Source organism: Camelus bactrianus, chromosome 21 (genome assembly GCF_048773025.1).
Source record: "Camelus bactrianus isolate YW-2024 breed Bactrian camel chromosome 21, ASM4877302v1, whole genome shotgun sequence".
Lineage (NCBI taxonomy): Eukaryota > Metazoa > Chordata > Mammalia > Artiodactyla > Camelidae > Camelus > Camelus bactrianus.
The window spans coordinates 1,958,697-2,029,814 of record NC_133559.1 but is presented as its reverse complement, the minus strand read 5'-3'; the positions used below and the strand labels follow the sequence as shown (position 1 = coordinate 2,029,814).

General features: G+C 53.8%; 1 long non-coding RNA gene across 3 annotated transcripts; it reads right to left on the bottom strand.

The window, feature by feature from the left end:
- Positions 1-57,960: 57,960 nt before the first annotated feature.
- On the bottom strand, positions 57,961-70,821 carry LOC123612215 (uncharacterized). 3 transcript variants are annotated; one of them, XR_012501243.1, is made up of 6 exons: positions 70,553-70,821; positions 64,967-69,427; positions 64,150-64,313; positions 63,824-64,016; positions 62,862-62,976; positions 57,961-58,536 (listed from the first exon to the last, which is right to left on the bottom strand). It is a non-coding gene; the product is annotated as an uncharacterized LOC123612215 (long non-coding RNA). The 3 variants fall into 3 exon arrangements; XR_012501242.1 differs by lacking the exon at positions 57,961-58,536 and having other exon boundaries at positions 59,972-62,976; XR_006719426.2 differs by lacking the exon at positions 57,961-58,536 and having other exon boundaries at positions 59,972-62,976; positions 69,317-69,427; positions 70,553-70,804.
- Positions 70,822-71,118: the final 297 nt, after the last annotated feature.

The following is a 71,118-nucleotide window of genomic DNA, read 5'->3' as shown; positions in this document are numbered from 1 at the left end:
CCCCACCGTGGACTCCAGGGGATGGTCTTGCAAAGAGGAACTTCACTGCTAATTCTAATCTGAGGTGCACCCCCAGCGCAGGCGAGATTCCACAGAGTGGGGCCAGGTGCAAGTTCCAGCAAACCACAGGCACTAGCAAAGTGGGGGATGAAGAGGTGAGTGAGCCTACAGCTGGGCTCTGGGCTCTGTCTTGCCACGTGTCTGGGGCAATGATAACATTCTCATCTGTTCCTCTGTAAAAGGAACTTACTGGTTTGTATAACAGAACTGTCCAAGAGTAGTTTAGGGGTTTCAGGCACGGCTTGCTCCAGGATTCAAACAATGTCTCCAGAAAATGACCTTGTCCCTATTTCCCGACTGCACCACAGGTTCTAAGGACTTGATATGATGTCTTTTGTCAGGGGGAGGGTTTTTTCCTGCATATCACATGCACATACACAGGGCACAAAAAATGCTTGGCCAGCAGCACATTGGAAGTAACGAAAGAGGCTACTATTGCTAAGGACAAAAATGAATGCTTGGCTTTGGCCCTCTGGCTTGTGAACCCCTGTGCCTGGGAACTTTGCCTGACAAGTAAAAATAAGGACTGTTCATGAAGTGCTTACTACACGCCCGTCGGGATCTACTCTGAGGCTCTTACCTGCTTTCCAGAGCGGGAGACCCACTTTACTGATGAGGAAAGCTAAGGCTCAGAGAGTTATCAGTTTGCCCAAAGGCAGAGCAGGAACTAAGCTGAACGCCACCTGACTGCAGAGCCTGTGTGCTTTTCAGCACAGCCTCCTGCTTCCCTTGTCTGGAAACCCACTGTTGGAAGATGAACTCACTTCAGTGCCATGTATGAATAAACCTGAGTCCTCACGACGCGCTGCCCTGGGCTAGCACCTTCCGTGCTCACTAACTCAACAACTACCAAGGCTTCGTTCTGCGCAGCCAGACACGGTGATCACGTAGGGAAGGAAAGACATTTTTCTCTGCCCTCAAGAAACTTAGAATCTGATGATAAATTATGACTGCTGCAACCCATGTAATCCACGTGAAATTCCGACAAGGTACAACAATGATTGCTCTGCTGGTGATGAGGACACTGAGGGTCAAAGAGGCCCCCAGGCAGTGAACAGCAGAGCCAGGCTTTCCAGCCCTACACCTAGTACTCCTTCAATGACTGGTAGCTGTGTTCTTTCATTAAAATGCTGTGAATTTTTTTTAATGTGAACTTGGGAAAGTTAATTAACCTCTCTGAACCCCCTTTCTTTTTTTTTTTTTCCTGTTATAAACAAAGGATGCATCTATTAGGAAGCCATAATGAGTGATAGAAAAACCAACCTCAAAATGCCCTAAGAAAAGCAGAGAATTAATTGGTTCACATAACTTGATCAGCCCTGGGGTGGAACCACTCACATCCAACTGCGCCTCAGCTGTAATGGTGTCAGAGCGAATGAGGTTCTCGCTGTCCATTTGTCAACACCTCAATTTTGGATCCATGCTCAGGCCTTTTCCAGTCCCACATGGTGGCCAGCAGCTCCCAGGGCCACATGTGTCCAGACCCTAGTCCAGCAGGAAAGAGGAAGTGCTCTTGTCCCAGTGTTCCCTGCATGGTCTCCGGGCATCTTCCAGCTGGGCTGCTCCAGGCACCCGTCCAACTGAACCACCCAGGCTGGACAGGGTGGGCTAACTGGCTGAGCCTGGGTCAGCCAAAAATCAGGGATGTCCTCCTGAGAAGGAGGATGGAAGCAGGGATGTGCATACATGACAAGCACCCTCACAGGAGGGCCCAGTGATGTCTGCTCCGAACGCACATTGAAACCACTTGGGGCAGTTTGCAAAAATGCCAGTGCCTGCGAGGCCCTGTGCGAGACCAGGGGCGTCAGAGCCTTCACGAGAGGCCCAGGGGCTGTGTTTTATCAGCTCCCCGCTGACCCCGCTGGAAGCAAGATTGAGAACCGCCGCTCCCACACCCCACTGAATTCTACCTTAAAGAACGGCGGCGGCGGCCGCCCGGGCTCCTAGGACAAAGCACTGAGACCGCCGGTTGAACGGCAGCCATTTACCTTACAACTCCAGAGGCGGGGAAGCCCGCGGTCAGGGTGGCGGCATGGCCGGGCTCTGGTGAGGGCCCTCCTCCTGGCATGCGGATGGCTGCCTCCTCACTGTGTCTCTTCCTCCTCTGGTGAGGACACTAATCCCATCAAGAGAGCCCTGCCCTCGTGACCTCTTCAGTCTCAATTACTTCCCAAAGGCCCCATCTCTGAATGCCACCACACTGGAGGTAAGGGCCTCCACAGATGAATCAAGGGGTGAGGTAATGATTCCATCCCCAGGAGATGGGCTGGCATCAGAGTATTTAGATAAACCCACGCCTGCGCCAGGAGAAGAGCAGGCACGGCAGGAACGATGTCAGAGAAGATATGAGAACTGAGTATTCTGCTGTTTAGTAAAAGCTGCTTCACGATGATGAGGGCGCAGGGGCAGCAGGCATGGACTCTAAACGCGCCCAGGATGCCTCCCCGTTAAATGGACCCGCTCAGATGTCCACTGAGGTGCCGGCTAAGCGACTGATCCCACTGCCAATTGTTTTTCCACTCGGTATTAATGGAGCAGAGAGCCAGACGTGGTAAATTAGTTGGAGCCTTAAGATGACCCAGTTGGAGTCACCCCGTGTGAGCCCCCCGGCTGCCTGGTGACTGACGGGCGGACACGTGGTACCATCCATCACGAGGGCCTGACTCAGGAAGGACAGATCGGTGGTAGAGCTAAAACAGATGTCGGGGCGGGAGGGGCGCTGAAGGCGGCTTAGACCAGCCCCAGGGGCCCTGCCAGAGGGCAGCACCGGGGCTGGGACACCGTCCGCCCGGACGGCACATCAGAGGTGGGTCTCCTCAACAGCCACAGCCTCAGGGGCTGCTTTCTTTAAAATAAGCAGTTAAATACTTGAATATTCTCGTGACATCCAGATGGTTATAATAAACAAATTCCACATTTGCAGAAAAATTCAAAATACACTTTTTCATTATCAGTATATTTGGGGTCAATTACTATCATTCTGTAGGACCCACTGTTACTCACACTCTCACAAGTCTTAGTGACAATCGCTCATACATCCTGTCTGAGGACCCTGGCCATAAAGATGACCTCAGCCAAAGCACCAAAAAAGTATCAGCACAATATCCACATTTTTAAGAACTATGTCTAACACCTTGTCAATGGTTTCTACCCCAAACTGTCTGAAATTAAAAGCAAATTTTGACTTTCTGATCACATTAAAATTCCTTGATGTTGTGTTTGATATGTGTGTTCTCTACTGAAATTACAGCATTTCCCTAAAGATTTCTGGATTAAGGATAATGGACAATCCTAGATGAACCAGATCCCAGGCTGGAGACTTACACCAACTGCCTGCTTTGCAGGACAGACGTTTGTGCCACAGAATTCCAGAATGTCCAAGCTGGAAAGTCCCCTGGAGAAGACTTGTGCCGGGAGCCTTCTGGTGCGGGCCCCGGGCTGGATGTGTTGGCACTGCCTGAGAAGCTCCCACTCCTGTGGGCGCAGGACCAGCCCACCCTCCCCGGGCTCCAGGGCTTTCTGACTCTGGAGGTCTGGAGTGAGTGCGGACATCTGCACTTTTCAAACGCTCCCTGAGGGACATGGATGCACATCCAGGAGTGTAACCCTGAGCCTGGTCCGACTTCCCATCTGAGAGACGGGGGTGTGAGCGTCCACGAAGGGGGAGCGGATGGTCCGGGTCCACACAGTAGGCAGAGGAGCCTCAAGGACTCCGGGACGTCGGGGGTGTCCACTCTGCCTCAGAGCTTCTCCAAGGCGGCGTCAGTGGGTGGAATAGCCCCCACCCCTGCAAAACATGGCCAAGCCCTAAGCCCCGGTTTCTGCGAATGCGGCCTGAGTTAGAAACAGGGCTTTTGCAGGTGTAATTATTTAATACGAGGTCAAACTGGATTAGGATGACCTGCAAATTCATTATGACAGGTGTTCTGATGAGAAGAGGGAGATATGAGACAGGGCCACAGAGGAGAGGCCGGTGACGACAGAGGCAGAACCGGAGAGAAGTGACCTCCAACCAAGGGGCACCTGGGGCCGCAGGAGCTGGAAGAGGCGGGAGGGACCCTCGGAGGGACCCTCCCCCGGAGCGTCCAGAGGATCACCGCCCTGCGATACCTTGAATTCAGACTTCTGGCCTCCAGACCGTGAGACAGTAAGTGTCTGTGGCTGTGAGCCCTCACCCCTGCGTGCGCCAGTGCCCCGGCAGCCCCAGGGCACGGCACCACTGCTAACTGCAGGCCCTTCACGAGGACCGGCCCCACCCAGCTCTGCAGGAGGGAAGCTGAGCAGGCGCCATGTCAGCGTCTGTGTTGTGCGTCCTTCCTCCAAACACACAAAACTGGGTGCGTCCCATAAGCGGAGAGGAGGACATGGGAGGTCTCTGACCAGCCGGGGTCTGGGGAATCTGTGCGGGAGGGCTGGCTCCGAGGGAGCCCTTTCCCTCGAGGCCTGAGCAGGCACAGAACATTCCTGCCAAGCACAGGCCTCTGTATTAACCATCCTGTCTCCCACAGGCACCTCGCCGCCTCGCCTGGATGCTGAACTAGGGCCAGGACCCACTTCCTCTGGAGCCAGGAGTCGACAGTGAGGGAGGCAAGGGGAGTCCAGTCCAGTCCAGGAGGACAGTGGGCAACATTCCCCCACTGCCACACATCCCTTCCCAGCACCGTGTCTCTGCTGAGGCATCCGGGTTCCAGATTCCAGACGGACCCACTGCCCTCACCAGGAGGTGAAGGTTCCCCAGGACCTGGCCCCAGCTGAAACATCAGGCAGTGATGGGCCAGGCCCAAGTCCACAGCTGTTGTCCCCTCCAGGGGGAGGAAGCAATATGGTGCGATGGCCAAGGGTGCATCAGGGTGGCCCCGCTGCGCTGGAAGGAACGTGACCCCTGGCGCTGACCAGGGCAAGCCTGGGGGAGTCGCTTAACTCCTTGGAGCTAAATTTCCTTCTCTTCAAAAGGGGATAACCACATTCATCCCCAACAGTCGGCGTCCAGAGTAAGAGTTACAATCTCAGCACAAGAGAAGTGCACCACGAACGGACCGTGACCGCGGGCTCGGTTCTGGCTCTGGCCACGTCAACAGCCATGTCCCAGCTGTCTGGCAGCCTCTGGGCAGTTTGGACTGAGGACAGGAGGCCTTTGGAACCCCAGTGGAAGCAGGAAGCAGGAGAAAACAAGAGGCCTTGAAGGGGGGTCCTGGGCACGTGCAACGCTGGAGGCAGCTCCACATGGGGGAGCTTGGCCGAGGGGGTGGGGGCACCCAGAGCAACATCTGCTTCTGAAGATGGAGGTGGCGAGGGGGGTGCAGGGAACTGAGGTCCAGGAGCTCACTGGGTCAAGTCCTGCTTACAATGCTCCCCACCTTCTCCACACTTGGGGTCCTGCCTCCAAGACTCTGCAGAGGCCCCCTCGCACCCCTAGGGTCATCCAAGCCCCTCTCAGTGCTCTCAGGCCTGGCCTCCACTCTCCTCACCACCTTCAACTTCACCAGCTGGGCCGACCTGCTTGTAATCCCTTGTGACCGATGTCCCGGGTCCAGGTCAGCAGCCACTTCTTCCTGGAGCCCTCCTCAGGCTCCTCCGCACCTGCTGACCTTTGACTCGGCCTCTGAGGCTCAGCTCAGATGCCCCTGCCCAAGGAGGCCTTCTCCCTCGCCTGTGTGCTCAGGGCCCGCTTTCATCTCCTCAGCACCCCCACAGCTCAGCTCAGTGCCTGGCTCAGAGCAGGTGCTCAGTGAATGTGTACAAAGGGGAGATTTGAGCTCAACAAAAAGTAATTTTGAGTCCCTACTGTATTCTGAGCCCCGATCTCTCGGGCTCCCATTCTGGTTGGGGAGGCAGCCAGTAAATAAGGGATTAAGTGAAATAAGCTTATAGCATGCTGAGTGCTAAGAACATTAAAGAGCAGGTGCACCGGCTCTCAGCACAAGCAAACCAACCAAATGGCCAAAGTAACCTGGAGAAGGAAGAAGTGGAGGCATCGCGCTCCAGGACTTCAAACTATATTACAGAGCTACAGTGATCAAAACAGCGTGGTGCCAGCACAAAAACAGACACATGGATCCACGGAACAGAACAGAGAGCCCAGAAATAAACTCATACACCTATGTGGTCAATTAATTTATGACAAATGAGGCAAGAATTTACAATGGGGGAAAGACAGCCTCTTCAATAAATGGTATTGGGGAAACTGGACAGGTACACACAAGGAAGCAAACCGGACTATTTTCTTAACCATATACAAAAAATAAAGCCAAAACGCTTAAAGACTTAAACGTAAGACCTGGAACCATAAAACTCCTAGAAAAAAAATAGGTAGAAGTTCTTTGACAACGGTCTTAGCAGTATTTTTTGGGACCTATGTCCTCAGGCAAGGGCACCAAAAGCAAAAATAAGCAAGTGGGATCGCAGCAAACTAGAAGGCTTCTGCACAGCAAAGGAACCATCGACAAACTGAAAAGCCCACCGAGCGAATGGGAGAGGGATTTACAAACGAGACGTCTGATGAGGGGTGACACCCAGAATATGTGAAGAACTCACCCAAACAGTATCAAACAGCCAAATAAGCCAATTAAAAAGTGGGCAGGGGTCCTGGAAAGGCATTTTTCCAAAGAAGACACGCAGATGCCAATAGGCACATGAAAGTACTGCTCAGCATCACTGATCATCAGAGACGTGGAAATCAAAGCCATGAGGTGTCACCTTATGCCTGTTAGAATGACTGCCATCAGAAATACAAGAAGCAACAAGTGTTGGTGCGGGAGTGCAGAGGAGGGAGCCGCCCTCGTGCATCACTGGTGGGGATGCAAGTCGGCACGGCCACTGCGAGAAACAGTGCGGAGGTTCCTCGAGAAGTTAAAACTAGACTACCATGTGGTCCAGCAATCCCATTTCTGGGTATTTGTGAAGAAAATGAAAACACTAATTCAAATGCATACCAACGTCCATTTCAGCGTTCTTTACAAAAGCGAGGACGTGGAAATAACTGCAGCTTCCATCGGCAGGTGAATGGCTACAGATGTGATGTAGACAGATACAGATGGGGGTCTATGCAGGAAGGACGAAATCCTGCCATTTGCACAACATGGATGGACTTGGGGGGTATTACGTTAGTGAAATAAGTCAGACAGAACAAATCCTGTATGCTTTCACTTACATGTAGAATCTAAAAACAAAACAAATGAACAAATGTAACAAAACCAGAAGACACTCAGAGATGTAGAGAACAAACTAGTGGTTGCCAGAGGGGAGAGGAGGGGAGAAGTGAGTGAAATGGGTGACGGGCTTAGGAGGCACAAACCCCCAGTCGTAAAATAAGGAAGTCACAGGGATGCGATGTGCAGCGCAGGAAGCAGAGTCAGTAGTGCTGCAGTGACTTTACCATGTGCGTGATGCACAAAAACATTGAATCGCTGTGTTGTACACTTGAAACAACACAATACTGTAAGCCAACTATACTTCAATTAAAAAAAAAAAAAGGAAATAGAAAGCTGAGAAAGAACACACGGAATTTGGGGGCCTGGAGAGTTGAAAATTCTATAGAGCAGACTGAGAAGGGCTTTCTGAGAAGACGAGCTTTGAGTATAAACCTAAAAGTGGTGAAGGAGTGAGTCAGGTAGATGAGTGGAAGGGAGAAAGGAAGGCTGGACAGGGGGATGAGAAGTGGATGGGAGGGAGGGAGGGAGGGAGGAAGATGGATGGAGGAATAGTGAATGAGCGATGAATGAATGAATGAGTGAACGCATGAATAGCCCAGGATATACACACACAATTTATCTCCACCACCATGTTGTTCTTTCTCATGTCTGGCTGCCTGCATCCCACCTGTCCTCAGTGTCAAAGCTGGAGGCCACTTCTGGTGACACGAGACCACATCCATCCTTTCTTGCACGGAACCCTTAGAGTCTGTGCGCCAGATCCAGGTGGGCTCAACACCAGCCTTTCCTGGTGTGAAATCAAGCAAAAGACTTCTAAGTTCACTTGTGGAAAAGCTACCTGCAAAGCTAACTTTTCTACAGTGAAGTTCCATTTCGTCCTATTTATTTTCCATCAGTTTAAATATTAACTCGGGGGGAGGGTACAGCTCAGTGGTAGAGTGTATGGCAAGTATGCACGAGGTCCTGCGCTCACTCCCCTGTACCGCCGTGAAAATAAGTAAGTAAGTAAACCTAACTACCTCCCCAAAACCAAAAACAAAACCAATAAATAAAACATTTGATGAAAATGATCAGTGAGTCTTTAAAATTAATTAATTAATTAATTAACTAATTAATTATTAATTATTTTATGAGGGAGAAGGGAGATCACTTCAGGGTGTTAAAATGTAAGAATATTGAAAATTTTAAGCAGATCAGTTAATACCACGTTGTATTGCGTTCATGTCATGTTCTGGTGTTAATTTGCAGTCTTACAGGGACAAACTTTCCACATAAATGCAAAGAAAGGGATGACAAATCTTGGCTTGCTTCCAGGGGCTCAAGAGCTTTTCCTTAATCGTAAGGGAAGCCTCTTTACTTGGGGGTCTGAGGAGAAGACCACGAGGAGCCATGGCATTAGGCCTCATGACGCATGGTTTGTCTGGTTACCGGTTCACATGAAGGTGTCCAGGGTCACACAGCTACTGGCTCGCTGAGCCAAAATTTGATCCTGCGTGTGCTAAAAATATTTTCTTCTCCTACAAAAGGGCTGTGTCCTCAGAGACTGACCCCCTTCTCGAGAGGAAGCTGTGCATTTAAGATACAGATCAAGGCTTTCGGAGCAGAGTGACCCGGGCCTCCCCTTTAAGAGGGGCCAGCAAGTCTGTCCCAGCGGATCAAGATGGTTAAAAGTTCAGCCCTGGAGTCTGGGATCTGACTTCCTGAGGCCGAACCCAGCTCCTCGACTTACAGCAGTAAACCTGGGCCGCTGCTCTCACCCTCCTGCGCCTCAGGTCCCCACGTGTAAACAGACACCTAGTAATGAAGGGAAGCCCATCTCAGGGTTGGTGGGAGGATTCAGGGCACTGACACGTTCTCGTGGCGCAGGTCTTGTGTGTGCCTGGGCCAGCAATTCAGGGTACACCCCCGCCACGCTCGGCCCCCCGCCACGCTCGGCCCGTGTGTCCACCAAACGTGCCCCGGTCAGAACCACCCAATGCGTATCCGCCGCAGAGGTGGCGAGTCAGTCCCAAGATGCTCGTGAAATGGAGACTCTACAGCAAGAAGGAACGAAGCTTCACTACACAGAGCAACTCGACTTTCACAAACACCACGAGAGGGGACACGCCTGGCCCAGCGTGCCTGTTGTGGGCCACCTGCACTGGGTCCAAACAGCGAGACTCCCCTCTGGTGCTGGAAGTCAGGGAGCAGCTGTCTGGGTGGGGTGGGAGCCCTGCGGGTGGATAGCAATCTGTTTCTGGATCACGGGTGTGTTCAGTGTGTGAAATTTATACATTAATATAGATACAAAGACATATGGACACTGTAGCTACAGACATGTGGCTACAACTTCAATAAAGGTTGAAGAACAACACCTGTAAAACGCTCCCTGGATACAGGTTCCCACCAGCCCTCAGGAGGCCACAAGGAGGCGACTTGCATACAGGTGCCGGTGCTGCGCACCGTCTCCTCCTCATCTCCGGGGGCAGGGTCTCTCTGATGTTCCTTGTCTGCTCCATGTGGGACAGTCACTGCGGGACCGAGCACAAGGGATGAGCCACCAGCTTCTACGTGGCTTCACACTGTGGTTCTCGTTTCGACCCCCAGGAGGAGGCAAGTGTGACCATGGGGGCAGTGGGCTAGTAGGGTCTGGAGCTGAGACAAACCGGTCGGGGTGTCTGCCTGAGGCTGCAGCAGCAGCACGGCCTGAGGGAGGCCCTTCTCAAGGCCCAGGGCAGCCAGAGGCGTAACAGAAACAGGGCACAGAGGACCCGCTCCAGGAGGAAGGAGCAGGTTAGACGAGGGGGGCCGGCAGGCGGGGAAATGCCTCCAAGAGTCGGGTGACTTCCGACAGCACGAGGCTGCAGCAGGCGCCGCGCGAAGCCCAGGAGACGGAGAGCACAGGGCAGAGGTCCGGGGCCAGACTGAGCAAAGCCGGGGGCAGGGGGGTGACATGCGGGCTGGGACACGAGCAGAGGCAGCTCGGGAACCTCTCGGGCACAGGGCTGAGAGGCCGGGCTCTGCCCCCTGACCCCCTCCCCGCCCTTCTTGTGGCCTCTTGTGGGATCCCTGGGGTCCTCGGAGCAGTTTGTGAAGCTCTGGGAAGCAGGACCACCGGGAGGGCTAATTTCGTGTGTCCACTTGGCTAGGCCACGGTACTCAGCTGCTTGGCCAAACATCGGTCTGGATAACTTAATTGTGATTCACACTGAACTCAGCAGACTCTGAGGAAAGCAGATTACCCTTCATAATGGGGGTGGACCTCATCTAATCAGTTGAAAGCCTGATTAGAACAAAAGACTCACTTCCCCACAGCAAGAGGGAATTCTGCCGGCAGACAGACTTCAGACACAAGCTGCAGCATGAACTCTTCCCTGGGCCCCCAGCACACGGGCCCACCCTGCCGGCCTCCACAACCATGTGAGCCGGTTTCTTAAGACAGATCGATAGATCCGTATACATATGTATATATTCTAGAGAGAGAGAGAAATAGGCCAGCCACAAGGCCATGACTTCCTGCCACTGGACACAGCTGGCCACTCACTCACTGCCCAGAGACGACCTGCTTGCTGATGGGGCCTCGGGACCCAGCAGCCCTGGCACAGAGCAGGAGCTCAGAAAACAAGAGTGGACACAAGGATGGCGCTTCCCGTTCAGGCCTGCGCACCTCCTGCACACGCAGGCCCCTGCTGTCGGCGGCGTGTTCTGACCGCTGTCGCCCCCTTACTCTGGAGGCCACCTGGGGAGCCCCTTCCCTGAGACGCACCATACGTGTCCATCTCCGTGACAACCGGGGGACTTAATGCTATAAGGGTCGTGGGAAGAAGGCTAAGACTGTTCCTGGCGCCTAGAAGTGAATTTTTTAAAAAGGTGCTTCCCGCAGAAGTTTCACGGAATAACGTGTTGGTGAAGCAGTTGATAAGGCCTCCCGATAGGCCTTTAAGATATTAGTGCCTCTACAGCGCAGCATCAGGGACGATTCTCACAGGCCGTCCGCTGAGGAAAAGCGGGAGACAACACTCTGGCCTCATCGCCGGCAATTCTAGGACCAGCAAGGCTAGTCCAGAGTGTGGAGTCGGACAGAAGCTTCCTCTCTGTGGAAAGGGGCGGCACTGGCTGGTGCGGGCAGGAGGGCGCCTGCTGGGGACTGGGAATGTTCCGGGCACGGTCTGGGCAGTGGAGGAGGGCACGCCAAGGCAAAATGCACTGAGATGTGTTTCTGTTCTGAACACACCTCTACCCCGATAAAAAGCAAAACAGCCCATCCTAGAGTGCATGCTGGAGAACAATGCACTTAAACGATGGTTCTAATCTTAGCAGGAGATGCATGCACATGATGTCCATTCAGAGGCTTTACTCATCCTTGTTTCCGACCCCCTCACTCGCTCCCTGCGTGACCTGCCAGGTTCCAAACGCCTCCAGTGTGCACTGACCCTGCATATTCTACAGAATGCTTCCATCTAACCAATAACAACAAGTGAGAACTATTGAGGGCCTGCCACGCACCTAACATCATAAACACCGCTTATAAAGATTCTGTTTTTACTGGTGGGGAAATTGAGGCACAGAGATAGTAAGTAATTTGCTCCCAGCCGTGGAGCTGGTGGGGGCAGAGCCAGGGTCTGGGCGAGTGGGTCTGGGTCCGGGCCAGCGGGTCTGGCTCCCAGCCGTGCACTCACCCCTGGGTCACATGCTGGATGTACGACCGGAGACCTTGACCATAAAAGCTATTCGTGAATTATCTGGCGACAGACCGATGGGGATACTGTTGGGAAGCAAAATCCATCTCTTTTACAACTGTCCTCCTGACGTGTTTATAGATCCGCGTATCCGATGGGCGGGGGAGGGGGAGGTGGCGCAAAGCTCAGGGCCACCCCCTGTCTCTGCACAACCACGGCAGGAAAATGAGGGAAACCACCCATTTTGAGTGATTTCTGCAAAAGCAGGTCCCAGAGTTGATGTTTGCCACATGTACCACCCAGACCCTGGCTGCCTTTAAAACATGGTCCAGAAAGCAGAGTGGAAGGTGGCCGGGATGGGGAGTCTCATCGCTCAGACCCGGCTCTGGCCTCCACGCTGCAGCTTCTGGCGGGTCGTCCTCCCACACACAGCCCCCCGGGGAGCCCCAGGCGGAGAAGGCTCCGAATGCTGACCGCCACCCGGGGTCACCTCCAGAGTCAGCAGTGTCGGGGTCACTGGCTACCCCACTTTTTCCTCCAAGGAGTAAGTCTTGTGGGGCTCGGTTGTGGACTCAGGGACACTTTCCTGAAGGCCCGGCGGTTTCCGTTCTCTTGGAGTTTACTTAGGACCTCCCGCTTCTCCCAGCTTGAGAGAAAACACCCCAAAGGCAGCTGGAAAGGTGGAGTGCTGCGTGTTGGGAGACGGATCCCAAGGTCAGGGCTCAGGTGTGCCCTGCTGCAGGGAGAGGAGCAAACGGCAGTGCGGGCGGGTTCTGTGTCCCCCTCCACGCAGGCCCCGCGGGATGCAGAGCTGTCTGTCTCCGCTGACGGCGCCCAGACTGGGCAAGCTATTTATAGAACTGGAGGGCCGCTGGATGGCTGCATCTGGAACCAATTGAGGGAGGGCTGGAGTCGCTGTCAGAGGCTGGCACCCACCCGATGATCCCCCAGGCAGGACTTCACCCCAAAGTGTCAGAGAGACCAGGATGCAGCCGCTCCCTCCAGGGGCCTCCCAAGGCAGTCGACTTGATCTGAAAAGACATTCTGAACTGGTCAGTGGAGTGGCTGACAGTGTCAGAGACAATTACCTGCAATTATCATGCAAGCATCTAACCACTGCACACTGGCTAATTAAGGTACAAATTGCGCAGCAATAAATCGCCTTGGGCAGAAAGCCCTCCCTCCTTTGGAATGTGGGCCGTTCCTGAGGGAGCTGGCCTGGCTGTCCCCTGGAGACGCTGGTTGCTCTTTGCCCCCAAGGCTTTCTGAAAAGTCTCTGAAACCCTGTGGCAGAGCTGGGTGTCAGCCCACAGTGCACACTGGAGGGGCCGGCAGAACCACACTCACTTCTTCAAGGTGTGGAGGAGCGGGGTCTCCACGCTCCTGAATCCTTCGCTCAGACAGGGCTCCCCAAAACCTCCTCTAAGCCAGCGTGTCCTTGCCACCCCGAGGAGGACGTCCCTGGAGACAGGGGGCTGCTTGGTGTGGTCTGTGTACCAGCAGCATCGACGGCCCACGGGAAACGCAGAACCCAACCCCAACCACGGAATCAGGATCTGCAGCGTGACAGAGATGAGCCCTAGTGAGTCATGTGGAGAGCTCTGCTGCACCTAAGAGCGTCTCTGGGGCCGTGGGCCTACTTTGAAACAATGTTCGTTCATTAAAAAGCGAAAATGCTCTTCATGGTGCGCCCCACAACTCGACCTGCGCATCCACTGAAAATAACCAGATTGGTCATTAGACCACAGGCCCCGTGTCCCGGGTTCCAGAAGTGTCGGGTATACAGTAGGTGCTCAGCAGACGGTGAGCGAGCGTGTGCACTGGCAGAGTGATGCCCGAACCTGCGTGAGCGCAGGTCACTGCCGGAATCTTACAAAGAGAAAGGATCCTCGCATCACTGCGGTTGCTCACAAGTGCTGCGTGGAGCGGCAGGCGCAGACCATTCCCAACCAGCCGTCCCTGAGCCAGCCCTCTCCGGAAAAAGGCAGCGTTTGCTGCTATCGGAATCTGGGGGGGCGGCGGCCGCAGTGGCTGCGGGGTCTGTGGCCTCTGCCTTGCCTTCTCACGAGCGGCAGGCTTGAACTTTTGAACCTGAGCTTTGCTGAGAAGGATTCACGTTCCCAGACCCCCAGGCTGGCCACCCCTGCAGGGGTCTGACCCTCACTGACTCCCAGCCCTGGATGAGACTGCATTAAGGGGCCTCCCCACCGCCCCCCTCACTCCGCGCAGCCTCTCTCTACCTGCTGCCCCGCCATGGCCGACAGCAGGTCCTGCCTGCTGAGCACCTGCTGTGCCCAGGCGGCACCCTACACACGCTGTTGCACGTGGCTCGGCTCCGTGAGCGTGCACAGCAGGTCTAGGATGTGGGGATTATTCCATGCCCCCTTCACAGACGGGACACTGAGAAGCCTCCAGAGAGAGGGGACCCCTCCCCCGCAACAGCGAGCCTCAGTGCCCTCCAGAAGATGGGACAGTGAGTGGTGCTCTGTCAGCCTGGAGGCCTGTGAGGACCAGGACGTTGGGTTGTGTCTGCGCCCTGGGCCCTCCGGAGCCCAAGTCCATGGCAAATGCTTAGCGAATGGCTGTTGATGGGATGACCTCAGAGAATCGCTCCTGACGCACCGAGCTCTGGGGTCACAGTAGTAACAAGTCTAACCCATCGTGCTCCGGGGCCTTGCAGGGATGAATTCGTGAACCCTGTGAGCCAGGTCTGTCCTATGACCCCACTAACAGATGAGGAAACTGAGGGGCCGCGAATTACTGATGAAGTAACTCGCCCTAGATCACAAGCATGAAGACACATGAATTCACATAACAGATCTATGAGACAGGCACCATTTCAGGCCCCTCGCCAGCGGGGAACTGGGGTCTCTGTTCCACTCGTGGGCGGCCTGTCTTGGGCTTGCGCACCGGGCACTGCTTCCCTCTGCCGTGTAAACGAGTGATCTGATGAGGACGACAGACGTTTTACCCTCTGGCTCAAATCCCACCCTCAGCGCTCCTTGAGAAACCGGCACAGGGCCCAGCCCCTAGGGACTCCTGGGGGCTCCTGGCCTTGACGCTTGCTGCCCTGGGACTCACTCTGTTTCCTGCGCTGTCCCCGGGGTCCCAGCCCAACTGATGGAGAGGCTCCCGGGGAGGGCTGGGCCTTCCCTTCTCTCTCGCTCCCCCACCTGCCCGCCCATGGACTGGCCACTCGGGTGGCTGCTGACATCTCTAGGCACTCCCGTGTTAGACACAAAACTAGCAGAGGGCTTCCCTGTGCGGCCAGTGGGCCGTGGGCAGGCTGAGAGCAGGGACCACGGAACTCAATGGGCTTAAAGTCTTGGGCCTGATGATTGCTTTACCAGGCTACACCTCAGCTTCCTCCTCTGGGAAATGGGAATGAAATATTAGCGAATTAAGACACGTACAGGGTAGAACAGCGTCCCTCCCAAAATCCATGTCCATCTGTAACCTCATGACCTTATTTGGAAATAGGGCCTGTGCAGATGTAATTAGTTAAGACGAGGTCACACTGAATGAGAGTGGTCCTAAATCCCATGACCGGTGTCCTTGAGAAGACAGAGAGAGACATGGGGAGAAGGCCATGTGAAGATTGAGGCAGAAACTGAAGTGATGCAGCCATAAGTCAAGGGAGTCCTGGAGCCCCCAGGAGCTGGAAGAGGCAGGAAGGCTCCTCCCCCAGAGCCCCCAGAGGGAGCACGAACCCCTGCGCTGAGACTCTGGCCTCCAGATCCAGGAGGGGACACTGTTGTGAGCACCGGCGTGTGGCACTCGCTGCAGCGGTACCTGCCGTCCACTCCGTGCGGCTCAGAGGACTCTGACTTAGTGCCAGCTCTCCCACAGACACTATGGTGGCCATCTGCTACCCGGTGGTCCTGTCCCCTCCAGAAGCAGCACAGGGGTGGCCTGTGCTGCTGTAGCATGACACCCAAAGCACCCAGTGAAAGGGCCAGGAGAACCCCACGATTTGGAGCCATCTTCCCTGAGCAGGCCCTGGGCCTTTCCCTCTCAGCAATGGCCGTGGCTGCCCCAGGGGCTCCCAGCCCAGGGCTTCCAGGCAAGAGCTCTGAGCGAGCAGCACCCCAGCCAGCAGAGCAGAGAGATGCCGTGTTGACTGCTGCGTTTGTCAGGCTGTTTAGGGAGCAGGACCTCGCCTGCCTCCTTGAACCCAAATACAGATGTGTAGGGGTCAGAGGCCACGCTAATTAGCTTAGGAAGGCCACATACACTTGACCAGACCCACAGAAGTCATCGGGAAGCCCTGAGATGGCCCCGTGCTATTTTTAGCCTTGAGGGCCACATGACTGGACCACGACTTCAGCGTGGCCAGGATGGCTGGGAATGAAGAGGACGAAGGGGAAGGAGCGAGGGTGTGTGCTGGCGCTTGGGAGGAGGAGGACGCTGCCCCGCCTGCATGGCGGTCCCTGGACCCAAGCAGCTGCTGTGATCTTGTCCTTGCCCTCCCTCGGGTACACCTCATGACAGCCCTGTGGGTGGGGCCGGGGCCGGCCCCATCTCCGAGGTTGGGAAACTGAGGCACAGAGTAAAGAAGCAGCCTGTACGAGGACCCCTGCAGACCCCCTGCAGCACAGGGGGACTGTGTTTGAGGGTGTCTGGGGCACAGGTGCCTGTGGGCGGGGAAATGCACACTTTGATGCAAGACGATGGGAGGCACTGCAGCTAGGGAGAGCAGGCTTCCCCGGACAGGAGCTCCCAGGGCAGGTGGTTGAGGGGTTAAGAGGGGCCTCAAGTCCAAACCCCACTCTATCACTTCCAGCCGTGACCCAGGGCAAGTGGTTTACCCCCCCCTACACCGGGCCGTCTCAGCTATAAAATGGAGACTCCCTCCCTGGCGTCGGGGGTGAAAGGGTGGCACTGGGACTGGCTTAGCACAGCTCCCAGAGCTGCTGGTGCTACCCTGGGCTTCCTGTGACGCCCTGGCTACCCCAACCTAGGGCTGGAGTGCGCCAGTGATAGAGGCAGAGGGCCGGTGTGCGGCCAGGGCCTTGCAAGGACGTCCCAGAGACAGGCCGGCCCACGGGGCATCTGCAGGGGCAGCGGAGGGGGAGCAGAGGCGGAGGCAGGGCCAGCCGGGTCGGCTCCGAGGCTGCCACATCCCAGGCGTGGGGCCTGCAGCCGGGGCTGCTGGCGGGGACGCTGAGTGCAGAAAGACGGGAGTTTAACGGCGCTCTGATTACAGGGAGATAGGGCTTTCCGACGGCTTCTAAGGGCCCCCTTTGTGGGATTAGTATTTATTACACCCTGAATTAGCTGGCAAGAGGGTCGGCTTCTGTGGAGACGTTCAGCAGAGCCTCGAAGCATAATGTTCCTTTTATTGCTCCATAAACACGGCCCTCGCACTCTCCCTCCTCTTCCTCTCGCCCCGCCTCAGCCTGTCTTTTTAAACCTTTTAAACCTTTAATCAGAGACTAATTGGGCAGAATAATAGCAAATCCCTTTCAGCTCTGTTGTCCCAGAGCCCTGGCCTGGAGATAACTGAGGTGGCGAGAGAAGCCCCCAGAGTGCAGAGTCACCCCAGGACAGAACCTCGTGTGTGTTCTATGAAACACAGGATTGCTTAACACCCAGCTCAGAAAGTGAGAAGAGACTGTTCCAAGGGGTGTTATCACTGCTGCACATGTGTTGCTCATTGCACACCTCCAGGGGGAGCCATTTCAACTTCACCTCTGAATGGAGCTGTGCAGTGCACAACCTGTGCAACTGCACACAGCCCCCTATTTCTACAGCGACAAGGGAAAATATCACTGCAAAGACACATACTCAGTGTCAGTAGTGGCATATTAAGGCTGACTTTTGTTTCCTTCTGAGTTCCGCCTGCATTTTCTAATTGTTTTTCTGCAGTGAAGAAGCTTGAAAAACACATCAGACCCAGTTCCAGGGGTTTAGTGTGTCCATGAATTCCACACTGGCCACTCCTGGCTCTGTGCTCCCCTTCAGTGGCGCTGAACTGCCTCTTACTGTTCCAATCCCAAATGCAGTAAAAGACCCAGGCAGACCCCACTCCCAGCACTTCAGGGGCTGCCCTCTTCCCCGGCCCAGACACCTGCATGCCCCCACTTTAACCCTTTGCTCCCCATCACACTGCTCTCTGGCAAGATTTTCCCCTATTAGGCATTTATACTCTAGTAAGAATTTTCAACAATGCATGTCCTCTCCCAGGGACCTAATTCCTTATTGACCAGTGACATTCTTGAGAGATCTCAGTGGGTAAGCAGAAAGAATCTGGAATGGGAATGGGGAATTATGCTAATGACCCAGAAATCAAACTGGTCAGGCACTGCTGAACGGAATCATGATACCCTAACTTTTAGGAACAGAAAGGATGTTAGAGATCATTTAACCAAACCCATAACTTAAGATATGAGAAAAGTGAGACCCAGGAAGCAAAACGGTTTATGCAAGACACACAGTGAGTCAGTCTATGACCAAAACTGTGAGTCTCATTCAAACATGATCTTTATGAGAGAATACAAGCATTTGAGCAGGAAACCCATGCCCTCAGAATGACTCGAGCCCTAAGACGTGAAAACAGGAACAAATGCGCTACCAGGGTCCGAGGTGAAGAACCATAGGGTGAGTACGTCTAACTCTTCTGTTTTACAGGTGGGAAAGCTGAGGACTCGGGAGAGTCAACAGTTCCAGCTATTCTTTACTGACCACGTGTGAGTGCATTCATGGTACACATCATCACAATTACCCTGCATTACAACCCCACAGGATAAGTAGAGGTTTGGGAAAAGCTGGGATAAGGAAATGCATACAGGTTTCTGTGTTTAATTTAACTGCAGGACTTTTCAGAGCCTTGAATATGCTTCTGCGTATTGTGTATCTCCTTTAATTTAACTGCAGGACTTTTCAGAGCCTTGAATATGCTTCTGCGTATTGTGTATCTCCAAGAAATAGATCGAGGATTGTTGGGTTTCCCCAGTAATTTGGGCAGGGAAACATCTTTTCATGAAGCATCTCCTGGGACATATTTCGGTTCTAGATTTGAACCACATACGACATTCCAAGGGCTCTGCCAAGACAACATGTGTTTAAATGCCCAGTAAGTGGTTCCAGCTGTGAGAGCCCTGAATTCCAAAGACAGGGAGAGGTCACCTTGCAGTTATCCACCACGGCATAAATGAGTTGAGGGCGCCTTCTAGTGCAGGGCATTGAGCTTTTTGCTGAAGTGGCATGCAGGCGAGGGACAGCAGGGTGGGTGTGCTGGACACTACCCATGACACAGACACAAGCTTCTCTCTGTCCTGGGCACAGGGGAAACTGCATTTCTCAGCCCTCCTGCCCCTGGAGAGCATGGCACCTGCCTGGTTCTGGCAAGTCTGTGAGGCCCAGTGACGTAGGTGAGTCCCAGGTGGAATCAGTAATGGGCCTCGGGGCCGCTCTTACCCCTGTGGCCACGTGCCCTCAGTGGTGATGTGAAAGCCTTGTGTTGAAAGGACGGGGCAGTAAGATGGAATCGGCCTGGATCACTGAGTCACCGCATGGAGGACAGCTACCCGGAAGGCTGCCCGAGGCTGCAGTGGGCTTGCGCTACTGGGAGGTGGGTTTTTGCTGTGTGACGTCACTGAGACCTGGGAGCTGCCTGTTACTGCCGTGTGGCACCGCACAGCCTGACTGCCAGAGAAGGCTGAGCAAAGACTGGCGAAGCAGAGCCCTTCCCTGGAGCACAGAGTCTCAGCAAGGGAAGCAGGCGTGCACGTGAGTAAGCGGAACAGGGGCCGGGCGGTGGGTCTCAAGGGTTGCAAGTGACGCTCCGGGCAGCTCTGTGCTTCGCCGGGTCTCAGTCGGCCTTGGAGAGGCGGCGGCAACCGCGTGGCGACACGAAGGAGAGCTGACTCAGGAGATCAAATGCATTCCAGCCAGAAGGAGCAGCAGGAGCACAGGCTCCGAGGTCGGGAGTTAAGGAGTGTGAGGGGGCAGGGCCAGTTTCGTCAGAGCAGGGGACGAGGAGAGGGAAGCGGCAGAGATTCCGATGGGAAGACACCACGGCCCCAAGATCACAAAGGGAACCCACGTTTCTGACCAAGGGTTTGGATGCAGTTAGACTCCTGGCATCTTGCCCAGGAAACTCGGGTCCCACGAGCTGCAGGTAAGGGTTCTGCAGCCAGGAAGTCGGGGAAGAGCTTCACCTCCTGCTTCCTTCTTAGTACGTCCCAGGCTCAGGAACAGGCTTAAGGCGCTGGGGACTCCTGCAGGGAAGGATCCGATCCAAATACACTCCATGCGGCATTTCTCAGCCTTGTTGCATCAAGCAGCCCTTTGTGACAAGCCTTGGGGAACACTGTTCAGGGAAGGGGTCCAGCCAACTTAGGAGCAGGAGGGGACGTGCCAGAGCCACGAGAAGGTCAGCCAAGGGGAGAGGGACAGGCCTGTGGGCTGCCCCAGCTCGCACCGCCCAGCCTCTCCTCTGACTACACCACGCAGCCCTGGGCCCTTCCTGCCGGCCACATTTCGCCTCAGGCATGGCTGCAGGTCCTCACTCTGCTACAGAGGCTGCAGGAGGGGGCTGAAGTTAGGAGTTGACCGATGAGGGAAGAAAACCAATGGACAAATACTCCTGCCCCCACCTGTGGGCAGACAGCCCCAGGAGGTGTTCTGTGAGCTTCTTAGGATGTCCTGGAATGACTGAGACCCCACTGTCCCCAGCGACCTCAATCTTACTCCCTTCCCCTCGTCCCCTGCTCCCTCAGTCCTGTACCCTACACCACCTCCCAAATGAACCACCAGCTCCCAAGGCCTTCGGCGGAGCCCAGGATAAGACCAGGGATGTATCAAAGCAGTTAGAGGAGGGAAAGGCTAGATATGGGGAGAAGCTCTCTGAAGTGTTTTGCAGCAGACCCAGGAAATAACACTGAACAGTCCGAGCGAATGCTGCTCCATAGAAAGCAGCTGATGACGAAAGCCACACCTCACTGGGCTTCCTCGGGGCCACAACCTATCCAAGACTACTCACCGCTGTTTCTAAGCTTCCCTGCAAAGACTTTGACCACTTCCTTGACTTTATGGGTTTGGAAACCGAGGTTCAGAGAGGCACACTTCCTTTGACCTGGGCGACTTCCCATCCACACAATGTTCTGGAGAAAGAAGCAACAGGATTTGACAACCACTGGATGTTGGGCAAGGAGAGAAAGCTGACTCTGAGGTTGGCATGCGCCAAGAAGCCTTCCTGGAGGAGGTGGACAATTGCAAACATGGACCCTTTATCAGAGTCAATGCAAATATGCAACATGATTATTATTATTATTATTATTATCATTATTATTATTATTATTATTATTATTATTATTATTATTATTATTATTACTAGTATGACTATCCTTCCCCCCCAGTGGAGAGCCTTGTGCTGGTGGGTGCTGTAAGCCCTAGTTAATTTCTGGTTAAATGCTGCATCACTGGGGGCTTTAAATGCTCGTTTACCAAGACTAGAGGATCTGTAAGTCGATGGCACTGTCAAAACCGGGAAACAGGATCACCCAGTGCAGACCACCGCTCCGGCATCGGCTGGAAGAGGTGGGGGCAGCAAAGCAGAGGGGCGGCAACGGTGTGATCTTTGAGGCACTGCAGACATCCCGTCTGCATGTGTGTCCCACCCTGGGGCGTCTGCACGAAACGGATGGATGAGTCTCTCACGGAACAAGCCAGTGAACAGTAGTGTCACTCGAGCCGTGGGGGGACGGTGTCCCAGCCCAGAGTCCAGCCGCTGGTCCGTGGGGCAGACACTCTCCCAGCAGGCTGTGCAGACGAGGCAGGCGGCTCCCCCGAGGGTGGGCAGTCTGCTTTGAGCTGCAGGCTGGACGAGCCCCTGCCCTGCTCGTCCCGCGGCCCCCGCGGGCCCAGGTACGGACCATCAGAGCTGGTTTCACTCCCCAGCGGAGTTATAAATCAGCCCTGCTGCAGAGGTGGTTCCCACAGGACGTCCCGCTTCTCTCTCAGGGTGAAAACGAGAGGAGACAAAGGCCGGGCTCAGAGGCGGAGGAGCAGGAGGACAGTGTTTGCTCAGCGGGGCTGCAGCGGAGGCCGGAGGAGCCCAGCGCCCGGGGAGCCGGTCCTTTGAACCGCCCCGCCCTTTGTTATCCTAAGAGCTTGATGATAAGCCCACCCAGCACAAAGATATTCTCGATTCCAGGCATCTGGACCCCATTAATCCGCCCTCGCACCTTTTAAGAACTTTGCAGCTCCTGCCGCCCACGAACTAAGCGGGGTGAGAGCCTCAAGGTTAATTTTCTTAAATGGATTTTAGTCAGGCACGTCTTGGCCTCTCTGCAGCGCGCAAAGTTGACAGCTGGACCGCCGGCTGCGATCCGTCCTTGGGGTAATGACCGCCCTGCGCCGACACCCTTGGTGGATGCAGCGAGCAGGGACTCCCTGGCCAGCCAGCCGAGGTGGCCCCGCTCGGCCCAGGTCTGCGTCCCACCGGCCCGCTGTGTGCGACTCTGGGCCCCACCCTAGCGTCTTTGGGCCTCAGTTTCCCCCTCAGCAGAGCCAGAGCAGTGGTGAGTGTCCCACGGCACTGCCAGGCGGGTGACAAGAGGTCAACCATGTAAACAGGAGCAGCTCCTGACATGTGATAAATGCAGCAGAAACAGCCCGCCGGGTGAGGGGTGGAAAGAGCGACGTTCAAAGCGAGCCTGAGACTGTCGTCCAGCCGCCTGCCTGCCCCTCCTTGATTTGTGAGACGCTCCCATGTTGTCCCGTTTCCTTCTGTCACCAGTGCTAGAGGGTGCTGGGAGGGCCCTGGGCGGGGAGGGCCCACCAGGTAAGAACCGTGCAGACAGACCCGTAGATCTTCACCTCATTTGTTCACTCACTCATTCATTTATGCCAAAAATGTTTATCAAGCACCCACTGTGTACCGGCTGCCTTCCAGGGACCAGGGCGTTTTGTAGTGGGGGTTGCAGGTTCTCAAACTGGCATTTAGGCGAGTGGCCCTGTGCCGACTGCAAGTCCACCTGGGCCCCCGCACACAACCATCTGCACCTCAGCTCCCACTAGGAAATGCCAAATTCCAGACATCAAAGCGGGTTTTCTATTGGTTTTTCCCACAAAAAAGTTGAGAGTTGAGACCCTCGAAGGCACGTGGCCTGGAGCAGGTTACTGAGTTCCCTGGGTGCCGTGTACCATTCAAGCGGGGACAATCCTCACAGCAGCCTTCCCGGTCTCCACGGGTGCCGAGAGGGTCCCGGGAGATGGGCATCTGGCCTGCCCGTCTCGGGGGGCCCGGAGTCAGCGCTCAGGGCCCGCAGCTGTGCAACTGTGGCTCCTGGAGAAAACGCTGGTGCCTGAGCTTAGAGACAACCAGCGCGGGCCGGAAAAATGGCAAGTTCCCATCAGTCACTCCCGCTGCGGACTTGGGCTTGTCTGTCCCGAGAGTCTCCACCGGTGAGCAGTTCCAGGCTGATGTCAGAGGCAAGCCCTCTCTTGGGAACCGATGCCAGAGAGCCAACAGGGAAATGGCTTCATGTTTGACATCAAGGCGCTGACCTTGAGTTTACTAGGTATTTCTGAATTTTGTTTCTTAATTTTTTTCCTGTATTTTTTTAATAAAAGAGAACAGGGAAAGTGTATGTGATTGTCCCAAACAGAGTGGCTGTTACTTGGCAAAGAACATGTTTAAGACTTAGCAATCTGCAAGTTTCTTTTTTTGTTTAATTTATAAATAAAACTCTTACTTGAGATGGCTCATGTGCAACAATTAGCCTAGATGAATTTTATCCAATTGTTCCCAGTGGACTGGAAAAGCATTAAGACAAAAGAGGAACCCACCTTACGTTTCCAAAGGAAATGAAATCAAGATCTCAACTAGCTGCCTGCACCCCATGTTCACTGCAGCACTGTTCACAATAGGCAAGACAGGGAAGCAGCCTAAGTGTCCACAGATGGATCAATGAAGAAGGAATACGTGGCGTATAAACACAATGGAATATTACTCAGCCATAAGAAAGAAGGAAATCCTGCCATTTGTGACAACATGAATAAACCCGAGGGCATTGTGCTAAGTGAAAGAAGTCAGGCGGAGGAAGGGAAAGACTGTATGATCTCACTTACATGCAGAATCGGAAAGAGCCAAACTCACAGAAGCCGAGAGCAGAACGAAGGTGCCGGGGCTGGCGGAGCGGGGTGCGGGGAGGAGGAGGTCAAAGGGCGCAAACTTGCGGAGGTACTGCCAAGATGAGCAAGTTCTGGGATCTCATGTACAGCGTGGAGACCACAGTTATCAACGCTGTATGGTGTGCTTGAAAGCTGCTAAGAGAGCAAGTTATCAAATGCTCTCACTGCAAAAAAGAAACGGTAACTGTGAGAGGTGATGGACGGGTCACCTAACCCTGCAGTGGTGAGCACTGTGCAACACACACGTGTATCCAGTCGTCATGTTGGGCCCCTCGAACTTACACATGCCGTATGTCCATCGTACCTGTAAAGTGGGAAACGTCGTCACAAAGGCACCACACTAATGCAGTCAATGACGGGGGACCCTGGGGGAGGGGATAGAAGCAGGGAGCAGCGGCCGGAGGAATGTTTCCTTGAACACGACAGGTGATATCTTGGACTCCCCAGAGCAGGCCCTGAGACAAGCACCAGAGACAGCGGCGCTCGCTTGGAGGTGACCCCAGGAGGGCCTGGCCGGGGTGGGGAGGGGAGGCGGAGAAAAAAGGAGGTGCTGTGAGGAGCTGTTAGACCAACACGTTCCCGCCTGGGGCCGCTGGGCGAGTTGCGTCTTGCGGCTGCAACAACTCACCACAAACTTGTCCCTCAACAACACAAACTTACTTTCTCACAGCTCTGGAGGCAGAACCTGACACAGATCTCATGGGGTAAGTCCAAGGCGTGGCAGGGCTGGTCCCCTCTGGAGGCTCCAGCAGAGAATCTGTTTCCTGCCTTTTCTGGCATCTCCAAGTGCCCGCATCCCTTGGCTCACGGCTCCTCCCTCCAGTTCTCAAACTAGCAGTGATTGAACATCTCAGGCTGCTTCTCTGCCCTTTCCTTCTGCCTCCCTCTTCCATTTCAAGAACCCTTCTGATTACAGACATCCCAGGATAATCTCCCCACTTAAAGGGCTGCTGCTCAGCAACCTTCATAATTGCCCTTTGCCTGCGAAGTGACATCCTCGAAGTCTCCAGGCTCAGGACCGGGTGTCTCTGAGGGGCAGTTATTCCTCCTACCACACCCGAGTCAGATCTGCGTCTCAGAACTTCCCTCCCATGCTGGGGTGTTTATACACCGCTAGCGGGGCTGCTCTGGATGTAACTCTCTGCCCCCTGCCTGCCCTGGGCCGAGCACAGCCTGCTCCTGCTGCTGGAGAAAGACCAGGGGCAGGAGACCCCACAGTTCTGGGGGAGGACGCTGGGCCCACCTCCAAGGGAGGCGGGGGGCGGGGGCGGCCCTGGTGCCGTCCTGCCCACCACCTCCCCACAGCAGGGACATGCGCTCAGCCCCTACCTCTCACCAGCCTGCCTGGGCTCTCGGGTGGATGCAGGCACCAGGGCCCGCGGGGGGGGGGGGGGCTTGGGGACCGCCTCAGTTCTGTGTTCTTTCAGGGCCAGATTACAGTTCAGCTGAAGGGCTCAGGGATCCAGCTCAAGCCAGCACAGCGAGGTCTGGGGTCCTAGTGAGGTCACCAGCCTTAACTCTGGATCTGCCCAGAAGAAAAGTAGCAGTGGGCTGAATTCCGCGCCTTCTGACGGTGCCTGGACTTGAAAGGCAGGCGAGAATGTCTGTCCACCTTGTGGAGAATGGGCGTCTGTCACCGGCCCTCACACAAAAACCTCTTTATTTCTCAGACACCAAAGGAGTCCTTTTCCACCAGCCCCACCCCCTCCCCAAAGTGACATTTCGTCAGCGGCCTCCTTCCAGCCCGGCCTTCTGACCAACCACCTGAGCACGCACCGCACCAGGCGGCCAGGCCCAGCCCGGCAGGAGGGTGCTTGGCCCCGCCTCGCCTCCACACTGAGGGCCCGTGTGCCCGACGGGGCTGCCTCCACCCGCCGCAGCTGCACCGGCCCTGGCTTCAGCCAGCAGCCAGCTTCCTCCCCTCTGACAAACGGGCCTCAGAAGGCGCTGGGCCGGGAGCTCTCCAGCTTAGCAGCTCTTCCGCTCTCCGGTGGCTCCACCCGGCTGCCCTGTGTCCCCTCGGCCCGTGGGGTCCGGGCACGGCTGAGCTAAGATGAGCCCGGCGCTGACGGGCAGCACCAAGACACAGACAGGCCTGGAGACCCCTCTCAGGGCAGAAGCCAGCTTCTCTTCCACTCAGGAGCAAGTAGACACCCGTGACAGGGTGGCGTCACGTGAAGACTCACACAGCCAAGGTGGGAAACCGCAGCTCATTCTACAGGTGGTGGCTGAGCGCCCGCACGCACCGCGGGTCCCACGCACCGCACCGTCCTGGCTATGGAGCCTCCGGGAGAGGGGCACATCTCAGCCCCTCAGCAAGCCCCCTAGACCCCCCTCCCCGGCAGCCACATGTGCCCCTTCAGCCGCAGCCCAGGGTGAGAGACCCCGGCACACGTGTTCCCGCCGGGCGCCCGTGATGCGAGGGCGGCCCGGGGCACGGGTGTCCCAGAGCTGCGCTCGTGCTGTGTTACTGGGAATTGCAGGGGCGACTCCCACTGCTTCTGGAGGAGCCAGACCAGCCCGTGCTCACCCCGCACCCTCTCACGACTCCTGGTGCACGAGGCCCCTGAGGAGCAGCCGAGCGGGCACTGCTGCTGTTCACGCAGGACAGCTGGAGGGAGCCTCCCGATCTGGTCAGCTGGAGGTCCCAGTGTGGGGACTCATCCTAAAAGATCTATCCCCATCCCCTCCCCCAGAAGCCCACACAGCTCCCTCCATCACCCCCTTCACCTCCACCTCAGAGTCCATGGTCATGGTCTCCAGAGGCCCTGCTGACTATTCTGTTTGAAACTGCAATTTCAGGGAAGTGAAAGTCTAAAAATCATTTGTTCCCTTCCATTAATAAACATTTGTTTAACATCCGCCGCACACCGAAGCCTGCATGAGGCCCAGGGTTCAAGAGGAAAGCCTGATGGTGTCAGGGGTGTGGAGAGCCCTCCCTCACTGCCTCTCATCACCTGCTGACAGGAGTGGGGAACTGAGCGAGGCTTAGGGCCGAGAATCGACTTCTGAGTCAGAGCCGGGACCCGACGCGGTGCTGAGGAGGCCTGCGAGCCTTCCTTTAGGGAGAAAGGCCAACCCGGTGATTTATCACAGGGCAGTATCTCGGGAGGCGCGAGCCAGAGCGCGGGCGGGCGGGCGGGCGGTGATGGCTTTCACAGCAGACAACCAGCCCCTGTTTGGACGGAAAGGTACCCAGACGGCTATAATTTAATTGTGTTTATGTGCTGCAGTTGAATTCTTTTAAATATGGAAGGGCAGGGGGTGCTGGACTTGCAGACCAGGAGTGAAGTCCACAATGAAAAGTACTCAGGGAAGAGCGGGGCCACCCTGCAGGCACGGGGCGGGTGCGTGGCTGTGAGGAAAGCACATGTCCTGATCTCAGCTTCACTTTTTTCACATAGAAAGTGAGGTGTCATAAGATAGTAAGATTCTGAATCGACAAAGATGTCGACCTGCTCTAAGTCCCCCTTTGAACTAACGGGGCGATAGAAGCAGCCCACACGTGCAGGGAGCTGACGCCGCGTCCAGCGCAGCTGTGCTCCACGGACTGACCCCTGTGGGCCTGGGAGGCGGCAGCAGCACCACCCCCTGGAAAGAGCAGGAGGCTGGATCAGAGAGGTCAATAGCTTCCCGAGGTCACACAGTCCGTAAATGAGGAAGCCAGGATGCAAACCCAGCAACCCCACCAGGCTTCTGGGGGAGGGCATGGGGATAGAAGCAACCAAGGCCTGAATTTTAGGTGAAGGAAGAGGAGGCGGCAATGGCCAGCGGAGACTGAGTGGTCACACCTCTCTGCGGCACGAGGGCAAATTCCCAGGGCAAAAAAGAAAAAGAAAAAGCATCCTAATTGGAAGGGAAGAAGCAAAATTAACTTTACTAACAGATGACATGATTCTGTATAGAGAGGACACACACACACCACACACACACACACCACACACACCACACACATATACACATACATACACACACATCACATACACACAAACTAAACGCCAGGTCACAGGACACAAGATCAATACACAAAAATCAGTTGTGTTTCTGTACACTAGCAATGAATAATACAAAAATAAAACTGAGAATATAATTCCATTCACAATAGCATCACAAGAGTAAAATAGGAATAAATTTAACAAAAGAGCACAAGACTTGGAGAATGAAAATTATTAAACTGCAGAAGGAACTCAGAGAAGATCTAAATAAGTGGAGGGATGGCCCATGTTCATGGACAAGAAGAGTCGTCGTTGTCAGACTGACAGTTCTCCCAAACTCCTTTGTAGAGTCAATGCATTCCAGCTGGTTTTTTCTTTTTTAACAGAAATTGACAAGCAGATTCTAAAGTTTTTATGAAGATACAAAAATGTCTAAATGTTCTAAAACTTACTCACAGTGATAGGTAAACCACTTTTTCAGTCAAGTTAATAAAATCGTTAGGTTGTACAATTGAAATGGTTCAATGTTATGATATGTAAAACACATATCTGTAAGGGTGTTTTTAAACTTCCCGGGATGTCTCTGTTTAATAAGAAGGAACCCAGAGTCTCCACCCCAGAACTCCATGAGCAACAAGGAAGGCTCTTCCCAACATTCCCTGCAGGGTCAGAGCAAGAGAAGGTGACAAATTCAGTTCTCTATGCAGAAGAGGTGACAGAGTTGTCAGGGGTCAGAGACCCTTGAGGGTAAGGGGTCTTTTCAGTGTCACTTAATCCCAAGAGTCTATCTAAATGCAAACCCCCCTTGCCACCGTATAAGCTGGGTGACCTTAAGTAAGACACTTGTCCTCTCTGAGGCTCAATTATTTCAGCAATCAATTGGAAATGACACTGAACTGCTGTGCCAGAATTGGGACCAGGGGTCCTGGCTTCCAGCCTGGAGTTCTTTCCATTGTGACTCTGCATTTCCTTTTAGTTATTCCAGACTCTGTTTCTGCAGCTATCGCTAACCTGAGTTACCCACAAGCAGTTTACACAACGAAGCGCTGGTGCCACCAGAGACACGGGAGGGGTGCAGGTCCCCACTCCTGCCCATCGTGCACCCAGGGATGCAGCCTCCCCCGGGTGGATGCCACCACCACCCCGCTGTCAACACACCCCTGAACCCCCTCAGCCACCCCATTTCACCAGGACACCACGTCCTGCCAGGGACGGGGGTCCCGGTTCTCTCCGTACTCTCCCCACCCCAGTGTGCCCCATCCCCTGGGGGCCTCTCTGCCCGCCTGGCCCCTGCGCCCACCACCGCCCCGCCCCTGAGCACCCAGGGCAGTCAGACCAGAAGACTCTGGCTGGAGATGCTGTTGGCTCTTACTTCCTGGACGTGGGCTTTCTCTCCCCGTCCCCTCGGGAGAAAGGGTCACCGTGGCTTATATTTCTTATTTTACATGACACTTCCGAGCTCCTGTGTGTGGGGATCGTTGTGGGTGGTTCGGCGGAGACAGCAGTCTGTGAACTGGCGAGCCGGAGGAGAAGCTGACCTCCTCGGCAGGCCAGAAGCAGCATTCTGCTTGGCAGGAGAGGCACGGCGCTGAAGACTTCCAGGAGGGAGAGGGCTGGAGAGGAAAATCCAGGATGGCGCCAGGCGCGAAGGCTCCGCTGTCCTGGGCGGGTGGGGCCGCTGGGCCGCGCAGCGGAGGGCAGAAGTCGCGGGCTGGTAAACCGAGGCGGCCAGCTCTGGGCAGCGGCACAGACCCGGGGGGGCTGGAGTGACCACATCCACGAGCCAGGCCAGGACTTCTCCCCTAGTGACAGCCAGTCACGCACTTCCCCCACGAAGCTGGGAGAGAGGAGAAGCCTGCCACCTGCTAAGCTGGAGGCTAGAAGCCCAGAGACCGCGGGGCCCGCAGGGGCTGACGGAGCTCACGCATCCATCCCACAGACACATGGGCACCTGCCCCACACAGGCCTGTCTCACAGACCCTCCAGGCAGCATGGGGTCTTCAGCGTTCACACTACAGGCGGGGAGGCCCTGGGGCGGAGGAGAGGAGTCACAGCTCCCCCGTGGCCTCCAGCTTCTCCTTCACATTTCTTCCGGGAGAAGCCGCAGACACATCATGAAAAAAAGTGACTCGTGGCAGAAGTTGAGAGAAACATCCAACCAGTCCCGCGGCGTCCCCCACAGAGAGTGAGCATGGGCTCCCCCTCCCGCCTGCCTCCCGCTCTGCCCACTCGGGGCGGGTTCCCCCGCGACCACTTCCTCCTGCTCCTCCTCCGTGGCCTTCTTCTCCCTCGCTCTTCCTCCCAGTGCCCCCGGGCTTCAGGGCTGAGCAGTGTCCTCAGTAAGAGAGGGTCAGAGAGGCTGCCCCCCGACCCCTTCCTAGCCGGAGGCCCTAGACCACAGCCAGCAGGCCCTTCCTGGACAGCGCCAGAGAGTCAGCGGCTCAGCCTGCGAGCGCCATGGCCTCTGCCGTAGGTACTCAGCTCGGCCGCTGCAGCGCAAAGCCAGCCACGGATGCAGGATGAGCCAATGGGCCTGGCTGGGCCCCGGTACAGCCACAGTCACAAAAGACAGCGCCCACTGGCTTCACGGATCTGTGAGTGTTCGAGGCCCTCAGCCAACGAGGAAGACAGGACGACAGCAGTGGTGATGGTGAAGGCGACGGCGACGTGTGCTGAGTGCTGCCCTCCGCCACGCCGGTCCTTCTACCTACTGAGTATTCTCTGAGCGGGGGACACAGTGATGAGCACGACAGAGGGGACCCTGCTCCCCAGCACCTGCAGCTGACGGAGAGCTCCCAGACACCACCGAAGGCGGGGGCTGAGCTGATCCCCCTTTGACCAGGGAGGAGTCTGAGGCTCAGGGAGATGACGCACCTGGTGCTGGGCGGACAGTGAACCTCAGTCCGTCGGGACTCCTGTCTGACCCCCACGCGGCCTCACAACCTCTGTGGTCCCCAGCGGTCAAACAGCCCCAGCCGCAAGCTCCCTCCAGGAAAAGGCCCTGGTGGAGGCGGCCAGGAAAGCCTGGGGCCCTGCCTCCCTGAGCCACCATGTGGAACAGTGAGCTAGTACGTCTCAAATGACACAGGACGCCCACAAGACATCACCTCTGATGCTCCTTGTTGCACAGAGACCTTATTCTCTTGCCAACGTCCTCACCTAGGTAGGAGAAGCCTTTATCCACGGTCACATTCCCGGGCTGTCAGGTGACAGGCGCCCTGTCCCAGCTCCGCGGTGATGACGAGCATGCCTTTGCCTGACGGGGTGTCAGAAACTCGGCCCCCCGGGCCAGCCGGCTCCCGGTGAGGGGCAGGCCGCAGGCTGACGGTGCGGTGAGGCCAGCCCTGGCCTGCCCGACGCGGGGCCCCGGGGCAGCCCGCACCGAGGGGCCCTGGGCAGCACCGCAGCCAAGTCCCCCGAAGACTAGCCCACCCGGGCCCACCAGTGGGGGTGAGGTGGGGTCGCGCTGCGAGGCGAGGCCAGCACGCTGCAGAAGCGCCTGGACGAGACAAGTGCTCAGGAGAACAGGAAGGACTGGCTCTCAAGCTGGATCCAGAGGCAAACAGGCCAACAGAGCAGGGTGGGGGCAGCCAAGGACGACGGCACCCTGACGAGCTGGCCCCAAGCGCCACGGGTCAGACCCGGAAGTGGCCCTGCCACTGCTCAGCGCTGTGGGCACTTCCTTCACCAAGAACGTCCACGATGGCCCACAGGTGTCTGGTGGCCACAGGTGAGGCTGCCCTCACTGGGAGCTGCCCGGTTCACAGGAGGCCCTGCTCCAGGAATGTGGACCTGCCTGGTAGCCTGCGGGGAGGCGGGAAGGGCCCCTGCCTGTTGCATCACGATCTGTGGGCGATTCACAGAGCTGTGAGGCCTGGCCCCATAGTCACCGGCTCCGTGCATCGCTCCTCCTGTTTACCTACAGGTTTCACCTCTAGAGACAGCCCCACCTTGGCCTCCAAGAGCCAAGGCCCAGGTCTGTGGTGACAAAGGGACCCCCCACACACACAGGAGGGGAGCTGGGGAGTAAGCAGAGGTCAGGGGTCCCATGGACAGAGTCCACACGGGCTGGCCTCCCAGGACAGAGGGCAGGTGGGACTGTCCCCTTCCAGGCTGCCTCTGGGCCTGGTCATGCAACCTGCTTTGGCCAACAAGACAAATAAAGCCCTGATAAGCACTTGCAAACTGGGGTGTGGCCTTTTGAAACCCAGCGGCCATACTGTAAGGAAGCAGAGATGCCACTGCTGAGGGAAGGGCCCCGGACAGGGCGGGGGGGCCACCAGGAGGAGGAGGGATGGGCTGAGCTGCATGAGGGGGCAGCACAGAGCTCCCGGCCGAAGGTAGCCAGCAAATGACCCCCAGACACCACGTGAGTGGAACCCCCAACGGGGTAGCCCACAGAATCCTAAGAAACACAAAATCATTGTTTAGAGCCGCTCATCTGGGTGGTTGGTTAGGCAGTGGTGGGTAACTGAACAAACACCCACCACCTTCCCTGACCACAGATGACTGCCTCTTCAGCACCCCCACACCTGCACCGCGGACTGTGACAGCCTGGCTGCATCGGCATCGCCCCCTTCCAGGGTGCCTCCTCTGGGGAGAAATGGGGGAGCGAGGATGGCCCCGCTGACAAGCAGCCATCAGGAGCCAACACCACCGTCGTTATTTCTGCCACCCAAGTTCAATGGCCCCGTTGTCACTCCTTGTTTTCTGCGTGCCCATCATTGGTGGCAGAGCTCTGAGCTGCCGGCCTGGGAGCCGCCATGTCAGGACCCGGTGGGGCAGTTAATGACCAACCCGAAGTCAACAACCCATACAAGTGGCCCTTTCACTGGAGAAGTCACGGTGGCTGCTCCCTGGTGGCATCTGAGCAGCGAGAACACCAGCCTGATGGCCCCGTTTTGCACGGCCCTCTCCTGCTGACAAGGCCCGTGTAAGGCACAGGGAAATCTAGTGAACAGGGCCCGTCCAGGTGGGTCTAGCCTCTCGGAGGAGCTGCCTCGTGAGGAGGGCTGCTGTACTTCTTGGGGTGTCTGATGTACACCAGGCACTGCACTAGGACACTGACAGACAGACGGCACTTTTAAAAAAGGTCCACCCACAGGGGACGTTCAGGGAGGTGAACCTGTTCTGTATGGCCCTGTAAGTGGATCACCCACAGAACGTACAACCCTACGGACTTCGGTTAATAACAATCCATCCGTGTTAGCTCATCACTTGTCACAAATTACCACACTGATGCAAGATGTTAAGTGAGCAAAGCTGTGCGTGGGAACGCTCTGTACTGTCTGCTCAACATTCTCCAAACCTAAAACTGCTCTAAAAAATAAACTCTGTTAATTTAAAAAGAAGGGAGAGAGGGAAGGAGGGAGAAAAGACAAAAGAGAGAGAGAGAGAAAGCTGCACCCCTGACGTGTTTTGAGATGTTGGAAGGTTGACCCCACCAACACAGCTAGTCACCGTTCACACCCCCGGGATGTGAGCATCATGGTGTCTGACCCGGCAGGACCCAGGGTGCCGGGGAAAGGGCAGGGGTGAAGATGGAAGGGCAGGCAGTTTGGAGGTGATCGCTGTAAGCCAGGTGTGAGATGACGGTGCAGACCACGGTAGCACTAGGGGTAAAGCCAACATATCCGGGGGCGGGGCAGGAACACGGGAGAAGTGGTGCCCACCCAGCCTGCCCTGGTACAACTGCGCCCTCATGGTCTGCCACTTGGGGTGAGTCATTCTCGCAGATAAAATAAACATCAATAAGTTTACACACATTCAAATCCCATGAATGGCATTCCAGGAAAGAACAACTTATGGAAGCAACAAGTCCTTAATTTGGTCATGTTGACATGATTCTGTGCAGTGCTGCTAACGTTTCTAGGCGGCCTGAACTCGGCTTTATTTCTGGTGTATGAATTTTCACTCTAGGATACCAATCTTTGTAAATACTTCAGCAGAAGGAAGGCAAGCAGAAGGGGTGGGTGTCACAGTAGAACACTCCAGGTGAGATCAAAAACTGATCTTACATAAATGTGTAAAAACCAGTGTCAACAACAAAACCATAATCAGGCCAGCAGACCAAATTTTTTCACCATTAAAAAATGAATTGAATTTATATGATGCAACATGTACTTAACGCCCAAACTGAAAATCCTTTTGGATGCACTCTTAGCCACTCGGCCAAGGTAGACGCCAAAGAAGAGAAGGTTTTCGACTTCTGGATTATCTACTACAAAACAAACATCAAGACCTTCAGGGAGGGCTACTAATGGGCTGTGTGTGTCAAAGGTTCATCATTAAGACTAAGTTTTAACTACTAAATATTTTTGGTATTTCCATTTTTGAAATGATTTTTATGTGACATTTTTATTTTATGTTAATGTGTCTTTTATTATTTTTTATTATCAAACATCTGAACAGGTGCAAATTAATGTGAAATGCTATCCATTATTGAGTTACATAATATTGGCAAAATGTATTGATTTTTAAACAATAGTAAACTATGCTTTATCATTACAGTTTTTAATTTTAAGAAACTCTGAAACTTCTCATATAATCTGCTCCAGAAAAATGATTTCCTATTTACTATCACATTATTATTTAATAATAATTAAATATTGTTGTCATTTGAATTACATAAAGTGCTTAGAATGTAAAATAATTTATGATTTCAGGAATTCTTGCGTGTTCCCAGGAATTCTGATATGCTGTTCCTGAATCCCAAAGATTAATATCTGTCAGGAATTTGGAAGTCCTAGGCTGCACTGAGTAGCGGGAGCCAACACGGGTCACAGAATTGGACGCATGCGGACGCGGAACAGAGAGGAGACATGTTTTGGAGCCAGCAGCCGGGCCAGCAGCCGAGGTCTCTGGCGTTTGTACAAGGGACCACAGAGGTTTAAAGGAACAGAGACAGGGCAGACACCTGGGTTGGGAAAATGCACGTGATCCCTCAGTCTGCCCCTCACTGCAAGTTCACACATGTGGTGATGCCCCTACAAGTGCCCGGCAGGGAGGGGGACCCTCAGTGGGTGTGCCACATGCTCCCATCCAGCCGCAGAGGGTGGGGACGTAGTCTGGCTGGACCACTCAGGCCACACAGGCAGCCACTCCTCCAGACAGACATGGGTGCACCCACCCGCCCACCCCACCACACTCAAGCTGCAGGGGTGGGGGGGCTGGGTGGGCCAGCTCTCCGCATCCCGGTCCAATTTGGCCCCGGTCGGTCGGGCAGCAGCTTCCCAAGCCTCGTGGGCAGGGCCTCCGAGCAGGCGGGACGCAGGCTCTGCGTCCACACACGGTGTTTTTCTTTGAGGCTTATGAGCGCTTATCCATGTCGTAAATTGTCACCTACTTCCACTGAGGGAGTCCAGGCCTGGCTCCCAGGGAGGTCTTGACTCTCCAGGAGCAGGGGAGTGAGGGCTCCCGATTAGCTCGTGGGGAAGGAGCGTGACTCCCACACGCGGGTCCACGGCAGCGGCTCCTGGCGCTGGTTCCCTCACGCGCTCACCCACTCGCCCCTTCAGCAAGCGCTTGGCAAGTGCCCTGCGGGTCAGGCCTGAGCCCCGAGTCTCAGATGTGACAAGAACACAGTGCAGCAGGGAGACAAACACTGAAAAATGCCATCACCTTTAGAGATACATACTGAAGTGTTTACTGGTGACAGGATGGGGTAACTGGGCTTTGCTTCAGAATTAACCAGGATGAAGGGAAGTGGCTGGACACATGTGAGGGGCAGGACTGGCCGCGGGAAAAGGGTTTCTGGGGTTGGGGCTGGGGTGATAAGCAGGTTTATTATCCTGTTCTACCCACTTTTGAGTAGAAATTCTGTAAGGAATTAGGACACCAAATGATAACAGTCATGATGAAGCCACACAGTGTAAAAATTAAGAGGGCAAGGGCGAGGGGCCAGCTCTGACACTTACCAAGGGCTGTGTGGCCTTGGGCTGATGTGCTAGCCTCTCTGATCTTCAGTTTCCTCATCTGTAAGGCATGGAGAACACCAGCACGGCCTCCCAGCACTGTGGGATCAAGGAGCCATTGTCTGTGACACACTTGGTCAGTGCACACGAGGGTCCCCACTCACCAAGCTCTCCCTCCCTGGTGTGACCCTCCTCATTTTCCAGATGATGACACTGAGGGTCAGAGTGGCAGAGACACTTGCTTGAGGCCACACAGCTCAGGAAACGGCAGAGCCAGGATTGGAACCCAAACCTGTAGGGCCTTAAAGTCCCTTCTGCTCCAGCATGGGACCGGGTGGCAATGGGGTGGCAGGAACAGGAACCCTGGTCTGCCTGCCTGGAGTGGCCGGCCGCAGGGAGCACGTCAGATGGCCCTGATACACCACCAGGGAAAGATCTCCTTCCTGCGGAATGCCGACGCCTCTCCCCCCAGAGGGGGTCCTGCAGGGGGGCCTGGACATGACCAGTCTTGGGTGCCTTTGGCACTGGGGGGGAGTGGTCTGGGTACACCAGACCAGAAGCTCAGGGACAAGCCTCCAGGAGCTGGTTTTTGCCATTTTCTCAGAGCTACACGGTCCAACCACACCACCTGCGGTGGTCCCTGCATTCCCCTGGGTCCAAACTTAGACCTCATCTCCCCCGGGCAGCTCTCCTGGGCTCCACAGTCTGGTGGTTCCTCAAAAACTCAAACATGAAATCAGCATATGACCAATGATCAATCACACTCCTGGGTACAAACCCACCAGACATGAAAACAAGTTCTCAAGCAAAAATCTGTACATGAATGTTCATAGTAGCATCATTTAGAATAACCAAACAGACAGAAACAGCACAAATGTTCCCCAGTGGATAAATGGATAAGCACATTGTAGTCACAATGCAATGGAGTATTACTCACCCATAAAAAGGAACTGAGGACAGAGATGTGCTACAATGCAGGTGAACCTCAAAACAGGCTATGTGAGCGAAGCCAGACACAAAGGCCAGGTATTGTGTGATTCCACTTATCTGAATGTCCACCACAGGAAGCCCGCAGAGACAGAAAGCAGGTCAGAGGTTGTCAGGGGCTGGGGGAGGGAATGCAGGGGACTGCTGACAGGTATAGCGTCCCCTTCTGGCATGATGGAAATACTGTAGAACCACACAGAGGTGCTGGCTGTGCTTAATGCACTAAATTGCCACTGAATTGTTCACTTTAAAACAGTTCATTTCATGTTATGTGAATTAACGTCAACTTAAAAAAAAAAAAAAAAGGAGAATAAAGTCCAGGACAATTCAAAGCCCTGGAAAGTCAATTATTCCATGCCTGACATTATATAAGTGTGAGGCTGGCGATACGAGGGAGGTGGCGGCGGGAGGCAGCTGTGCTGGCCAGGAACACAGGGTGCGGCTCCAAACACTCGTGGTTTAAAGTAACAGGAAGCCTGAGCAGGACCGTAAATCAGGATTTTCTGACTGGGCTGCTTGTACTGAGCAGAACAAAGTGGGCTGAATATTCCGAGTAGGTGTGAGTCCCCACTGCCAGGCCCTGCCGGGGCGGGGAGGCCTCAATTTGACACTGGCCTCAAACTGAAAATCGCTCAGCGAAAAGTGAGGTTTCAACATTTTAAGGAAAATGGAACTAGAACCGGCATTAAACGTGGGCCAGAGGATTTTGGTAACTGCAAGGAAAACACAGACAGACAAATGTGTTACGTGGCTGAAGCAATTGGGGGAACATATCCTCTCTGGGGCTGATTTACGGGGCTCAGCGCTGGGCCTGCACTGGGCAGTGTCTGCCCGCTCACAGTGGCTCCTGAAGCCTCAGCATTATTGCCCACCATCCCTCCCAAACCTTCCCCTGCCCGGCCTGGTGCCTTCAGGGGTGACGGCACTCAGAGACCAGACCCCAGTATTTCTGGATCCTGGCTGGCTAGAAGCAGACACGCAGGGTCCACATAAACCCCTGTGTTTCCTTCCTGCAACTCCAAGGGTGTGAAGCCCAGCCTGTGCCCGTGAGCAGGCTCCTTCTGGGCCAGTTTTCTCGTCTGTAACGTGAGGACTGACACATCTGTTTGGAGAACTGAACTGGACTTTGTGCTCTGGCCAGTCTGCCTGACACGTTCCTCCTTCCCACCTCGCGTGGGCCAGCTCTGTCATCGGGCCCCGCATGGAAGCGAACTCGCCCAGGGCTCCCGCCTGGCCCCCGGGCTGGGTTAAGCTCCTCATTCTGCCCTCTCACCTGTGCCCCCTGCTGTCAATCTAGTGCCACCTGGAATCATTTCTGTATGAGCCCACCTGGATAGTCCAGGACAGTCTCCCACCGTGAGATCCTTAACTCAATCGCATCTGCAAAGTCCCTTCTGCCAGGTCAGGGCACACATCCACAGGCCCAAGGATTAGGACGTGGACATTGCTGGGGGCCCTTATTCTGTCCACCACCAGTGGGAAAGCTTCTCTTTCATCTTCATACAAAACAGACGCAATTTATGACCTGATGGAACCAGCAGCTTGGTAGAGGAGAAAGATAACAAAACAAGTGCATGCATTGTTGCTCTCAGGGTGGCAGTAATGATAATGACAAATAGATATGTATTTGTGGGGCACTTGATATATGCCAGGCCTTTTTGTCAAACACTCACAGACGTCACCACATTTCAAACAGTCATGTTGGAGGGTGGGTCTTATCAGTCCCACTTCACAGAATTGAAAGCTGAGGCTTGGGAAGGTTATGACTGGCCCATGGGTTCACATGCATATACAGACCCAAAGCTGGGTCCTTAGCCATTGAATTCCAGTGGGTTGAAACCCATTAATTATGTTTAAATCTATAAGTTCATTATTATTTAAAAAAAAAAAACTAATGGATCACCTTCTGAGAATTACAAGCAATCAATTTATCATCTTGAGGACTGGGTAAAGAAAAGGAAAGATTCAATCATCTGTCTTCTCTTTCCCAGCATGCCACTGGGTAACCAAACAGCAGACAAGGGGAAGCATCTCTGTTTGAACGCCCTCCAGCTAATAATGAAAACAAAATGATAGGATCAAAACATCACTATTTGGCAGCCTCTAACGAATTAACAGAAAGGCATTAAGCATCAATGGCTGCTAAGATCTAAACAGAGTGGGAACAGGGAAAGAACCCAGGAAGAATGAAAAATCAGCAGTTCCTTCAGTAGTCAGAGAAAAACCAGCTCTGGAAACACACAACAGTCATTGTAGTCCCAACAGGGTTGTTTGTGTGTGTGTGTGTGTGTGTGAGAGAGAGAGAGGGAGAGAGGCACGCACCTGGACAGGTAGAGACAAGGTGCCGATACCTGATTGAGATAAACTAACTCTTCCCATGCCTGGTAAGCAGGACTTCCAAATAACCAAAAAGGAAATAAAAACCCTAGCATTAATCTAAAGATCTCTTCTTATTTTTGTGATAGACCCATTGAGTATGGACTGCCAACTCTTATTTAATACATGTATTTCATTGCCAGGGCAATTCCATTGACCTTTATATCTCTTTTTGGTTTTGACCCTTGAGGCAACTAATATTCATTTTCAGGAAACAAATCTATGAAAATTATACCAGCTTTTGTGCAACATGCAAAGTGAGTGCGTGCGGGTTCAGTGTTTCCAAGCAGTAAAGGATTCTCTGCATCACTCACCCTGAACCCCCACCATCTGTGGGTCGGCAGGAGAACTAATTCTTCAGGAAAGGGCCCCTGCCTTAATTAGATTTTACTTGGCTTATTAGTAAATCTCATTCACTGACTTAATGAGAAACAAAACTCATGTGATAAAAAAGTCACGAGCAATAAAATGTTAACTAAATTTATACAGCAGAGGGCTTAAAATTTTCCCTCCATATCAGCAGAACTGAAATCCACAGTGGAAACAGGAATTGCTATAAATGGCTTCAGACGGAGGCATGGGGACCGTTTTTATATTCAGGACGTAGCTTATTCCTGAGAGAGCACACATAATTTAGGCATTTAAAGTGCTAGATGTATGTCCAAGTCGTTACTAAGAGGGAGCAGTAATAACAGCTAAAATGTATTGCATACTCCTGGGTGCCAACCTATTCTAACAGCTTTAAATGCATTAACTCATTTAAGTTCGTGAGGCAGGCTGTTACTGTTCCCATTTTACAGATGGGAAAACTGAGGCTCAAGAGGAAAAGGCATTTACCTGAGGTTACTCAGAAAATAATTGGCAATGATGGAGTCCGACCTCCAAGGCAAGAGAGTTGGACCCCTGCACTCCCATTACTCCTAACACTTAAAAATTGAGGGAAATGGGTTTTTTCTTTTTTTAATTTTTTAACCAAAGATTAGCTTTTTTGAATTATTATATACTAATTCAAGAACATGATTGCATGTGGGGACCCTCCATGGATGTCAGTTGCAGCTTGACTACAAAGACTCAGCCACAGTGTTTATTGGTTTTTATCATAGTATCTGAATTTCAATTAATGCCACAGGAGAGACTGAGGTCTTCATGTTTCTCAAAGCGGAGCGCGGGCCTTAGAACTTGTGGTCAAGATGGAATTCCATGGCCGAGCAGCACATCTTCACGCGGTAAGTTAGCCTCCCACGACATGGTCCTGCAGCCCCTACAAGGAATGGAGGAGGAGTGTCCACAATCAGCACACCCAGAGTTCAGGCGGAAACAGGTACCTCTGGGCCCAGCTTACACATCACTGAATGGCTCTGCTGAGCCCTGATCTCACTTGGTCACCCCAGGAGCTCTGAGAGGGCGGTGCCGTCCTGGTCTCAGCTGTCGGTGAGAAATGCCCTCAGTGGAAGGACACCCACATCCAAGCAAGGACCTACCGGGAACTTCTGACCCCAAACCCAACATTCTTCCGCCTTTGAGCTAAAGCCCTCAAGGGTATTTGAATCCAACTGGAGAGAAAATGACTCTCGTATTGTCTGCTGCTGTGTCCCAAGTTATGGCGGACTAGTGGCCATGCAACGCTCAGCCCCTTCCTCACCCAGGACACCTCTCCCCTGGGGCAGTGACCACTCCTCCTTTGTGTGAGGTCCCTGAGGAGCTGTCCATCCAGCTCCCCAGCTGCATGCTGGGCCGCTCGGGGGATTTATTCCTTGAACTCTGTTGGAGTGGAAAATCACTGGAGCCAGCGCACAGATGTCTTCCCTGGGTTCCAGGTGCACAGCGCCCAATGCTGCCTGGTTCCCTCCTTTCTACAGTCTGAATGTTGAGTTCTTCCTTTGAATCTACCAGCACCCAGTATCCTTCTGATAAACCTTGTTCTTCTTTTTCAATCCTGTTTGGAAAATTAGCTGGGGCTCCTAGCTGTGAGTGCCAGAAACGCCTTTCAACCAGTCGAACCCAAAAGGCCATTCGCTGGTTCCCTTAACTGGAAAATCAACAGGGTGGGTCTGGCCTCAGTCACATGGACTGGGGGGTCCAGCTGAAGCTGTCGAGAATCTGTCTCTCTGCATCTCTTCACAATGATTGTCTTGATTTTGTTCTCAAGTAAAAATGATCCCTAGCAACACCAGGTGTTCCTGGTTCATAAGAATGTGGGTCCCTGAGAAGGGACCACACCTCTCCCGGGAGCCCAGGGGAGGCCTGGGGAAGATGCGGTTGGCTTGGGGTGGTCCTGTGTCTCTCTCTGTATCCGGTATTATGGAGGAGAAGGAGGGTGGCGTGCTCAGAGTGGCCAGGCCCGGGTCACGCACTGTCCATGGGCCAGGAAGCAGGGCCAGGCTTGCCTGAGACACAGGATTGCTACAGAGTAACATGTTAGTTCTCCAAAGGAAGCAACGCCGAGCAACACCCCCCGCCCTGCCCGCACAGAACACAAGCTCACTCTCATTGCGACCAAAGGGCCCCATCTGAGGCCACTGAATCCACAGTGAACAGCAGAGATTCTGAGATAAATCAGAGCCTGAGGAAGGATGGAGTCCTCAAGGAGCTTCCAGGAAAGACTGTCCGTGGGATTTGGATAGCTTGCACGGAAAAAAGAATGACCTTCCAGGCAAGATGAGGGATGGCTTCCCGTTGGGGATCTTGAGAAGGCCCACCTTCCCTCCAGGTCTGGAGGGCCTCCAGTGGGGGAGGAGTGGGAGAGACGGCCCAGAAAGAACAGCACGTCCAGATTGTGGTCATCCAGAAGGGAGGTAAGAGAGCCCTGCAGAAACCAAGAAATCCACTCTCTGAGCTGGAACTTCCCTAGGGAAGGATTGGTTTCCATACCCTTCAAACAGAATGAAGACAGCGTGACCTGGGAGGTGCCAGCGGGGAAGAAGGACGTCCTGCAGAGCGTGGAAACGGGAGGAGGCGGGCGCCGCAGCGCATCTCAGCCTCCCTGCTGCGTCTCCTCCGAACGCGGAGGACAACCTGGCGCTATCAGCCTCCCAAACATCTCTATGCAGACGTTTCATCTGCCTCCTCTCCAAACCACGCGCAGACAGCCATCCCTTGGGACGACTCAACAGCCAGCCTGGGAGACAAGGCTAGCCACGGCCCCTGAGGCGGGACACGCCTCTGTGACTCCTGCAACCGGTGACAAGACTGCTGCCAGGAGGCACAGCACTGAGGGGGACTCCCTACGGCCCCCCAAAGGACAAGCCCCAATGCCCGTGGGGCAACCTGCCCTGCCCGCCTCCCCACCCTCAGGGGACCGTCCTGAGACACCCCCGCCCCTCAGCTCAAGATGTGAGATCTTGCCTCAGGTCTGCCTCTGGAGGCTCCGTAGGGGCAGGATTTGCACCTTTCTCGCTTCCTGCTGAATCCTCGGCTCACACAGTAGGTGCTCAATGAATCTGACGTGAATGATGAATAAATGAGGCTGCCTCAGCCTTACCCTCTGAGATATCAGTAATACTTATCCCGCCTTCATTTAAAATTCTCATATTTTGTTCAACATGCATTTTTTTTGCATTTTGATTTTTTAAATGTTGGATTCAAGTAGTGTTTATCTTGATGACTGGCTCATTTGGTGCCCCCTTAAATTTTGTACCAAAGGCCAGTGACCTACCTGCCTCCCCAGCCCCCTCCCTGCATCATCATTTAAATAAAGTTTTCAAATACCCAGGCACATGTCACCTAAACGCTCCTCAGTCCTGCACTGTGGGAAAAACTCCACCTGCCTGAAATAGAACCAGTGGCACAGACGAGCTTGTGCAAGTCCACTAGTCAGAATCCCTGGTCTCCCAGCCGGAGAAACGGAGGCCCAGCGTGGCTGAGCCACTGGCCCAAGGCCGCACAGCTCTCTGATGGCAAATTCAGTGCTGGCCCAGGTCTGCCAGGGCACCGCCCTCCAACTGGCCCCTCTGTCTCTTGATGAACTGGGGACAAAAAAGGAAGTCAGGGCTGTGGCCTCAGCTCTCTGCCAGCCTTGTTTTATTTCTGGAGGAGCCAACCAGCTCTGGCCCAGGAGCAAATCATAAATTCCGCTGGGAAGGAGCCTGGAGCTCCTGAGCTCTGGCCAGGGCTGCCCCTGGGGAGCCTGAGGCCGGCGGGGAGCAGTCACAGCCAGTGCCCCTTCCGCCTCCCCACGCCTGCGCCCGGCATTTTTAGGCAGTGACATCACAGTGCAGGGAGCAGAGACCACCCCTGAAAGGAAAAACAAGTCACAAAGAAGGCAGGGGCTGGTGGAAGGGGACGGGGTGGCCCTCCTTTGCCTCGGTGAACACAATCAACTGAACAATAAAACACTCTGTAGTTCACAAGGGAGTTGCTTTAAGCTCATCCCTGGGTGTCAGGCCTTAGGTTGACCATGAAATGCATCCTCTCACTATTTTATTCCCATTTTACACATGAGGAGACTGAAGCTAAGAGAGTTTACATGATTTGCCCAACATCTCTCACTCAGTAGAGAATGAAGCCAGGATTCAGACTCAAGATGCTGCATTTACAGACCCCGCCTTGTGAGCAGATCAGCGGTAACGCCAATTGAAGGAACCTCACAGTCTGCCCGTGGGAAGCCCCCAGAAGTCTGCAACAGAGGTCAAAGGCATGTTCCCCAAACCCCTGGCTCCAGGAGTTCCAACGCCCCAGATCCTCATTCCTCCCCTTTTCTCCCCCGTCACTCCCCACCTCCTGCCCACTGCCAGGCTCCCAGACACCCCTCCTTCCCAGGTTTTCTCTTTTACCAAATCATTTGAAATATCTGTGTGGCTGGGTCTGTGCCCCAAGCTTGCACCCCTCGTGCCAGAAGGCAGCTGGCCCCGAGCGGATGAAGCCCAAGATAGAGCTGTCCACCCCCGTGTGAGATTCCTGCAGGACTGTGTGCATTTTTTGGTGGGGAGAGGGGGGCTTAAATATTTCTGATGAGACTGAACCAGGGCTGGCTGGAACCCTTCTCTGAATGGGCTCTCTACCCAGACGCTCCATCTCACCACTTATCAACTAACCATCAACAAGGAACACAACATTACTGTTCAGCCAAGAAGTGCACCGCTTCCAGAATGTATACAGTATTCCTTTCCAGAAATGGGAAAAGAAGCGTTCATACTGTGAAGCCCATTTCCTGCTCAGACCAGGTGGAAAATCTGCTAAACTCAAAAGGTCAAACCTAGTTTAATTTTATACCCTTTTGTTAAGAATGTTCCCTTGGAAAAAAAAAAAAAAAAAACTCATGTTTCTTTCCAACTTTTCAAAAGTTAATTCATGTGGAAGAAAAAAAAAGATTAGGATAAAATTTCAAATATTAAATTCAAATGCAGGATTAATGACTTTTATTTCTAAGCCCAAGAGGTTGTCTGGAATTCAGGACATTTTTGGAGTAGTGGAGACCAGACATAACCAGATGCGGTTGTGTTTTGGACCAAGTCAGCACAAATTTCGTACCTTGAAAGATTATATCCACGTCCGTCTTAATACAAACAGTTCCCCTCTTTTCCAAAATTCTCCATCGAAAATGAATTCAGAGCCATCAGCTTAAAGGCAAAGACTAAACACTTTCTAAATGCAAGTGAAAGTAGCTATGACTGGAAGCCTTTAGTAAATACTCCCCTCCGGGCGGTTTAACCCTTTCTGCCATCTCCCCTCACATGCTCCTCAGATACACACACATATGAACAGAGGTCAGAGGGACAAGGGAAACGACTAACTGAGAGAAGAAAACACGGCCTGTCCGTGCATGCAGGTTCCCTCAAGTTACTAAACACTGCGATAACGTTTCCGGTGGGGTGTCTTGAGTTCTGAAGAAACCGAAAGTCCTGAAAAGTCTCACACGAGGGCCCTAGCTCATGCTCCAGCCCAAAGCAGTTTGGATTACTCAGGATAGTCTAGATGATTGAGTCCAGTTCGTTCTATGAGGATGAGCCACACAGAACAGTATCAAGACATCGGTGCAGACAGGCTGGATGTGGAGCTGGGGGAAGGGTCCAGAGCTGGCCAGAGGAGAAGCATGCTCTGAGGAACAAGAACACGCTTGAAAAGGAACTCCACGTTCCCATTCGTCTGGAAAATACTCCATACTCTAAGACGGGGCCAGCAAACTACAGCCCAAGGGCCAAATCTGGCCCACCACTTGTTTTTGTAAATCAAGCCTTACTGGCGCAGGGGCACGCCTACTTACTTACACGTTGTCTGTGGTGGCTTCAGGCTGCCACGGCAGGGGTGAATGGCTGCAACAGTCTGAGACCATGTGACCTGCAAACCTGAAATATTTCCTAGCTGGTACCTTATACATAAATTTTGCTGACCCCTGCCTGCTCTAAGGCCATCTTAGAGATTAACAAATCACGGCAGCGCGCTAGAGACCCCAAGAAATCCTGCAGCAAGGAAGTCCATTTCACTTTGTTTAGCATAATAATTCACAACCACATCTGATTAAAAAAAAAACTTTCCCCTCCATGAGATGCACAATTCCTCTCGTAGGATGTGCTCCATGCACATTCTGGGAAATACTGGTGCGTGCATGTGTGTGTGTGTGTGTGTGTGTGTGTGTTTGCGCCGGAGGAGACACAGTAACACAGTCATCACAGGGGACGTGCTACACGTCTGTTTTCAGACACTACCGGTCTAACAGGCAGTAGACACGAGAACATTACCAAAGTGGTTCTTCAACCAACTCTTGAGATAGATTTAACCACATCATACTCCCCCAACCAAATAAAATGGTTCAATTTGTTTGGAGGGAGATAAATGGTTTGATTTCAAATGACTTGATTGTTTCCAGTACAGACATGTCCTTGTTCAAACAGAGGATTAAGAAGCAGACTCACAAAGGTCCCCATAGTGCGGAGGAATAAGGAGAAGCAGGTGCTGTGGGCTGGACTATGTGCTCCCAAAATTCATGTGCTGAAATCCTCCTTTCCAGCACCTCTGAATGTGACTGTAGCTGCAGACAGGGTCTTTAGAGAGGTAATGGAGTTAAAATGTGGTCGTTAGGGTGGGGTCCTAACCCAGGAGGACTGGTGTCCTTATAAGAAGAGGAGATCTGGACACAGACACGCACAGGGAAGACCACGTGAAGACAGGGAGGAGGTGGACACCTACACGCCGATTTCTTACTCACATCCCAGCCCGGTGGGGCTGCAGGAGAGCCCTGCTCTCCAGCCATCTGGCCCCAGGCTGCTTCCATCTCGGCTCTGCTCTCCTCCGCATCCTGGGGCCTCTTCAGCGCACCTGTGGCCCTAAGTCAGTCAGTCGATGGCCACAGCCAATCCCAAGGGAGGTTGGCGGTGATCTCAGTGGTCTCTGCCAAGGTGTGAGAGACTAGCCTGGACGGGTTCTCTCCACCTCTGTGGTGGGTGGGGAGGGTCTACATCTCACCCCTCCATCAGGCGAAAGCTCTGGCAGTAGAAAGGCCGGTACTGGGAAAGAGCTTTCTGGGCAGGGGTCTGCTGGGTGCCCTCCTACCCCGGCCCACGAATCACACCACACAAGAGGCATGTTGCCGTCTTCATGCTGACAAAGGAGCCCATCTTCAGGCTGGCAGGCCCTCTGCAGGGGGTGCTCAGAACCCTCCTGGGTTTGATCCCTGGACCTACCAGACACACCTACTGAGCAGTGTTGTGCAGTGACTCACCTCTCATGAAATGGGCAGTGCAAAAAAGCACTTAGCACATCACCCAACACAGAGCAGTGCTGGATGAGCCTCGGACACATTAAGTAGTAGAATACAAATCCATAAAGGTCATCTAACTGTCTTACTAGAGGATTATTTCTTTATTCATTTACTTAATCTTACTTGGTTTTGCTTACATCTAGAGACCGGACTATGGGGCTTTACCATCTCATCCGCTGGTCCCAGGAAACCCAGGAGAATCTGCTCCTTCCCTGATGGAGCACAGCCTCTAGTAGTAAGACCCACAGCACGTTCTTGCCCCAAATACTGCTTGAATGCCATGGACACAGTCAAGGTTAGTGGTTAAAGCATGAACTCTGGAGGGAGACTGACCAAGTGAAATTGTAGCCCTGGACACTTACCAGCTGTGTGAACTTGGGCAAGTCACTGAACCCCTTTGAGCCCCATTTCCTCATTTGCAAATTAGGGATGATTAAAGTACCTACTTCAAGGGTTGTTAGGATTTAAAGACTCACTCTACACTAGGCCATTAGAATAGGTGAATAGTAAGCAGGGTGTGTTTTGTTTATTACTATTATTGCATGGAGCTGTTAGGAAAATTTGCTCAGATAACATACATATTATATATTATACAGAGTGAGGCCTCCAGGAGTGAGCACTAGTGTCATATTTATCAGTTACAAGTGTCCCTGGTTATCAGAATTGACTGGTGTCTGAGATTGGACAGTGAGAGCCTGGAGAGCAGATACGTGTACGATGACCATTTGTTTCACTGTCACTCAGATGGCAAAGGAGCAGCAGCCACTCTAGCTGGACCAGGGAGGTGCCAGGTGCCAAGACCCCCACTTTCGGGCTCTACTCCATCCTGGGTGCCCAGGGAGAGGCCGGCTCCTCCCCACGCAGCTCAGCCAACCCGGGGCTAGGCAGCTGGCCTGTTCAGATGACTCGCTCCCCGGGGACCCATGAGGCCCAACAGGCTCTCAGGACAAGAGAAGCAGGCCTGGGCTCCGCCGGGCTCAACACCCCCACAGGCGCCGCTGGCAGGACAGCCACCGAGATAGAGGCCAGGGCCTGGAGTCAGGCCTGGCTGAGCAGGGGAAGTCTGTGACATGCCCGTTTGCTCCCCTGCCTCGGGGTCACGGGAGTTGGAATCAGCCCTCAATCTGTCATGACACCCTCGGAAAAAATACAGTGAAATACTGTTTTTTCATCCCATTTATTACCCTAACAAGACTTAACCTGGAAGCGCCGTTGGCACTGACGGGCGAGGTGCAGCCACAGAGAGTCCTGGCGTGGCCCGTGGCGCCCGGCGAGCTCCTGGCAGGAGAGTGCTCACTGCAGACCCCAGGTCCTAGAGGCCCATGCCTGCCCAGGTGAGATGACAGGCACAAGGGATGGGAGACACGGGGCCAAGCAATGACGTCCGCCCTGACGGCTTTCCGCCCCAGCCCCTCCTCCACAAAGGTGGCCATCGCAGTGATGTCAACGGGACTCCCTGGCGCAACGTCACTGTGCTGGGCAGGGCCACCCACTCTGGAACCCAGAACCAGAAGTCAGCTGTTTCCGGTTACAAGGGGTTGTGACCCTCGGGCCAGTCCTTGGACTGGATTCAAGGGGGGACTGTCCAAAAGCTGTGACCCCACTGAGAGGCTCTCAGGCAGTGGGCGGATCCCCACGGTTAAAGAGAAATGTCTCTGGACACTGCCGCAGTCAGGATCCTGTACTGAGACAAAGGTCCCGGCCATGGGCAAACAATCCACTATTATCACCCACTGACCTCTCAGAGTCTGCTGGGTCCTGCCACTTCCTGGGTCCTCTGGGGTCAGGTCACAAATATTCAAGGGACTCCAGCAAGTGTGCAACAGGCCCACACTCAGAAGGACCCCAAGCTTGGTTCGATGCTCTGCTGTAGCCAACCTGACATTCCTCATCGTTCGTGACCAGGGACCCCATTTTCATCTTGCACTGGGACCCCCACATTATGCAGCCAGTGCTGCCCACACCTCTCCCTACCCAGTCCCGCCCCATCACTGACCATTCTCACCCGCTGACCTCGGGCGTGACCTCCTGCCAGCCAAAATCTCAGGAAATCCTAAAAACAACCCCAGGTCTGGGGACTAAGTTTGATCCCCCTTCTGCAAACATGGAAACGGGATGCAGGGATAGCATGCGACCTCCTAGGCCCACACCACTGATAAGAAGCAGACCCGGGAACCAAATGCAAGCTTTTCTAAACCCAGAACCCACATTCCTTACCCGACTTCTTTCTGCCCCGAGTCGGGAGGAGGACCCAGGAGAGCCTGGGAGGGGTCTCAGGCCAGCTCAGTGTTGCTGGGAGGAACCAGGGCACTGCCCTGGAAGAGACGTTCCAGGTGAGGCCCCAGTGGGAAGCACCAGCCGGGCAGGAGGCCAAGGTAAAGGGTGGCACTGGGACACCCAGACTCTGAGAGTATGGGCTGCACTCTCTGGAACCCCTACTCTTCGACCTCCCTTCCACCCGTCCTCCCTAAAGAAATGCTCAGCGAGGTCGCATCCCGGGGCCCCGTGCCATAGTCCAGGATCACACAGGCACCCAGGAGCCTCTGTCATTGGGAGGGGTTGGCCCCACGTGAGTAGGGAAACGAGGAGTGTCCAGCCTCTGTGACCCCAGCAATGGTCTGAGTCCCTCCCTTGGAATGAAAGTAACCTGATTCCATCCTGTCCATGGTGGGGAAGCATTCGAAACAAAACCAAGAACCCCGAGAAAACAGGGCGCATGCAGAAGCAGGCAGGACTGTGAGCAAAGGCCAAAGGAGCTCAACATGGCTAGTCCAGAGAAGTGAATGCTCCGAGAACACCCTAACAGCCTCCAGCCAAGGAGCCATGCAGATGGTGGATGCCGGGCACCGGCGCCCCAACTCAGACACCACAGTGGCAAGTGACAGGGCGTGGACTCAAACTGGCTTCAGGGATTTACCTGCGATAACCCAGTGTTCATGGAGGGACGGTGGACAGCTCAGGACCTCTATGTGCCTGGTGCCAGCCTCCCCTGGCAGCTGCTGGCAGGATGGCCAGTGAGATGGGGAAAGTGAGTGGAGTGCCTGCAGGTTGGCCCTGAGCTGCTCCCCAGACCCACCCTGGTCCTCAGCACGGATGGGAACTTGGAAAAGGTCAGGGACGCACACCTGCCCCCAAGCCCCTGCCATTCACTGCCCGTGTGACTGTGGTCAGTCCTCCGCCCTCTCGCCGGCTTACCATGGCTCTTAAGAGAGACACCAAAGTTTTACCCTGACCTGGAAGGCTGCATAGACAGGAGTATTATTCCCACATAACTGAAGCTCCCCGGGCTGAATTAAGTTAAAAAGCAACTTCAGAGGATGTTGCATGGCTCACATTATCTCTGGTTCTGGGGAGCAGGACGAGAAGCTGAAAGGCCAGGAGTAACTCCCGACATCAGGCTAGAGAGCAGGTCCAGTGGGCTCCCAGGTCACTGCCCCGCACCCCACCGTGAAAGCCCGCACTGTGTTCCAAGTCAGCTGCAAACCCGAACAGAAACCAGAATATCAGTGTCTGACACAAGCTGTGTGCAGACTGCTTTTCCCCCATAAGGGTCTGAGCTCCACTCTCTAAAACCACCAGGTTCTCTCTGCTGTGAGTTGTGGGGCTCATCCACGCGGCCGTGACGCTGCGTCACGGTGTTTGCATCAAGCCTTTGGGACAACACAGAGGGGCGAGGAGGTGGCCCTTCCCTGTATGGACACACGCCAGAGGTTGGACATGGCTCTTATCTAATCACATTGCCCCGGGCTTGTCACGTGCATTCGTAGAGTCATGACAGACAGTCCTATTACTATGGGGGTGGGGGGGGGTCCATGGTGGGGGGGTAACTGGCAGTGTCTACCTCCCTCTACCAGCACCTCCTCTCATTTCTCTGCTCAGGACGAGCTCTTTGCATAGGCTGTTCCCTCTGCCTGGGACACTGTTCCTCTCTCTTTGCCTGTCAAACTCCTACACCTCCCCCCGATCCCACTCAGACACCACTGGTCCCCGACAGGCTCCTCCTGCTCTACGTCTTGCTGGTCTCACTGTGCCACCACCTTCTGGACCCTGCCGTTGCGCCTCCGGGTGTCATCTGACTGACAGCTGCCTCCCCCAGGAGTGGAGAACGTCCCAAGGGTCCAGTCTTGGTTTGTTCCTCGTTAGGCACTTGTGCCTGGCCCAGGGCTATACCTGTTGGCTGAAGGACTGAATAAACACAGGCACCTTCCCGAGCTCCAGGTCCTCTCCCGCAAACGGAGGAGGCTCAGAGGAGCTACGAGAAGAACGGTTGCGACCTTCAGGAGAGCCTCGCTGCACAGCGGCAGGCAGCGTTACCGCTGTGACTCGCTTGGCCGTCGTCTCCCAGGCCCTCACCCAGTGGCCCTCTGTGCTCGCCTGTGTCCGGGTCCCCTTTTCTTGTGATGACACCAGGCATCGTGGATTAGAGTTCATTTTGACTCATGAACTCTGTATAGACCCTGTCTCCAAACACAGCCACATTCTGAGGTCCTGGGGGCTAGGGCTTCAATACGTAAACTTTGAGGGGACAAAATTGAGCCCTGAAGAATCCGGAAATGCAGACAGAACCTGTTTTGAGGTGCTTTCTTGGGCACATGACTGAGAATCCAGAGTCTCACACTTACTACGTCCCCTAAGCAGGACAGCGAGGTCGGTGGTTCTCATTTAGTTAGTGAGCTTTGGACAACCTCTTAGCGTGGGTCCCCAGTCTGGGCTTCACCCGTGCCTCCCCGGCCCTCACCCCTGCCAGCCCTTCGAGGGTTAATCTGAAGGTCTCTGGAGCTGGGGGGATTTACTGCCCCCGACCTTTATCATCTCGCCCTGACGTTGAGGGCTCACATTTCCCACTTAATTACTCGTCCGGCAATCAGAAGAGATAGCCGGTTCTGTGCTGAGCTGGCTGCAGCTGTGAACTGTTTATTTACTTTTGCTCAGCCCAGGAATGGCTATAATTTAAAGGTTCAGATCTCCGCTACCCTGCCTGGTGCAAACCCTGCTTAAACACTTCCATATTGCTCGGGTGGAATGCGCTGGAAGCTGCCCCCACCTCCCCTCCCTGGCCAGAGAGCGCTGAGAAGGCAAGTGTTCCTGGTTATCAAGGCTGCAGGGCACGCGAGGGGAGGAGGCTGCCCGCCGGTATGGCCCACTCTGCCATCCACCTGAAGAGCTCCCGGACAACCTAGACGACGCCGTAGGGCATGAGGACCACAAGATGCCAAGACACGATGGCCCCAAGCCACCCCTCCCCAGACGGTGGTCCCTGCCACAGCCGGAGCCACAGCTTTCACTGATTCCTGCGCCAAATGGTGTAATTACCACTGAAGTTGTCAAATGGCATCCAGATGGTCTCGCCTTTCACACCAGCGTTTAATAAGCTTTTAGGCGTGACCTTGGCAGCCTGCGCCCCACCTGTGCAGCCCCCCGCTTGTGAAATCCGAGCCCACAATTAGATCAGATAATGAGTGCCCAGCCGACCAGCCTTGAACTCTGCAAGCTCCCTTCAAGGGGTGCCCAGAGAGTCACCCCATGCCACTGACAAATGGCATGCGTCCCGCCACAAACGGAGGGGCTGCCTTGTACAAGCCCCCTGCCAAGGCCTGGCCAGGGAGATCAGAGGCCCCGAGAGACCCAAGAGCCATTTGGGGGGGGGGGGCCAGGCAGCTCCCAGGCAAGCTGTTTCAAGAGGTGAATTCTGGCAAACCAGAGGCTCAACCTGACCATGTCCTCTAAGGCCACTATTCAGGGCCTGCCCACCCCAGGCAGCCCACCACAGAGGAACTGTTTCTAACACTGCCACGCCCATCAGCACCAACAGGTGGGAACCCCAACGTGGAATCACCTGCTGCCATGAAGCTGCATGGGACCTCTACCAATTTGTCTGCTTGGAATAGCCTCAAGCTGGAGTAACTCACGGTGAAGCTTTCAGTGATCTTGCACCAAAAAAGGTCACACACCACTATCTCTTTTGAAAAGTCAAATTATTCTTTCCCAACATGGGGCAAACCCCTGTAACATGTATACACCAGGCACCAATCCCAGGAGTTCACACATACTGAATAATCTAGTACATGTTGATTAATCAGTCCTCAAACAACCCAGGTACTGTTTTTATCCTCCTTTTGTAGATTAGAAAACTACAGAGAAGTTAAGTAACCTGCCCAAGGTCACACAGCTAGGGAGTGGCAGGAATGGGATTCGAACCTAGGTAAGGAAGCAGACATCACGAATGCATCCAACTATGATCGCATTTGGTTAGACAAATAATAACCTCATTAAAATCTTAGTGTTACGCATGTAGGATAACAAGTTATATATTTTAAACATAGTTTAAGGGTTTGTGCAAAGGTTTGGAAAATGCCAGAGTCAAAGAGGAACACCCCACACTGACATTCTCAGTGCCCTGCCAAAATGGAGGAAATGGGTAGATACAAAGAAAAGAGCAAAGCAGAAGCCTTCTCCGTGACGGGCGGGAGCAGAGGGTGATGGGAGAGGAACCAGACACGTGAGCTCTCAGCCAGGGAGAGAAGTTTCCGTGGCAGAATCTTGCCCCTGACCTCTGCCAGGTTCTGGTTAGCGCAGACCACAGACAGAGGGCTAGGGGAGGCTGAGACCCACAGGGAAATGCAAAATGTCTTTGTTCCGACTCCCTCATATCTGACTATTTCTAGGGCATCAGTATTCCCCTCACAGGGATCTGAGGTTTAACGGTCCCATCTCAATTTGTCATTGAAAACCTACTCTTCAGGCTGTGTCCCCATTCTTACTAAGGTGTGAATGACTGACATTCAGGAAGAGGAGACTGCATTTCAGGTTATCACCTTAAAGTCAATTTGGCCTTTCTAACAAAGAGACCATGAGAAGACCCAAGACAAACATGATGCATAAAAAATCATTTTTGCTAAAATAATGTGAAGGACACATGGCTTTTTAAAATACCTCTACAAATAATATGGAATGCAAAGTGACAATGGTGTGATTTTTAATGTGAGGAGATGCCCAAGAGGTCATATTTGGGCAGGTTCTACTCTTGGTCCACACTCTCAGGAAAGGGAGCCTACTCTGTTGAAGAGTCTGTGATAGGAAATCTTGAGGAACCAGGCCTTAAATTATGCAAGTGGTTTGTTCCAGTGGTGACACCATCTGGCAGGTGACAAATTTATTTCAGTGTAAGCTGGGGGTTCCTGGTGACAATGCTAGGACTCAGAAGCTACCTATATTAGGTACTTGCAAAAAGCCAGTCTGTCTTAGACCCCTCCCAGCCCGGCCAAGCCTTCATGAGCAGGAGATCAATGGTCGACCCATCTCACCATCCAGGATGTGTCCACATGTGTGTGCACGTGTGTGTGCGTGTGCATATGGGTGAATGTGTAGTGCGTATGTGTGTGCATGCAAATGACGGTATGTATGTGCATGTGAGTGTGTGTGTTCCTCCCCAAGGGAAAAACAGTCTCAGGAAGACAGCATGAGGCCATTTGGTCGGCCACCATATTTCACATTTTATTGCACCCCTGCTCTGGGAAAACATAAGCCAATAAATGTGAAACCAGCTCTGAGCCTGCAGCTTCCTGCTTTGGGTCAACAGAAACCCTGGGACGAGGGAGAACTGGGAGGTTCCCTGCGGCAAAGCAGAAAGTTCACAAAAGACAAGGACACACAACCCTAAGGAACTGGTCGGGGTCCCCTCCGCGCTGACTTTCAGGGAAGCCCAGAGGAGCTGGACAGACGCGGAGGGGCCTGTCTGAGCCCCTCCGCACCATGGACTGCTGATTCTGCCAGACAGTCAGCAGCCCGCTCCGGCCTCCCCCGCCACCCCTTTGCCTGTTTCTGCGGACTTGAGGGCGGCACGGAGCTCTCAAAGGCCCCCATTCAAACCCCAGCCCCCCCACTCATCACCTGGGCCCTTGTGTGAGTGAGAGATCCCTCCTGGCCCCTCAGTTTTCCCACCTGTGGAAAAGAGAGGCCACTACCACCAACACTCAAGCCCTGGGCGCTTCCAGAGTCTAAGTGCACCGACTCCTCCTCCTGGGGAGTAACACCCTACCTCACGTCTCACGCAGGAGGAAACTGAGGCACAAAAGGCCTCTGGGGGCCGGCGCGGAGCTGGGTGAGCGCTGAATGAGGGCCGCCCAGCCTGACACTGCCTCCGTGACATTTCCGGGAGGGGCAGGAGTGCCTCCGACGGGTCTTGCGGGATTTTGCCCTCGTGTTGTGAAAACTAACTTGCTGTGTCCTGAGGAATGTCAGTCCCTCTCTGGCCCCAGCACCTCAGCTCTGAAAATCGCAGGGTCACCCGGTGTTTCCCGACTCAGGGTTCCTGGACCCCAGGGAACAATAAGGAAGCCGTGTCCCGTGTATTACTGTCAGCATTTGGAAATTCCCAATGCAAAGAGCTCTGGTTCCTAAAATGAGGCCTCGGAGGGTGCTCAAAACACTCACAGTCTCGCTTTGACTCCAACCCTGTGAGCTCAATGCGGTCGCTCCGCGTTTATGGTCATCAGAAACTTTCCCAGGAAGGCTGTATCTTTGAGTTTTGTTATGGACAACAAGAGTTAACCCTTTCCTGAGTACCATGGGGATATCTCCCAACTATGCCATAGGAGAGATTACAGGGTCTTCAGCCAGCAGAGGACGGGACGGAGGTCAGAGGGGCTCCAAGGCTCGGAATGACCAGGATGGGCAGCAGTGAAGATGAATCTCTGCCTGTCTGACTCCCGAGAGCTGCCCAAGCTGCCAGACCAGGCTTTCCGCATGTGTTCCAGGTCGGAAGAATTACTGGGTCCTGGTGTAAACCATGGGTGGTGGGTCCCACCCCTCTTCTAATGAGTCTGTGAAACTTGGGGCCTGAGAATCTGCATTTTCAAACAAACACCCCCTGCCCGCCCTCCGTCACAGAACTAGGTTCATTACCTAGTTCCATGCACTCTCTGTGGCTTGATAGGAGCATCTCTCAGATGCTGGCATTGACGGGGAGTGGGGAGGATGGAAGCCTAGCCCAGGCAAGCAGGCCCCCCCTGCCCTAGCCCGCCGGCACAGCGCCCCTGAGGGCCGTGTGGGGCACTGCGACCCCCCAGCCCCCAGCAGGGAACCCACCCGCTGCCCCTACAGAAAGAATGGGCGGAAATGGCTGCAGGCAGGAACTCACCCCTGCCATTTCACAGCGCTCCGCTGGGAAGGGCCTGCAGAGGAGCTGAAAAGGCCGCGAACAAGGGGCCTGGCAAACAAAACACAGCCCCCCCAAAGCAATCTCCCGCCGAAATCTGCAAGCTCATCACGGTGCTTGGAAACCTCGGTGGGGACACAACACAGGACGCATCCTGCTCGGCAGAGATAAGAGAATTCCCAGGTTCTCACTGCCCAGCCTCCCTCTGGGGACAAAAGAGCTGGCAGGGAGCTCGGAGGAACGTGAGAAAGGTGCTCAAGGCAGACACTTCGGGAGGCTCCGCACCCTGCAGCCCTTTGCTCATCCCTGGAGTCTTCCCCCAGATGGACCTTCAAACCTGCCCTGCCTCTCGCTGGTTGTGGGGCTCTGAGCAAGTGGCTTTGCCTCCCTGTGCCTCGGTTTCCCCACCTGCAGAATGGGGCTGCAGGTGGGACCTCCCCCAGGCCCCCCTCAAGGCTTCACTGTGATCGTTAGTTCATGGAGGACACAGCATGTCCTCAGCACCGCCCTGTACCACCCGGCCCAGCCCTCAGCCGGCCCCAGGATCCCTGCTGTCCCAGTGAGGAAGCTGATGCAGACCTGGAGGAGAAGTGCGGTGGGGCCAGAGGCCATGCTCACCCCATCTCGGAAGGTCCATTCTCAGAGCCTGATCAGGACCAGCCAACAATAAACGTGCGGCTCTGGTCAATTCAAATTCCACTCATCCGTGGGGCCAGGCCATTAGGCTTGGTTTAATCCCAATGCCGAGTGTTTGTTTCATACATCAAAAATGATAATAACCACGAGAGTGAAAGCCAGTCCTTACACCACACTTTCCCTGCGATACCCGCGGGGGACCCCCAACAGGAGAGGACACTGACATTCAGAGAGGTCAAGTCACCTGTGTAGAGTCACCCAGCGGTGATCAGGGGAGTACAGTGTCTGCACAGTGCAGGGACCCAGCCCTCCAGACCCCTCTCTCTGTGAACTCCTTTCCCTCTCAAGGGCAGGGGTCTCACCCTCTCCCTCTCTGTGTCCCCAAGGATGCAGGCACGGTGACTAGTCGATGGAGGGCTCAAAAGCAAAAGTCGAATTGACTCAGATTTTATTTCCCAGACTGCTTTGAGAATGTGGTGTCCAGAGTGGGCGGGAGGGGCACGTGGGGGTCGGGGGGCTGATTGCTGGGTTCTCAGTAGCTCCTGCCTCTCGAGGGACCACAATGTGCACAGGTCTGTTTCCTTCACTCCAGGGGAGCTGAACGAGTTTGGCAGAGCCAGTGTGTTTTGAGGGAAATCAAAAGTATGAGGTCGCAGAGCCCACTGAGGAACCCAGAACCTGTACCAGCTCTTCTGGCAGAAGCAGGCGTGCTGGTGCTCTCGGGTCCCTGATGGGCCACCTGCTCAATGTGCAGTGAGTCCTTTGTTGAGGACAGAACTGCCCCTGAAATAAAAGTCCTGGGGGGCAGGGGGCACACCTCCCTCTGCTAAATCGATGCCAAGAGTGACTGCCTCTCAGACCCTCCCTCGGTGCCCTAACTCACTCACCCCACACACCCCAGGGCACTGGAGCTCTGAGCATCACAGGAGCCCTGGGGTGGCACACCCTCTCTGTTCTCAAGTCCACAGGGTGCTGGAACCCAGGACAGCCAACTCCAGACCCCAGAGCCTCCCCCACAATTCCAGGGGGAGATTTTCAAGTCCCCTTCAGAGCTCCCAGAGCTCCTGTCAAGCACATCCCACTGGAAAGCTTTAAAGACACGCCTGGAAGCCACCACTTCCTTCCTCCTGCTGGCCCGCTGGTGAAGCTCTGCTGACAGAAGCTCAGGAGCTATGGAAGGGGGCTGTGGAAGACACGGTGGGAGTGCTTCCCAGGGTCACTGATGCCCACCTTCTCCCTACTATGTACCACACCAGCCTCTCCTGCCACTAGACGCAGCCAAGCCACCTAGCCCCGACCCTTGAGATGTAAACAGAGTCTGTTAGGACACTTTTGGGAAACCTTTTATTTTCCTGATAAAAAGGCAGAGACCCAGCTGGCGCTGTCCTGGAAGCCTTCTCCCCCTTTCCTCCCTTGAATGCAGACATGATGTCTGGAGACACAGCAGCCATCGTGAGACCGTGACAGGATAGGCCATGGAAACGTGGTAGCTGTGGGAGACAGAACGACACACTGCCCTCCCCACCCGCCAGCAAGAAACGCCCACACCCTAGTCCTAGAACCTGCCAAACGTTAGGTAGCACGGTGAAGGGAAACGTAGTTTGCAGGTCGAACTAAGGTTGCTAATCGGGTGACCCTGAAATGGGGAGAGGACGCCAGATTCCCCAGGTGGGCCCACTGCTCACTCACAGGGTCCTTGAAAGCAGGAGACGGGGGTAGAAGAGGCGATCAGAGGAAGACGAAGAAAGAGGTGGAGAGGTGCAGCACTTCCGCTGTGGAGGATGGAGGGAGGGGCCACGAGCCAAGGATGCAGGCATCTCCAGAAGCTGGAAGAGGCCAGGAAGTGAGCCCTCCCCAGAGCTCTGGAAGGAACCAGCCCTGCCCACACCTGGATTTTACCTAGTGAGACCCACGTCGGACTTTTGGCCTCCAGAACCATGAGAGGTTACATGTGTGTTGTTTTAAGCCACCAAGTTTGTGGTCATTTGTCACAGCAGCCCCAGGACACTGACACAAGCCATATGAGATGCTGGCTTGTCCCTGTCAAGCAAACGAACAGATGCCAGCAGCTGCCTTTCTCCACATGTCCCCATTGTGTGAGAAGAATGTCCTGTGCTGGTTTAAGTCACTTCAGGATGGACTCTGTGACTTGAGACTGGCATCTGTGTCAGCTGGGGAAGCTCTCATCTCAAAACTCCTTTTGTGAGAGAGAAACGGCGTCACCAGCTAAAAATGTGAATTGAACACCCAGGACAGTGGCCCAAGGTCTACGACGAGATCGGCCCCGGGACCCTTCCTGAGAAAGGAAGGAAAAGCAAGATCGGAATTCCTCGGGCAACGCTCCTGAGGAAGCTTTCCCTCCCTAGAACGCCTGAGGCCCTCAAGGGGCTAAAAGGAGAAGCAGACTGTTAATTAAATGTTTACTGAACCAGAAGGTGGACCTGAGAAAACAGCCAACTGCAACAGACAGAAGAGCTGCCTGGTTGGGGCGTCGTGGCCTCTCCACGCAGGGTCCCGGGTAGCAGGTGTGCTCCTCACCGCCCACCTGGGGGGCTGGGTGAAGCTGCTCTCCGACCGCACAGGCCCTCGGGACTGGGCTCCTTGGGCCCGACCTTCCTGGCAAGCTGTTTACCACTGACACAACCTTGCTGACAAACAGCCCCTTTTCAGAAACACGACTTTACGTGACAGAACTTCTCAGCTGTATTCCCCCAGCCTCTTTTATCACAAGTGGGTTTCCAGGAGCGGGTTGTGGGAAGACGCCTTTGCTTCCTCACAACACACAAGGAGTCCATGAACTGGGAAGGGACGTTTGTCGGGGACCCCAGACTCAGGAAGGCATCACTGGGTGCAGAGGGGGGCTGGGAAGCTGGGCAGATGTTTGAGCCTCGCTGCTCCCAGTGCGGTCGGACGCCAGCTACAGACGAAAGAGACGGTCCAGTGAACGGTCGGGCCAAGACCCGGAAGATGACTGTGCTCAGCAAACGCCACGACTGAAATGCCGTTCTCTCTGGCACTCCCAGCCGCCCAAGAGGGAAGTCGGGGGAGCGTTCCCACACTCCAGGCCAGGAACCCAAGGTTGAGCAGGGTTCTGTGACAGAAGGAGGGGGCCGATCATCCCGCCCACCAGGACCCTCCCAGGGCGCCCGCCGCCGCACCTGGAAGTCACCAGGCCCCTGCTCTTCCCAAGGCCAGCACCCTCCTCCTCCTCCTCCTCCTCCTCCTCCCTCAACAGCCTCTGCAGCCCTTGTGATGCCCACCTCGGGACAAGGGAGCCATGACCTCAGGGAGACCGAGCACCCTGCCCACCCTTATGAGACGTGTGGAGTCGGGTGTGAATGCAGACGGCCCGACAGCACACTCTGGGCTCTGATCTGTGACCCCACAGCCCCGCAGGCTGCCGCAGAGCCTTCTCTGGCCCCACAGAGCACAGCAAGGCCAGACAGAGGCTTTCACAGCAGCAGAGAGAGTCCCTCCCAGGGCCAGGCTCGGAGCTCAGAGAACAGACTTGCAGACAATCCCAGACTGACCAGGACCAAGAGAGGTGCAGGGGCCTGAGGAGGAGAAGGATGCCTCCCCAGGGCTGTGACCATGAAGGCCAGGCCAGCCTCCTCCTGGCTCCCCTGCACATCACCTGCACCCACCCTGGAGAGACTCCCTGCAGCCTCTGGCCGCAGGCTGGGATCCTGGGGCTGGGGGGAGTGTTGCAGTTTGAACCCCTCTCTGGTGCTGACACCTGTGACTCTGGGCAAACCCCCAGCCTCTCTGTACCTCAACTTCCTTCTCTGAGAAATGACAGTTGTAGAAAAACAAAAGCCTCCTGCTCTAAGGGCAGTCTTGGCCCCAAACACCAACCCCTTATTTTCCCCAACTGGTAGAAACACATTAGTTCGTTTCACTTTTAAAGAGGCCCGGAGTGAGACATTCAGAATGTGAAGAGATAAGCATCTCGCCTGGAGGATTTCTGTAAAGGAAAGTGTCTCTTTCTGCTTCGGATCCAGAGAGCGTCTCGGAATCGTCAGCTCTGACCCGTGCTGCTCGGCCCTCTGCTGGCTGCCCAGCCACATCTGTTCCCCACCCCATTCCTCCCTGTTGACAGGATTCTGGTTTTGTTTGGCTTGGCAATGGACCTGACTAAAAATATGCAGTTTCCCAGACTCCTTTGCAGTGAGAGTGGTCAGGTGACAGGGTCCCAGCCAAGGCGATGGAGGTGAGCTACCCAGAGGGGGCCCTTCCAGAGGGAAGCACAGCACAGCGTCTCCCTGGCCCTTTACCCTTCCTGCAACACACGAGCCTCGGAGGTGTGGCCTTCACCTTGGGACCTGAGACCACAGGCCCGGAGCCCAAAAGTTGGGAAGAGCCGGTGTCCCTGCCTCCCCACCTGGGACGGCCTTCTGTTATCCGCAGCTGACCCACGCGCACCTGAGTACGAGCAGCTCTCTCTCCCACCCCATCTTTCAGGAGTGAACACAGGAGGGGTTAGACAGGCCATCTCCATAGAAACAACTCCCACCCAGGCCTGAGGCCCCGCCTCCCTCTTGCCGATCTGAGATGATTGACGTCAATGCCACCCAATCACAATGTTCTCTGTCTTCTGGGCACTGAAAGGCAGGTGCTTCTATTCACTAACATAAATATTTTATTTACATGATTAGGTATTTATTTATTTCCATAGTGAAACCAGCCTCAGGTTCCCAAGGCATCACATGACACCCAGCCTGCGGCGCCCTCGGGCTGTCGCCTCCTCCCCGGTGGTGACTGAGGGAGACGGCGGGTCAAGAGCGGTCTCAGTGTCTCATCTGTGAAGTGGGGATGACCAGACCTCGGCTGCTGGGTCCCAGGGAAGTGGCACTGAGGTGAAAGCAGCTACCTGCCCTCACCTCCGCCATCTGGCCTCGCCGTCCCCTCTCCCCCTTCCAGCCCACTGGGAGGTCCCCAGGCTTCCCTCGCCCAAACCGGTTCCCAGAATATCGCTGCCCCTCCCAACCCCAGGCCAAGGCCTCACATCTCCATTCAGAGGCCTGCCTAGGGCTTCCCCGATACCCCCTCGTCTACATGCCAAGTGCCCCATCCGAAGCTCCTCAAAACCTGCAGCTGCCTGGCACATATCTGGCCTCCCCCACAGATGGTGAGCCAAGACAAAAACGACCATGCTTGTTGCTCATGGCTGTAAACCCAGAGCCACCCAGTGCCAGCCACAGAGTTGGGCTCTACAGATCCTTGCTGCCTGTGGAATGACCGGCCGGGTGACCAAGTGGTGGCACACAGGCTTTCACAGCAGGCTAGTGTGGAGGGTGGGACGTGCAGCAATCCGAGTTTTCTCTCCCACATGCCATGCCCTTACGCCTCCTGCCGCTGGGGAAATGTGGAGGGCAGTGTTCTATAAAGTGGGCCCAGATGTGAGTGGACCCCTGCTCCGAGATGGGAGAGCTGGCTCGCCCCTGGTGACCCAGAGTTAAAGGACAATGGCCCCAAAAGAACAGGAGGGAGATGTGAAATACTCGGAGAGTCCCCTCAGTTCCCCACTGCAAGTGCCTAGTTGGAGGAGAGGGAGACGGCACTTGGGCAGATGGACAGCAGGTGCAAAGGCACTGAGGCAACTGGGGAATAGTGAGATGTGGGCGTGGCCAGAACCTTGGGGTGCGTGTCAGGCAGCAGAGCGAGGAAGATCAAGGCTAGACCATGACTGCTGTTGGTTTCAATAATGTAACTTTATCACTAGCTCTGCTGGTAGTAACAGTAACGTTCATCACACACCAGTGATGTTCCAGGTACTTCACTTGTATCGTCTCCCTCCCTACAACCCCCAGGAGGTGGGCTCCATGGTCCCCGCTCTACAGAGAATAAAACTGCGGCCCAGAGGTTCAAACTGACGGTCCCAAGGTCACCCAAGGAAGGAGCAGAGATGGAACCCTAGTCCAGGGCTTCCTGGCCCCACAAACATTGTCTTTAAGTACCATTTTACACCTGCCCCTGCCCTCGGGCACAGGAACAGGGCTACTTGTCACCAGCCTGAGGGACCAGTCAGCTCTTAGCACATCTTGCTGTGGACCAAAAGCACACACCCGTGGCACGTGAGGATAGCACTGCTGCCCTCGTCTGGGGTGGACAGCTAGGTGTCCCACTGATGGAGGCCGGGCTACTCACTCACACGTCGTAGTTCTGCGGGGATGGCTGGGGCGGCCCAGCTCGCTCTGCACATCTCCCATGCTTCCTCAGGCCAGCAGCTCGGGCACCGCTCACACAAACGGCAGGGCACAGGAGTGCTGGTGAAAACAGGCAGGTGTTTCTCTGAGCTGCTTGAGTGGCGCCTGCTAACATCCCATTGGTGAGAGTGAGTCACACAGTGAAGCTCAGACTCCAGGGAGGAGGAAATCTACCTGCCTCTCAGTAGGAGCTGCAAAGCCCTGGGCAAAGAGGTTGGACCCAGGGAGGGGTGAGGGCCTGAGGCTACTGACACATTCCACCTGCTGCAGGTGAGGAAGGCCCAGGTTAGGGCCAAGGAGGCACTGGGGCAGGAGAGAAGGGGGCCTCTCTGCACCCAGGTTCCCCCCTGGTCCAGGGTCCAGCACGAGGCAGTGGGAGAGCCGGATGGAACCCTTGTCCAAACCCCCCACTCTAAGACCCCTTCCCCTTGAGGCGTGAGCCTGGGTGGATCACTAGACTCAACCAAGAAAAACAGAAACTTCTCTGAGTATTTAAAACAGAGAGAATTCAATATGTTGAACTCATTGCTCTGACGATGTAAAAACAGAAGCCAACCAGCAGAGCCGAGGAGATACACATAGGTGGGAAGCTGCTGGCGCCCTGGGGCCCGAGGGACCAGAGAGGACCCCAGGGCGGCAGAGCCTGGCCCTTCCCTGCAGCAGACCCCCTGCTGAGATGTGGGCTGGGGGAGGAGAGGCATGAGGTGGAGGGGACAGGAGGGGCGGGAAGCGGAGGAGGAGGACCTGGCTTCTCCCTCCTCTAGCCCACCCTCCCTCCTTCCTTGTTCTCACCAGCCAGACCAGCCAGAAGCCAGGGGACCTAAGCCAGGGGACCCAACCCTAGGGGCCTGCGAAATGAGCCGGCCAGGGAGAAATGAGGGAGAGGGCTAAAGGCAGACGGACTCACGGAGAGGGAGCCTCCTCTGGGACAGGTGGCCTCTGTCTCCGTGTGCTCCAGGCCGGTGCACACAAAGCCCTGGTTCTGACTCAGGAGTGCTGGGCGGGGCTCGACAATCCACTTCCAACAGACTCCCACGACGGCAAGGCTGCCAGTCTGGGGGCCACGCTCCCAGGGCAGCACCAGCACGGAGAGGGCACACCTGCAAGGAGATGCCCCGCGGGCATTCCTTTAGTGTCTACTACGGCCACTTGGGCTTTCCTTCCTTCTTTGAGCCTCTGAGGCAGGAACTGCACCAGAAAAGAAAACCAAGACCAGTGTTTCAAGTGACTCACCCAGGGTCGCCCCACTTGCAGGGGCCCAAGATGTGATGCCAGGGGGCCCGTCAACCCTTTTGACCCTGGGCTCCGGGAGCTGACCCACAGACGGCCATGACGGCCTCGATCTGGCACATGCTAGGGGCCTGGCCTTTTCATTCATAATCTCAAATCCTCACGACCTGAAAAAGAAAGATAAGAAAGATCACCAGCTCCATTTTATATAGGAGGAAATTGAAGCTTAGGAAATTCAAAGATTTCACCAGGGGTCACCAGTGACTGAGGGCAGAGGCCTATTTAAACCCAAATCTGCCTAAACCCTCTGCTCAGCCATCACCTCCACCTCACGATCACCCTCCGTCAACAGTGCTGAGTTCTCAGAACATGAGGAAGCCATGCTGAAGAGTGTGGGCCTGTGACCCCCGAGCCTGGACTCAAATCCCAGGGCTCCCCAGCCCCGCATAGCAGCTGTGCCCTCTGGGAACCCCACCCAGGCTCCCAGGTCGTCAGGCAGGGACCAGGACATGCCCGACGCCGTCGGCCCGTTGGGAGGCACCATCTGGTTATCCCACGTGACCCCCCGGCACACTCAAACTCTGGGTAAACGTCAACCTTGTTGTAAGTGCACAACCATCATGACACAGATTCTGGTGGGGAGACAACTCACAAATCAAAAAACTAAGGAGTCTGTCATATGACTGAGTGTCAGAGATTAGAGTTTCGGGAAAGTGTGTGCGATGGGACAGCAGCACGGCGTTGTCTAAGCCCCTGTGAGGCCATTCGCTCTGCAGACTGGTGACAGCTCTCCCAGAAGGGAATGGTCCCATCTCCTCACCAAGCCAGCCTCCACCGCAGCCTGGGGGCAGACCTGGGTCCCCAGACCCTCTCCTGGGGGAGAGCCAGCTGGAATGTTCGGGCCTCCCGTCGCTCCTGCCTGGAACCTCTGGTGCAGAGGCGGTGATGCAAGGCCACTGAAAGGTGGCCTCATGCCTCATTTCTCCAGACCACTCAGGAGATGCAGGGCAAGCTTGTTTCTGAGAGACAGGCAGGGATTTGAGTTTCTGGTGCTTGTTTGCACAAAGGATCTCGGCCTTCTTTCTCCTGACACACAGCTTAAACACGTTAGCTGACCCTTAAATCCAATCCCCACGATGCCCTGTCTCCCTCTGAGAGAACGTCGTGGAGGGGTGGGATGCGGGAGGAGACAAAACGCAGTGTGTCCCGAGGGCTTGAGTCCCGGCACCGCACCGTCCGTTCAGGGTGGACGACTCCTTGCTAACTCTGTCTTCTGGTTTGTTTGGGTGTCTTTTTCTCTTCTCTTTTACCTTTTAACTAAAACACACATAAAATAAGCATTTTGATTGCGTTCAGCTGTGAAGAGGGACGTAACTATTTCCCCCCTCCACAACCTTTGCCGCCAGAGATCAAACGTGACTTTCTCAAAAAACAAAAAGTGGGAAGTTTACAAATACAGGCCTTGGAACCTGCAACAGCGCGCCATCCCTCCAAGCCAGGCACGTGCAGCCTGGCGTGCTTGCCGGTGACCAGGCCTCCGTACTGTTTCCATAAACCCAAATGCAGAGGTGGAGCCAGGGCCACTTTCTGCCCTTCCACCAGAAAATTAGAAAAAATACAGCCCAGAAGAGGCAAGAGCCTTTATATCAGCTTAGGTCCTATCAGCCTGTGTGGCAAATTGAAACATAATATTTTAGGCTGAAATTGGTCAAACAGGCTGGTTGAATTCATTTTCTACAAAGAAAGTCTTGCCCGGAACAAGTTCATTCATATACATGAAGCCCAAATGTGCTTTTCCTGGTTGGGTGTCTGAAACCTGAAATATTTTCAACGAAATGAGAAAATGTTCACTGTTGAATGGCCTATTAGAGCTGTCACAAATGTGATTTCTGGAAATAAACAAGATCGTAAGAAGTCTGGCTGGAGCAGCGTTAATAGGTGGTGTAATTAAATTATCCCTTAAGCCAAGGTGCCAAGTGACACAGATTTTTTTGTGTGAATTCTAATACAGTCACCTCCCTGGGCCTGCACAAATCTGAATGATCCTCTCTCTAAAATCACTAATTTTATTTTCTTCGGTTTCTGCGTATCAAATGGCTCTCTCTGCTCTGCTAGCGAACCAGAGAACTTGAGACATACAAGTCCATGTTTTCTCCGTATCATTTTACAGAGAGGCTCACTTGACACAAGCCTGGCTCCATAAACGATGTTTATTTTTTATGGGCTACTATCTTGCTCGAGAAAATTAGAACTAAGTATCAGGAAGATTTATTTTCATTGTAACTATTGTTCTCTGGTCACTGCCACTCAATACTTAAATGACTTTCTCCCCAAAGGGCAACATCTTTAAAGCGGAACAGAAGTTATTTAAACAGCTGGTTTTATGCACCATCATTTTATTAATATGTAGATTCCAGTTATGAATAGTCGAAGACTTGGCTTAGTTTGTAAATACATACAGGTATAAAGCTGGCATGTCATTCAATTAAATTCTTAAAGAGCAACACATGATTAATTACCACCAGCATGAAGTCACTGTACTCTGCCGCATGTACACATTTCTATGTCTTTAAATAGTATTTCACACTTGGAGGGAGATGAATTCCTGCCTATCCCCCACCCAGGACAAATGATACCATCATTTTTAGGAAAAGAAATAAATCTTTTTGTTGCTGTTGTTGAATTCCTGTTTGTTTAAAATAATTGTCAACATGCACCCTATTTCTTTTTAAATTAAAAAAAAAATACGGCAAATTATTACATAAAGCAAATTAAGAAAACGTGTTGTCCCAAGAAGAATCAAAACCTTGAAATCATCCAAAAATGTTTTAAAATAATTTCAACATTAAATATATTGACAGACATGCTCATCATTATTGGGATTCTCTCTAGCAAGAGGTGGAGACAGAAAAATGTTTGTTTTTGAAATAAAGTAGAGACTTTTCCCAGTGGGAGAGGAGGGGCTTTGTTCGTGGAAGACGGAAGTTTAAAAGCTTTAAGAAGCTGGTGATACCACTTAGCAGGTGCTGATATAATGAAATACAACGTCCAGGGTGGGAGTCCCACATGCATTCATCACTTTCAAAAGGAAAATATTTTTTTGAGAAGGTGAGACTCTGGTGTCGTTATCTGCATACGCCTGGTTTTAATCGGCCATTTGTGCGCATATTAAGATCCGCGCAATCCTATAACACGGACAGTCTTCGTGATCATCACAGGAGAGTAAGGATACCTCTGGCTTGTTCAGACATAGACAGGCAGCAGATAAATTACGGAAAGAGCTGCTAAGCTTCTTCCATTTTTATTTTGAACATTTCCAGGAAGCATGTCTTTGAACTCTAGCTGGGCACTGTCTCAGGCCATTTCAGGAAGGTGAGACACTTGGTAATTAACAGTTGCCTTAGGTGCTTTAAATACTCTTGGATGGCTTGGCTGATTTCAGGTGCGTCCCCCCAAAAGTTTCTCTTCTTACGTTTAGAGCTCACTGGATGCACTCCGGAGAGGTGAAGGGGGTCCGGACACAATTTGGGGCTAAATCTCGGTTTCCACCTTCCCCACCCCCACCCCATGGGTCACTCTAGAAGTAACACCGCCATCTACTGGGCAGCACGGGGACCTCCCCAGGAAGGGGAGACTTTCTCGGCGATCCGAATCAGAAAGCTTACAACGTATACTTAAGATGTACAAGGCCACAGCATCAGGGACAGGAGAGCAAGAACGAAATACTCTAATCAGAAGCGCAGGAAAGTGGCAACATCCTTTTTGCATAGACTGGTCTGTAGGAATTTTTTTCATTGGCATGTCTGCTCCATCACACTATTCCCCTGCAACAACCCCCAAAGAGGAGGTGAAAAAGGTAAAAAAAAAAAAAAAAAAAAAAAAAAAAGGCTGTTTTTAATTTCTAAGAGTTTTATACTAGTTATGAATTTCTGGAGTGAAAGCTTTTGTCACCAGTCAGCTCCCACCGTTTTCTGCCCACACTTCCTCGGGGCTGGGGCACAGGGGAGGCACACTCGTGCACACACACCCCCACTCCTCTGGAGTTCTTTAACCTAACAAGGCTTCGAGAACACAAGAGCACAAAACTGGGATAACCCAAATATTATTCTAAACTCTTTTTTCAGGCACTTAAGCAAAACAACTACCATTTTTGAAGTTTACATAACTTTTCCTTATAAATACAATCACATTCCAATTATACATCTGCATGATGTCGATTTCTGGATTTTCTTATGCAAATGTAACCGTCTTGCTTTCCCCCTTCCTCCTGCTCCTCACTGATCACTGGATTGGCCCTGAAATTTGAGCATTAATTGCTTTCTCTTGGTAATTAAAGCCCGGGTATTCTTTTCATGAGAGAACTACATTGTTTTACAATTTCCCATACTCGCTGGAATAGTTTCGTGGAAAGAAGTCAATTGTGGCCTAGAATATTAACGTGTGTTTTCTTTACAATCCTCCCACTATTTGACAAGATGTTCAGAAAAAAAATTTTTAAACAGATAACTTACGTTAAATGAAAATTACAATTAAATTTAAGTATCGCAATTCACTCATTTTAAAAGAGAAATATTTTTACTGACTCTTATTTTTCCTCATTACACGTCATAAAAAATTTTTAAGTGTCCTAGGAGCCTTAAAGTTAGGCTTGCTATTGTATTACAGTCACAAATTACTTCATTTCATATATATATATGCATTTCATATATGTATATATATACACCAAAGTATTTACATTTTGTAACTTAATTTCTCACTCAATAGAGTTTGAAAGATCTGGACATTATAAAGGCAAAGTCATTTTCTGGTGGAATGAAATGAGAAAATGAATATTTTTAAAATTCATTTTATTAGGTAAATTCAGCAGGGACTTGCTGTTAGCCCCTGAAATAAACCAGCCTGCTTCTGTTTACTTTCTCCATCCTTCGGAGCCTTGAAATGAAAACTGGAATCACCGCAATTGGTAAGCACACCCCGTCCCCTTCCCAATCCGACGTTTGTGTAGAAATTGTAGTCTCTTTCCTAGAAGTTGAGAATGGAGCCGAGGGCTGACAGCGAGCTGAGGCGAGGAGCCCCGCAGAAAGCTAGCGGGCAGAGGAAGAAAGGGGAGGCAGGACGGGACCGGACCAGCGGGGTCAGGGCCACAGGAGAGAGACTGTGCAGTACTCACAGTTTCCAGGGTCGGCGGCTGTGTCTGTGTCCTGGTCCCGATTCCAGAAGGAAATGTGGCTCTTTTGTGCAGAACCAGAATGAATATCCAGGAAGTTGGCAAAATCACTAGCTAAACAATCAATAGAGGAAACACAACAAATTAAAGTGCCAAATTTGGTTTTTTCCCCAATAAAGGAAAAGAAAGTGAGCAGAGGGGAGGAGGGAGGGGGAGGCAGGACATATTTTAATTTTTTCCTGTGACCTGAGCTGGGCCCTGGGTTAATCTCAGTTCGAATTTGGATATCTGCTCCTCTACACCCGCATAATATAAAGGATCATTCGACTGCTTGCAACGGACGCAGGCTAATCGCAAACCCCGAAATTCACCGTGTGAACTGGTCCAAGTTCCTGCCGCAGATCTGAAATGAGTTTTCCTATGAAAATACACTTTAAAACTCAGCGACCCCCACCCCTAACGAATGCCTTCAGTGACAGGAAATGTTAACCATTTTAAGCACTTTTTATTTGCATTTGCTCCGAAGCTGAGGGAGTGAGGGGAGAAATGTGCTTTTAATGACTGGTCGTGAAAATCAGATCGCGGCAGTGAGCGTGGACGTGCGAGTTTCTGAGCACGGGCTTGGGGGAGCATCCTCGTCCTGAATTTGCCCAGACAAGAGGGACTTTGCCCTGAACGCTCACAGAAGCAAGAAAGGGTTTGTTCCTAGCAGCTGAGCTGTTTTTCAAACTCTCTTGCACTGCTGATAAATTAAAGGCAGTCGGCTTCCTCTTCTCGGCTGGGGATTCTGCAGGGAAGCGCCCAGTGTTTGTGCTGCTGGGATGTGTTTGTGCGAGTGTTTTCTCCCTGGGACCAAAAGGGAACAAAAACTTTCTCCCCCAATCAACTCAACGCTGAAGCTCAGAAACACACGGAATGTGTATAACATTGTCCTTCAGAAATCCATCTTGGATCTTTTTTTTTTAAAAAGCCCTCTCTTTGATCAAAAGCCGACAGAGAATTACATTTTTCTCCATTCTGTTGCATTTAACATGGACTAACACAGGGTGAATTTAAACAAACAGATGGCCTGGGCATGAATGCTTCTTTCAGTGTGAGGGGCTGGAGGTGGGCTGGATCCGTGGGGGTGGGGGTGGGCCGCAGTGGGGAGGATTAGTTAGGGAGAGGGAGGAAAGCTGCAACGTTTACGGGGGAAGCTAAGACAAGAATAAACCCGTGATTTAAAAAAATTTTTAATACCTCTTTGCTTGGAGCCCGCAATCTTCCAGCAAGTGTGCAGTGTAGCTGTTGAAATTCTTCCGCCTAAAAGATAAATGGCCTACTTGATTCAAGAGTGTCAAGTAGGAAAAACAAAACAAAACAAAAGCCCTTCAAAGTATATTTTCAGAAGATAATCTGCCGCACAATGAGTGCCCATAAGAGGGGCAGGCAGGGGGAGGGCCAGCGCCTCGGGTGGAGCAGGGGCCAGCTGACAAAGGCAGTCCTGGGTTGAGGGTCTTCCCAGGTCGTGAGCCACATCCACTCCCTCCAAGCCCCAATCAGAGTGGCTGCTCGTGGCCTTCCGTGGGGGGAACTCCAAGCCACTGACCCACATGCCGTGAAATCCTTCGGTCCAACGGGAACATGTAGGAGTGTGCAAGCCTGGGACGAAAATTCTGGGGCATGTGGACCCTCTGAGGTCACTGCTGAGAGCCATGCAATCTGCACTGCGTCTTCCCCACATGGAAAGAGGGAGGTGATGGGCAGTGCCAGTCTCCCTGTGAGTGAACCGGCCATGGACGCCCTCCTTGGCCTCAGGGACCTTC